At 43.5% G+C, this 72089-nt stretch overlaps 2 protein-coding genes across 12 annotated transcripts; one reads left to right on the top strand and one right to left on the bottom strand.

The window, feature by feature from the left end:
• Positions 1 to 15280: 15280 nt before the first annotated feature.
• LOC127340827 (uncharacterized) lies at positions 15281 to 20536 on the top strand. 11 transcript variants are annotated; one of them, XM_071827824.1, is made up of 9 exons: positions 15281 to 15740; positions 15872 to 16057; positions 16946 to 17047; positions 17913 to 17973; positions 18064 to 18112; positions 18440 to 18515; positions 18811 to 18895; positions 19540 to 19635; positions 20071 to 20536. In XM_071827824.1, the coding sequence occupies exons 2-6, from the start codon at positions 15962 to 15964 to the stop codon at positions 18474 to 18476; spliced, it is 345 nt and encodes a 114-aa protein (XP_071683925.1). In that variant the 5' UTR covers positions 15281 to 15740; positions 15872 to 15961; the 3' UTR covers positions 18477 to 18515; positions 18811 to 18895; positions 19540 to 19635; positions 20071 to 20536. The 11 variants fall into 11 exon arrangements, with proteins under 11 accessions (XP_071683925.1, XP_071683924.1, XP_071683928.1 ...); XM_071827823.1 differs by having other exon boundaries at positions 15282 to 15740; positions 18789 to 18895; XM_071827827.1 differs by having other exon boundaries at positions 15285 to 15740; positions 16977 to 17047.
• A 21389-nt stretch (positions 20537 to 41925) lies between these two features.
• LOC127340828 (beta-glucosidase 38) lies at positions 41926 to 44479 on the bottom strand. Its single transcript, XM_051366584.2, has 9 exons — positions 44223 to 44479; positions 44070 to 44128; positions 43898 to 43973; positions 43730 to 43801; positions 43202 to 43649; positions 42908 to 43119; positions 42743 to 42774; positions 42554 to 42656; positions 41926 to 42463 (listed from the first exon to the last, which is right to left on the bottom strand). The coding sequence occupies exons 1-9, from the start codon at positions 44416 to 44418 to the stop codon at positions 42189 to 42191; spliced, it is 1473 nt and encodes a 490-aa protein (XP_051222544.1). The 5' UTR covers positions 44419 to 44479; the 3' UTR covers positions 41926 to 42188.
• Positions 44480 to 72089: the final 27610 nt, after the last annotated feature.

Raw genomic sequence — 72089 nt, 5'->3', positions numbered from 1 at the left:
TAACGGCGACGTCCCAGCCCATAGATTCCAGGCTGCCACCTGGGAACCCCAAGCTACTCGTCGATGTCGATCTAGAAACCACCATCTGTCGGAGCAACTTCATCTGAAACAAAAGCATGCAAAGCTGAGTACAGGGACTCAGCAAGACTTAGTACAACCTTTTAGCAAAGCGGGTATGCGGGCTTTCTGTGGAGCTTCTTTTGCGTAAAGCCAGATTTCCTTTGTTAAACAAGAGGGAGAAGAAGTTCAACTACTCAGAACCTTTTAAAAGGGATAAGAGAGCGACATCTCTAGCTCTACTGATCATCATATTGTATCCACCAATCTTCATCATCTCGAACCACTATCCTCGGATTACCCCCTCAACACCCGAAGAAGGTATCCGTAAACACACATTGATTGCCAAGTTTTACGATCAGGTTAAAGTTCTCTATGATCTCCACGTCCGTTCCCAAGTCGTCCGTAACCGTGGACACGGCTTTTCGAAAAGATTATAACCCTGCAGGGGTGCACAACTTTACCCACACGCGCCAACCGACTCTTAGTGCCAGGACCATTAGCTCTCTTCCTTGGAAAGCCGGCAGAGGGTGGTTGACCACGACCTTTACCTTGCTGTCGCCGAGACCATGAGTCACGCGCTAAGGATTGTTCCGCCGTAACGGGTCAAGTCCCGAAGTCGGTCCTTAACGATGTGAGGCGAGGTGGGTTTCCCCAGGGGCCGCAACCCCCAGCCACCACGGCCACGCTTACCTACCTGTTATGTACCTTTTCCCCCAAAGCAGAATGCAATGCATATGTCCAGATAACGCGCAAACTATGTGACTCATGGAATCTACTAGGCAAGTTAGTGTGAGTCGAGAGGGTACCATAATAGGGCCTCGTGTGGTTGTACGCTCGGTCTTGGTTCAAGAGGCGAGAACTCGGTTCCTAGGGTCGGCAGAAACGAAACAACCCACCACATCCCAATGTGGCCTCTCGTCTAAGCCTTTAATCATGTTTAACAATATCTCTATACTTACCACGTCAACCTGTCATGCTAGATTCATTTCATTGTAAGACTCCAGTCCGAAGACCGGAGTAAATAGCGTAACAAACTAAGCATGGCTAAGCATGAAGATATAAAGGCTCTAGCGATGCACACATGCCAAACCTAGTTATGCTAGGAGTAGTGGATCAGGTATTTGAGGCTACAAGGGTGGAACATGCAATAGATAGGATAACTCTACTTATCGATAAAAGACAGTTGAATCGTGTGCAATATGTAGGAACCAGAAGTAAAAGCATTTCGAAAACATATATGAACCAGGCTAGGGCTTGCCTTTGTCCCTGACAAACCAATATGGATCTTCGAGGATCTCATGCTTGACTTGTTCGTCGGAGGATGAGTATTGATCTTCGGTGTTGTTGATCTTCATCGTCTCGGACTCGTGCTCTATCGGTCGCGAAGAAGCAAATACTATAAGGAGAGAAATAACATTCAAAACATGGCATCGATGCAATGCGCATACAAAGATGATGATATGACATGTTAAAGGTATGGAAACTAACCCTAATACATCATTGTCAAATTAAATGGAATTCGAATGCATAAAACATTGCATTTCGATGACTTCCATAAAGTGGTGTTTCGTTATTCTAACAAAATTGTTAATTGAAGTTGTTCAAAAATGCATGATGAAAGCTTAGATGGATAGGTTTCACTTTTCCGATCATTTTGACATATTATACACCTTTTTCTGAATTAAAATGAATTACTTATGAATTAAGCAAGGATTAAACATTTTCTGGAAATTAGAAAAAGGAATTGTGACGTGGGCATGATGTCATGATGACGTCAGCCACGCCATGAGCTCCCTGTGGAGCTCGGCCGGATTTCAATCCGCCGATCCAGAGGGCGATAGGGGCGTGCGCTAGGGGGGAAAGGGCCAGCTCGACGCGGGGAACCTTTGGGTGGCGGCGCCGCTCGTTTTGGGTCACCGGAGCTTCGTCGGCGACGAAGTCCGACGGCGGCGGGCGCAGGTGCTTGTGGGGGCGGCGCTACAGAGCCATAGGGAGAGGGCCGAGGACACTGTCGGGTCGAGGAGCTCACCACGGAGCTAACGGAAGTGACGGCGGGGTCGGAGGTGGCCGCACGGCGGCGAATCGACGCCGGTGAGCCCTGCCGTCTGCGGGGAAGACGAGCGCGGCCACGGCGATTCCGCCCCCCCGACTTGCGCGCGTGGGCGGAGGAGGACGAGGGAGTCCGGGCGGACCTCATGGCGGCGTCGGCTGGGCGCGGGGAGGCTCAGAGCGGCGGCGACGGCAAGCGGCCAGGGCTAGGGTTTGGTCCCGTGCCCTTGCAGAGAGGAGGAGAAAGGGGAGGTGGCGAAATGGAGGTTCGCTGCGGCGGCGCGGCGGCCTTTATAGGCGGCCAGGGGCGGCGGGGGCCATCCCGACCGCCGGCGGGATCGAGCGGCCAGGGCAGCGCCAGGCAGCGCTGGCTCTGCCTGCCTGGGGAAGAAGACAAGGGCATTTTGCCCATAACCCCCTGGATTTCTCTATTTTCTCTGAAAACTTTAAAACAACACTAAAACAAATTATTTTGATAGTTTTACAACCTTTTGGAGATCCAAATTGACTCAAATATTTTAGGGGAAAAATTGTGTGGCCTTCCTAATAATAGTTGAAAGTCCACATATTTTTATTTTGGGGTTTTCAAACAATTGAACACATTAAAAAATAGAGAAAGACTTGCATAAGCCTAGGGTTTCTACTTTAAATTATTTACAAATTTTTCTTAATGCATTTATATGATGCTCATGATGCACAAAACAACCTTAATTAAGGTTTAGCAAAGTAGGGGTGTTACAAGTGGGCGACTCAGGCGACGGCTTGAACATGCGCACGTAAAGCAGACGGATCAATCGAGTGATGGATACATGCCAGCTTGGCTGCCTGGATCTCTGCCTCTCTGGCTAGAATGAATTAGATGTTCTTGTTGTTTGTGTTTCCTGCGTGGCTGAGCTCAGCCAGCTCCCGGAAGAGCTTCGGGACAGATCCATTCCGTAGTACGGATAGGAAAGGATCCAGAGCCGGCTCTGGTGACGATGCTCTTAAACTGCTCCAGGAGCAAAACAACACCGGTGGGACGCCGCCTCAGTCGCGTGAGCCGTGAGATCCGCCACGGGGTCATGGTGGAAGGTTCGTGCACCTCTCCGTGACTGAGCTCCTTGATCCAGCAGGCCAAGAACCCGGACAACGGGCTGCAAACAAGCTGAACCTGTCGTTGCAAGCCTGCAGCCATACCAGCTAGCGATCACCGCCGGCCGACACTGATCCTAGGCTATTTTGTAGCATCTTCAGGCGTGGCTGCCTCCACCGATGATCGTGGCCTCGTGGATTGGGATAGCGGTGATTCTCGGCAGTAAATGGTCATGCCACGAGGAAAACGAACGACACCAAGAGTCCAAGACACAGCAGAAGCAGATTACATATTGACAGTGGCCATCGTTCAGAACTTCAGATACAGAGGCAAGCATTGTGTGGGACGTCTACCCCATTGAGGCCTTTATAGCCCATCGATGCATCGGTGTAACTGTATAACAGTATGAGGTGTATAGTATACACCAGGCTTTTTCTCCATTATTTTTCTTTCTCGCATCAGTTTTCTCTCTTTGTTGTGCCTGATTGACGCTGTGAACCAGCCTGTGATGTGATTTAGGTCCGTCGTTGGTTCACAAAGACAGAGACCCGGACCAACCACCGCCCTTGCCAGGGTCATATGCCAAAACTACACTGGATTCAGACGTCGCCACGATCAGCTCCCTGTCAGCAAGCTAAGCGTCGCCTCTTGCCTTGCAACACCGCCGATGGAGCACGATTTGGCGGCTTTTATCCCCACCCGTTTCTACCCCATCTGCCTCGCCGCTCACCCGCGCCGTGCCGCCGGCAAGGAGACAGAGGAAGGCCGGCATCCTCATCTTCACAACCTTCTGCGACTCCCGACAGGGACGAGAACGGGACATGGAGCAGGGAACGAATCGTGCAAGCTCCGGCTTTGTCCGTCGGGGGTTCCTGCTCTTTGCGGTGGTCCGTGCGGCGGATGACACTACCTCACATGCCGGAATTGCCGGCACTTTTCTTGCCGGCACATTGCAAATATGCCACTAAAGCTACTGTTTAGGGGCACTTTTTGATCAGTGCCTCAAATTACCATCTAATTATTGGCATTTTTTAGATAGTGCCATTAATATTAGATTATTATTGGTATTTTACTAAAGTGCCGGTATATTTTTTTCGTGGTAGTTTTAGAAAAGTGCCTGCAATGTTTCTATTGCGGTCAGAAACCCACCGGCGAGCAACGACGGGCAACACAGGAGAGCCGGGAGCAACTTAGGGCTGCGGCTGGCCCTGGTCCCTCCGAGCGACGGCCCGCAAAGACTCCGGCACGCACGTCCGATGCTGGTGCAAGGGCGTGCCACCTGACCTATACCTGGTCAGGAAGGTGATGGAGATGCCTCGCTTAGTTTCCTGCATGGCATACACGTAAACATTAAATACGAGCCTCGATCGGCTCTCAGGTTGTCCTGTGAATCGGCTCAAAGAGCCGATCCACCCATGATTCGCACGAGGTGTACGAATATATGGTGGTCCTGGTTGATCAAGATAAAGCTAAAACGATCTACGACGATTTAGGGTTTTCACCACATAATCGGAACATCCTACTCGTGATTGAGCCTCGCGGCCACGCACGGTAATCGTAAGCCGATCCTAGACAAGGCCTAAAAACCAACACAAGGTTGATCCCCGGAACATCCTGTCTAGGGCTAGCAAACTACACCCTACGCGCCGCTGGATCCTTCAACCCTTTGTAAGGCCTAACTATGCAGATATTAAACTAATCCTTGAAGAACAAGGAGCAACCATAACGGATCGGATCTACTAAATAATGATCAAGCGGGGTGCCGCCCCTATGCCTAAGATAGGCGTAAGGGCGGCTAGATGTCTAAGGGTTGCACGACGATAGCATATGATACGAAGAACAATGCTAACCCTAACACATCTAAGATAACTACGTTGCTCGCCATCAAAAAGGCTTCAGTACGAGCAACGCATGAACGACGAATAAACTTGTACTGCCTAGATCGCAAGATGCGATCTAGGCAGCATGATGCTTACCCGGAAGAAACCCTCGAGACAAGGGAGTTGGCGCTGCGCCTAGATTGGTTTGTGGTGAACGTGATTGTTGTTTATTTCATAAACCCTAGATACATATTTATAGTCCGTAGACTTTCTAACGTGGGAATAATCCCCACCGTGCACGAGACAAACTCTAACTAACCGACACGTATCCTACTATATTACAGATACACGGGCAAACTAGCCCAAACTTTGCATAACAGGCCGATTCACGTATTTCTTCCATGTATATTCTTCAAGTCCATCTTGATCGCGGCCCACCTTTGACTCGGTCAAATTCTGGTGATAACACATGCCCCCCTGGTTTTGGAATTGATAATTCCAAAATCACTCTGCTTTTTCTTCGTCGGGTCATGTCGTGGCAGAACCGTCGCAGTATCCTTCATCATGATGCCTTGTCTTCTCAACTTCTCTGCAAAATTTGATAGCTTTAGCATCACTTCCTCGGAAACTGCAATGGCATTAAATCTCCACTAGGCTCCTCCTTATTTAACTGTGCCGATTGACTAGCCTTTTCATCCCCTTCCTCTGTTCTAGCTATCGGCACCGAAAAAACCCTCTTTCCCTGTAGCAATGTCTTCCTCTTCCTCCGTCTCCTCCGGCCTCTCCCTCCAGTCTTCCTCCTCGAGCGAGCCGGAGTGGAACTTTGATCATGTGCCAGACGGCCCACCCGAAGCACTCGTCGGGTCAGATGGCGACCTGCCTCTGACCGATGGGGAAGACGACCTCAAGTTCCTCATCGAAGGGGAGCTGATGAGCGAAAGCGAAGATGACCTCCACCCCTGGGCGAAACCCACCTCCTCCGACGGGGAGGAGGAAGAAGAAGAAGTAGAGAAAGAAGAGGAAAAGGAGGAGGATGATTCCTCCTCTTCCGCTGGGCATCCGCCGACAAAGCGATTCCGCGCTTGGGCGGACAGCGAGGATGATGATGATGACGAGGAAGAAGAGGAAGAGGAAGAGGATGATTCCTCCTCCTCCGCTGGGTATCCGCCGGCAAAGCGCTTCCGCGCTTGGGCGGACAGCGAGGATGATGATGATGACGAGGAAGAAGAGGCTCCGGCCGAGGGCTGGGGTAGCAGCGACGAGGAACTCTCCGGAAGCAGCACCGACGGCAGCGATGCCGACGACGAGGCCAGCGAGGACTAGTAGAGTAGGACTAGTAGCCCCTGAGCAATCGGCTCTTCTTTTGTTTTCCCCTTCTTGAGCAATCGGCTCTTCTTTTGTAAAAAATCCCTCTTATTATAAAGAAGAACTTCTCAGCTGATTCTGTCCTTCCACCAAATTTACCGATTGCTAAAATAAGTCAACAAATTACGAGCCGATGGCAGCGCACCGGTCCTTGCCATGAAAACACGAGCAGAACCAACTCTATTGTTTTCCAAACGGTAATTTGTGGCCTGTCCGCAAGGGCAAAACCCAATTCCCCAAAACGCCATTTGAACAAATCCAACCCACGGCCATACGAACAATCACTGCAATGAATCCATGGGCAGCACCATCCAAAGCCCACGCTATGGTTCCCAGCCTGAAGGTGATCCTTAACTGCCCCTTTACTGTCCGAACATAGCGCCTTGCTCTATCTTTTCGCAGCAACAGAGACGGTTCTGACTCTGTAAATGATGGCGGCTTCCTTTTCAGCAGCTCTAATAGTCTTCTACTGCAACAACTCACCGCTCTCGAAGAAGGTTATGATGCAGGGTCAGCCGACGACACTCCAATCGGCTTCTAACAACAGAGCAACTAGCAGGCCAGCTGCCCCCGAGCCTCAGTTAAGGCGAGAATATTGGTGAGGATGCACAGATCAGAGGGCTTTGAACTCAGGTAATCTGAGATAGCCACCACGTAGAGTCAGCCACACTTGCCTCCATTGACCACCTTTCTTCCGCTGAAAGCCGATGTTGTAGGCGAAACACCAACGGCTTACTGAGCAAAGGGCTGCCTTGTATGCCAAACTGATGCTTCTGACAGTACTGCTGAACTGGCGCAAAGGGTTGGAAGTCCTTGAAGAGAAGATTCGGGCACCAAAATCGGCTCATTGCAGCTGAAGAAGCTCTAATTGTACGAGAGTCGATGGCTGTGCATCGGCTTTGTTTCTTAGTTCTAAAGTCGATGTCCGCGCATCGGCTATATATCGTGATGCTGATTTTTTTTTACTGGCCGATTTTTCTATCGGCCCCCAACATTTCACTGCACACATGTTCATCTGCACATGTTCATCTGATTAGGTGCCCCCCGAGCCGAATCTGTCAGGTAACTGCAGATATCGGCTCTGTAGTTAGCCAAGGCACTGTATTTGCACGTCGGCTCCGGTAGGACCAATGTTGACTTTTCCTAACTCATCAGCCGACGTAAAACCGCTGCCCAGTAGATCGATGTTGAACACAAGCAGAACATGTGGTGAGGATAATTTTGGCCGATTGCTGGAATCGGCCTCCATATTGAATCGCTCAATGAAGGTTTTGTAATGTTCCTTCATAGATCTTTGGGGCCGATCCCAAGGATCGGCCTCGCCACGTTTGTCCATAGGTTGGTTCTTGCTACACGGTCAGGCCGGTGGATAGGACCAGCCTAACCCCGTTCTTCGTCACGTCGATGCGCTCACAGTCGTCCAAATTGATACCTGAGAGTGGCTCTTGGCCTGCTGTTTCCCAAGCGTTCATGCCAGCCGTTGAAATTTCGGCTGAGTCATCGACCTGGACGACCTCTACCTCATCTCCATCCCACTGTATTACGCATTGGTGCATCGTGGAGGGAATGCAACAGTTGGCGTGGATCCAATCTCTTCCTAGCAGAACAGCATAGGTGCTCTTGCTATCGACGATGAAGAACGTCGTAGGGATGGTTTTCCTTCCTACGGTCAGATCCACGTTCAGAACACCTTGTGCGTCAGACGCTTGGCCGTTGAAATCGCTCAATGTCACGTTGGTCTTGATCAGATCCGAGCTAGAGCGTCCCAACCGACGTAGCATAGAGTATGGCATAATGTTGACTGCCGCTCCGGTGTCCACCAGCATCTTGTTGACAGGCCTCCCATCGATATAACCTCGCAAGTACAGGGCCTTCAGATGTCTGTAGCTTCTTTCTCGTGGCTTCTCAAAGATAACCGGCCGTGGGCCGCAGTCAAGTTGTGCCACAGGTGCCTCGTCTAATCCTGGAGCACTGAACTCCGTAGGAAGGATGAACACCATGTTTGTGCCAGCCGATGTTTCATCATCGGCTTTCCTTTGCTTGGGGCGCCACTCCATTTTTTGTGGTCGACCCTCTTCATCCAGGGTTCGCTGAATTTTCGCGGCCAGATCAGGCCGCGCCTTCCTTAGCGTGTGCAGGTATAACCTTTCGGCTTCCTCCAAGCCGCGCAGTCGCTGAACCCTACGCTTTTGGGAACGGCTGAGTCCATCAGGGCACCACCTTGGCCGGTGGTACCTGTCTTCTTCTTCTTCTTCATCGTCTTCCAAATCCTCGAGATCTTCCACCCGAGGGGACTCAGCGTGCTTGCTTCGAGGTGGGAGAGGCCCTAGACGTTTGAACACGGACACGTTAGCTGCATCCTTCCTCTTCTGTCTACATTCTGGGCAGTTGCCGATTGTAGGCAATCGGCTCATTCCTGAATCCCAGCAGTGTCTGAAGAAGGGGCAGTCCCAGTGCCTATCCTCGTCGTCTTGCTCCCTCGATTCTTCCTTGGCACGGCGCTTGTACTCCTCCTCATCGCGATCATGCCGACGATGTCTCCTGGCATCCCTAGCCAGACGGTCTCTATCATCATCGTCGCTGGATCGTCGGCGTTGGCTATATTGACTCACGTACTTGTTGAGGAGGTGATCGGAGAGAGGTCGCTGATATCTTACATTCTTCACTTCTCCCTCTGTGATGTAGCGCTTGCCATCGTGACGGAGCCGATCGCGTGGAGCGGCCTCCTCTGTGTCCTTGCTACGAGAGCAGCTGCCCTCGTCTCCGTCCTTACCAGAGTGGTGTCCAGGTCCTACCATGTTGATGTTGAACGAGAATCCTGGCTGGCACCCTTCAGGGTAAGTGCACTCCACCATGTTAACGGCGGGGAAGGGGTGGGTGTCGACCTTCATGGCGTACTGGTTGAAAATCAGACGTCCTTGTTCTATCGCCATTTGGATCTGCTGACGCCACACCCTGCAGTCGTTGGTGGCATGGGAGAACGAGTTATGCCATTTGCAGTATGGCTTTCCGTTCAGCTCCTGTACCGTGGGGATTTTGAGGCCTTCGGGTAACTTCAACTGCTTCTCCTTGAGTAGAAGGTCGAAGATTTGCTCAGTTTTAGTCACGTCAAAATCAAACCCTCTGGGCGGACCTGGTGGCTTAACCCATTTGCAGGACACGGAGGTTGCCCCCCGAGTCCATTCAGCCACTGCTACCTCTTGATCTCCCGCAGAACCTTCGTCTTCATCCGCCTCAACCAGGACTACCGCACGCTTGAATTTGTCCTGGTACAAGTCCGGGTGGCGCTGTTCATATGACGACGCTTTCGAACCATGTGCGCCGATGAAGGGTAGTCTGCTTGGGAGGCCATATCCTTGATTGGTGATGCAAGGCCCACCACTGCCAACTCGACTGCTTCCTTTTCAGTCACACGAGCCGAATAACATCGGTTCCTAAGATTTCTGAAGCGCTAGACGTATTCTGCCACAGTTTCTCCACGCTTCTGACGTATTTGTGCTAGATCGGCAAGGCCAGACTTGGAAGCCTCTGAGTGATACTGCATGTGGAACTGTTCTTCCAACTGCTTCCAAGTCCGGATCGAGTCCGGTGGCAACGAAGTGTACCACCCGAAAGCCGATCCCGTGAGGGACTGTGCGAAGAACCTCACGCGTAGTGGATCCGATGCTGAGACCGTTCCTAGCTGTGCCAAATATCGGCTCACATGCTCGATGGAGCTGGCACCATCTGATCCATTAAATTTGGAGAAATCAGGGAGCCGATATTTGGGTGGTAGCGGGATCAACTCGTACTCGTTGGGGTACGGCTTGGAATAGCCGATTGTCCTCCTTTTCGGCACCATGCCGAACTGGTCTCTCAGTATAGTACTGATTTGATCCGCGATGCTGGCTGCAGGAGTCGAACTCTGAAGATTCGCCGGGGTGGCATACTTAGCCAGCCATGCTTGCTTTTCCAGCTACGAGCCAAGCTGCCGGGAGCTGAGCTCTGGAGGTTTGTCGGAGTGGCATACTTAGCTAGCCACGTCTGCTTCTCAAGATCCGTTCCCGAAGTTCCTCCTGTTGTTCCAGAAGTCCCTGCTGTTGCGGCCTGGTTTGTGAGCGCCCAGTTACCGCAGTCTGGCACGTATGTGCACGTGTACCCGTGAGGGATCTCCTTAGGCGCCTCGTGCAAGAACTGGTAGTCACTAGGGTCACCACCGATCTTGTAGACGACGAATGCCGGTGAATTCGGCACTTCTGGTGCTGCCAACGCGAATGGCAGCGGTGGACGGGACTGGAGTGGCATCTCTACTTGGTATGTCCCGAGAGCTGGTCCTGACGGAGAGTACTGGTGCCTCATGATTTCCTGGATCACCCGAAGAGCAACACGCTCCAAAGTGTTCACCAGGTTCTCAGAGTGGCGGTGTAGCGAATGAGCCACCATGAAGTTAATCTCCTGACGCAGGGACCTGGTGCGCTCTTCGGATGGGGCGGACAGGTCCACTCCATCGAGCGCGCCTTCATGTGAGAACCCTTTCCACCTGATGCCATGTGAGCGGGTTCTGTGGAAGGAGCCGATGAGGTCGGCTTCGAGGATCGCTTTGACCTCGTCATACTTCTTCTTGAGCTCCTCGGTCAGATCCTCGTACGTGACTGGGGTGCCGTCCGCCATCTCAGATGTAGATGGCGATGCGGTTGATGTCGAAGATCGTCCCACCGGGCGTGCCAGAATGTGTTGCGGTCAGAAACCCACCGGCGAGCAACGACGGGCAACACAGGAGAGCCGGGAGCAACTTAGGGCTGCGGCTAGCCCTGGTCCCTCCGAGCGACGGCCCGCAAAGACTCTGGCACGCACGTCCGATGCTGGTGCAAGGGCGTGCCACCTGACCTATACCTGGTCAGGAAGGTGATGGAGATGCCTCGCTTAGTTTCCTGCATGGCATACACGTAAACATTAAATACGAGCCTCGATCGGCTCTCAGGTTGTCCTGTGAATCGGCTCAAAGAGCCGATCCACCCATGATTCGCACGAGGTGTACGAATATATGGTGGTCCTGCTTGATCAAGATAAAGCTAAAACGATCTACGACGATTTAGGGTTTTCACCACATAATCGGAACATCCTACTCGTGATTGAGCCTCGCGGCCACGCACGGTAATCGTAAGCCGATCCTAGACAAGGCCTAAAAACCAACACAAGGTTGATCCCCGGAACATCCTGTCTAGGGCTAGCAAACTACACCCTACGCGCCGCTGGATCCTTCAACCCTTTGTAAGGCCTAACTATGCAGATATTAAACTAACCCTTGAAGAACAAGGAGCAACCATAACGGATCGGATCTACTAAATAATGATCAAGCGGGGTGCCGCCCCTACGCCTAAGATAGGCGTAAGGGCGGCTAGATGTCTAAGGGTTGCACGACGATAGCATATGATACGAAGAACAATGCTAACCCTAACACATCTAAGATAACTACGTTGCTCGCCATCAAAAAGGCTTCAGTACGAGCAACGCATGAACGACGAATAAACTTGTACTGCCTAGATCGCAAGATGCGATCTAGGCAGCATGATGCTTACCCGGAAGAAACCCTCGAGACAAGGGAGTTGGCGATGCGCCTAGATTGGTTTGTGGTGAACGTGATTGTTGTTTATTTCATAAACCCTAGATACATATTTATAGTCCGTAGACTTTCTAACGTGGGAATAATCCCCACCGTGCACGAGACAAACTCTAACTAACCGACACGTATCCTACTATATTACAGATACACGGGCAAACTAGCCCAAACTTTGCATAACAGGCCGATTCACGTATTTCTTCCATGTATATTCTTCAAGTCCATCTTGATCGCGGCCCACCTTTGACTCGGTCAAATTCTGGTGATAACAGTTTCTTATTACTGGCATTTTACCAAAATGCTGGTATTTTTCACGGTAGTTTTTTCAAAAGTGGCTGCAATGTTGCTTATTAGTTATTACTGGCAGTTCGAAAAAGTTCCGTCATTTCCCCCTGCTCCCGCAGTTATTTTTTGAAGGGTCTAAATGCAAAAATTACTTACCCTGCCCTTCCTCCGCGGAACGAACCGCCTCTCCCCATCCCTCTCCCTTTCCTGATCGGTTAGCCACCAGCGCCGCCGATTCGAGCCCGATCTCGCCGCCCGCCATGGATTTTGCCCAAGCGAGTTCTCCCCCCTTCCTTAATCGCTCTGTCGCCACGCACGCGGCCGCGGCCGACCTCGCCGCCGCCATCATCCTAACTCCAGCTCCAAGCTCTCCCCAACTCCAGCTCGCCGTCCTCGCCCGACCTCGACGCCCTGCGCTTCCCCGCTCGATTGCTCCCCTCCCGCGCCGCACTGCCCCGCCGGATTGGAGATCCGGATCCCCGCGCTCTCGGTAAGCCCTAATCCCGCCGTCCTCGCCCAATTCGATTCTGCCCAGCAATCGTCCGATTCCCGCGTGCTCGCGGGCCTGGGTTTGAGCTGCCTTAGCTAGTGGGAGGTGTCTCTTCGTTTGGCGCGCGGGGCCACCTCGGGGGTTGATCCGCCACGAGGGTTTGGGCCGCGGGATCCGGCGCTGCTCGGCGGTGTCTGGGGCGGTGGCGGCGGTGGCGGGAGGGTTCCTAGAGACGGTTCGTGCTGGATTGCGCTGGAATTGGTGGGATCTCTACTGAGATCCGACCGGTGTGGGTTGAGCTTGCTGGCTGGATCGACAGAGGCTGCGCTGTAGTGCTCTGGTGGCAAGCTTCATTTGCTGTGAATCTAGGGAATTCTTTATTGTATAGTGTGACATCCTGTCAATTGGCTGCGGGGTTTGGTTGGCAGCCCTGCGCGACCGAGTTTGCTGGATTTTGAGCTCTGGTAACTGTTGGAGATATGCCCAAGAGGCAATAATAAAAGTGGTTATTATATATCTTTATGTTTATGATAAATGTTTATATACCATGCTATAATTGTATTAACTGAAACATTGATACATGTGTGATATGTAAACAACAAAGAGTCCCTAGTGTGCCTCTTAACTAGCTTGTTGATTAATGGATGATTAGTTTCATAATCATGAACATTTGATGTTATTAATAACAAGGTTATGTCATTGTATGAATGATGTAATGGACACACCCAATTAGGCGTAGCATAAGATCACGTCATTAAGTTATTTGCTATAAGCTTTCGATACATAGTTACCTAGTCCTTATGACCATGAGATCATGTAAATCACTTATACCGGAAAGGTACTTTGATTACATCAAATGCCACTGCGTAAATGGATGGTTATAAAGGTGGGATTAAGTATCCGGAAAGTATGAGTTGAGGCATATGGATCAACAGTGGGATTTGTCCATCCCGATGACGGATAGATATACTCTGGGCCCTCTCGGTGGAATGTCGTCTAAATGTCTTGCAAGCATATGAATAAGTTCATAAGAGACCACATACCATGGTACGAGTAAAGAGTACTTGTCAGGAGACGAGGTTGAACAAGGTATAGAGTGATACCGATGATCAAACCTCGGACAAGTAAAATATCGCGTGAAAAAGGGAATTGGTATCATATGTGAATGGTTCATTCGATCACTGAAGTCATCGTTGAATATGTGGGAGCCATTATGGATCTCCAGATCCCGCTATTGGTTATTGGTCGGAGAGAGTACTCAACCATGTCCGCATAGTTCGCGAACCGTAGGGTGACACACTTAAGGTTTGATGTTGAAATGGTAGATCTTGAATATGGAATGGAGTTCTAAGATTTGTTCGAAGTCCCGGATGGGATCCCGGACATCACGAGGAGTTCCGGAATGGTCCGGAGAATAAGATTCATATATAGGAAGTCATTTTATAAGATTTAAAATGATTCGGAAGTTTCTACGGAAGGTTCTAGAAGGTTCTAGAAAAGTCCGGAAGAAATCACTAAGGAAGGAGGAGTCCCGGAGGGACTCCACCTCCCATGGCCGGCCAACCCTAGGAGGGGGGAGTCCACCTTGGTCTCCACCAAGGGGGCCGGCCACCCCCCCACATGGAAGGGGGGAATCCCACCCCAAGTGGGATTCCCACCTTGGGTAGGTTTCCCTATCACATGGAAGGTTTTGGGTTCGGGTCTTATTCGAAGACTTGTAGTCCAACACTTGGGGCTTCCACCTATATAATGAGGGGCCAAGGGGAGGGGGCCGGCCACCCCAACACCACAAGGTGGCCGCACCCCTTAAGTGGCCGGCGCCCCCTCTCCCCAAACCCTAGCCGCCCCACTCCTCCTTCTTCCCCGCACGCTTAGCGAAGCTCCGCCGGGATTCTCCACCACCACCGACACCACGCCGTCGTGCTGCCGGATTCAAGAGGAGCTACTACTTCTGCTGCCCGCTGGAACGGGGAGGTGGACGTCGTCTTCATCAACAACCGAACGTGTGACCGAGTACGGAGGTGCTGCCCGTTCGTGGCGCCGTGATCAAGATCTTCTACGCGCTTTTGCAAGCGGCAAGTGAACGTCTACCGCAGCAACAAGAGCCTCATCTTGTAGGCTTTGGAATTCTTCAAGGGTGAGTCTCGATCATCTCCTCGTTGCTACCGTCTTCTAGATTGCATCTTGGCTTGGATTGCGTGTTCGCGGTAGGAAATTTTTTGTTTTCTATGCAACGTATCCCTTCAGTAACGTCTGCATTTAGGTCGTCACTGTTGGGCGCCGTCGTCAGTTGAGTTAGTAAACCTTATGATGATTAGGGGCAATATCTGCAAATTATCCATGTAATGATGCTGGCAATTACATGTATTTTACTAGTCTTGTTGTCTGGCTTCCCTGTTCCTCGGTTTCATATTTATGTCATGTATAGGAAGAACTCCAAGCATTTGTGTAGAAATGCTCTGGGATTGTAGATAGTTTGCATTTTATGAGCTTCTCGACTTGTTGATTAGTGATCTCAGCGGATGTTTTAGATAACTTGTGCGTCCTTGCTTAAACTGATTGTGTTGTCTCATTTTGGTATTTCTTATATTTGCTGGCATGTCCGCCACAACCACCGCCAACCCCGTTCGCCACCACCATGTCCTCAGCTGACCGCGGGTGGGAAGGGACGCGGCATGCCCGCCACCACCGCGGGTCCTTCGCCGATCGCATTATGCTCGCCGCCCCACCCGTCCTCTGCGCCACCTCTCCGTCGTCTTCCGTTCGGGGGTGGCCGGGGTGGTCGCGGGTGAAGGGGCGGGGCTGGGGCTGGGGATCCCCGTCGTCTTGGTCTTGCGCCAACTCGCGGATCGGCGCCTTGGCAGCTTTGGATGTGGTCGCCGCAGTACCTTCGCGCCTCGGCAGAAACTGCTCGTTGTGGCCCTCTCGATGGATGTTGCTCACCTGGGCAGACACAGAATGCCCGCGTGGTCACATGTTCGACAAGCCGTGATGTTTGAGGTGTGTTGCCTTCTCCCCATGGATCCACAATGTTTAATCTAGCATCTACTGCCAAGTGTTTGGAATTGACTTCAACTGTGATTTCTGGATAATTGGTGTCGATTATGTGTTTGTGATATTGCCTATGCCAGTGAGCTTATTCAGCCTGGCATGAACACCACGACCAGACACATAGTCAAGTACCTCGCCGGCAAGGCCAAGGTGTATGAGAATAAGTCACAATGACGCTTCAGAGGCGTGCGTCCTGGTGTTCGAGCCACCTCAAGCAGGGGACCTGGAACAACGGTACATTTGTGCTGAGAGGACAAGGCACCAAGGTGAGCTATTCTAGGAGTATACAATTCCTTGATTATTGATAGTAGTGCTACAAATTTGTACATGTGGTACTCTATATGGTAATCTCAATGTTGTTATTGCTAGCTGAAGATATGATTTGTTGAGCACATAGAACATAAGTATTGTACTACATGTTGATTCCTGCATTGAACTAAGCCATGCTGAATATGTGCTTTAGTGATGTCACTAATACTACTTGACTATTTGCCATTTGGATATGTAATTCAGTTTAGTCTAAAAGGTTCACTTCTTACTGCATCATGTGTTTCTCTGCTTATACATAGGTATGTTCATTTTCACCAGCAACTCTGTGAGGTTTAATGGCCGCACTAAGCTTTCATTTAGGATTCACTAGATGATTTTATGTTGGACACCAATCTTTTACATTGTAGTCATGTACACACATGTTCTATATTTCTGTAGAGTTGATTTATGGAATGGGAATTCAAGTGATCCTTGGATAATAACTGTCATCCCAAATCATGTTAATCCCAGGCAAACATACATAGTAGTCTAATCCAAGATCCACGTCTCTATAAAATCATGTTACTATAATTTTTCCGTATACCTCTTTTTCACAGGCCCTCCTGAAATTCAGGTTCCACTAACTGGTTGACTATTGGTCGATGTTGCAACATAATTAGGAAGAAACTACATATATTGTCGTATCCTCTTCATTTCAGGTTTAGCTAACCACATTTTAGTATTAGAGGAATAATGCTGCATAGAGTTAGTATCCCCTAGACAACATGGTTTAGTTTATCAGCATGTGACCTCTCTGGAGTTAGGCATTTCCATGCAGTAAGTAAGCGGGGAAAAAATGAAATGAGTATATGTGGTTAATCTTATTTCCTGTATGTTATTTGCAGAGGTTAATCCTATTTCCAATATGTTATTCAGAGGTCAAGGATCCGGAGATATCCAGAGCAAAACCTTCAAGTACAGGCTGGGCAGATTCTGATCTATTTTATGTAAGCATCTGCTGCTCATAGTGTGCCAATATGACATTCATGCTTCACATTATGTATCTCTCAACTACATAAACTTGGATAAATTTCATATTAGGATGATGACACTCAACACCACGTTGTCTCTAGATTTGAAATATGGCTACTGTTGATTGACTGCCTGAAAATTGTTTGTCTGAAAATTCTTTGTGCACTGGTGATACTCCAAAATTTCTTTTAGTTTAAGTTGTTACAGTAATTCTTGCTCAGGAGTTAGCTAGTACCTTCTAGTAGTACTGTAGGTGCTGGTATGTTCTAGTATGTTCTAGGAGTATATTACATATGTAAGTCTTAGCCAGTAGAACACTGTGGATAACTCTACTAGTAGATAGCTATAAAAGGATAGCAGTAGAAAGCTCTAGAAGGCTTTAGAAATCTACATCTTGTACCTAGCTTGTATCCTATAAATAGCACTATGCAATATAAGATGCATGAAGCTTTTGGCAGCATCACAAAACCAGACCACTTCCCACACACTACACTACCTGTGAGCTAGCTAGCAAGGCTAACATAAGTTGCTTTTTGTGTGCAGGTTATACCACAAAATTAGCTTAATATTTTTTAGATCAACAAAATTATCTTAATGCTAGGTACTTTCTGCTAATAGCTTGGTCATCTTATCCGAAACTAATGATAGTGCGGATCGCTGCCACTTGTTTGATCTTCATGACTAGCTTATGTTGTTGTTTTGTGTAATCTTCTCATGTATGAATAAAATATGAGGACCAAGGAAATTAACTTAGGATGAATTGAACCAATTTTCTTGTTCTCATGCAAGAATTTAAATAAGCTAAACATGGTTTCTATGTTTATCTTTCTGAACAAATAGATACCCATCAACAGCTGGAGTCTCCGAAGCGGAAGAGCTTGCCTGTTACAAGGGTTTCCTGGTACTGTTATTCAGTTAAACAATATGGTAACAAGTGGAAATATGTGTGATGCTTTGTTGCTGGTTGGCTTATAGAATTTGAATTTTATAGCAAGAAGACTTATCAAGTCAACCACTTCTACAAAATGGAGGCATAGTAGGTATTTAACTTAGAACGAGTATTTCTTTCAATCTTAAATAGCTTATGTTCTCAAACATTTTTTCGGTATTGCAAGTGGAGGTGCATGCAACTTTTTTTTTATAAAATGCAACTTGACAAGGACAATTTTTTCTCTATGTATAAAATGCAGAGGCCCAATGCGGCGCCCAATAAGTCATTTTTGTATGTCCGACAGTTCACTTTTCCATTGGCTTTCAGTTTTTTTTGTGATGATACACCGTGGGTCGGTGGTACAGTGGGTGCATTTGTTCTTATTCCTCCAACTGTTTTGTTCTATGCTTATTTTACTATTTTGCAATTCTGCTAGGCGGTGGGCTATTTTGTTTCAAAGAGCTATTCTATGACGTGATGTTCAGAGTGAGGGACATGTGAAGTTTAAAGAGGTAGAGCTGTGAATTTCTGACAAAAACTATCCTCTGTTCATAGATATATGTCTCAGAAAAAATATAAGTTCTCTTCTTTCTAATGACAAGCTCACATATATATTTTTGGGAGTGTATTTCGTCCATGTGGTGGTTTCATTTAACATCACTCGGAGAAATGTAGTTAACAATGCAAAAGTGCACCTTTGATTCCAAGTTAGCTTTACTTTTGTGATTTTTCCTACTCTTGTGCGTTATTGCATTTTTCTCAATGATGTTCATTTCTTTTGACAGATGAGTTCACCATTCTTTTCAGCAAAAGGTTCAATTCATCCTAAGTTCACTGCTTCGTTCCTGCTTCCTGGCAACTCATGGTCCCTTTTTCATTCTATATGTCAGATGTAAGTCCTCTTATCAGGGATGTCTACTGTGCTTCTTAAATTCAATTTTGAGCTACTCCCACCTCATAATGAATCGAAAGAAATACATGCAGATAATGCATGCATGCAAACAGTATTTAAATAATTTGTATTCTTATTTAAATCCTTCACCATATATCTGTTTTTGATAGATGATTGTATTTGATAGATGATTTTTGATGCACGACAAGTGGAGCAATCTCTACAGATATATGTTGATGTTTTGCACTTCGGTCAATTTGTTTGAATATCAAAAGATCTCATCGGTTATGTTAAGCTTAGATAGTGGAGCCATATTTTTCATCCTGGAAAAGGCTATTCGTTAATTCTTATATTCCTTCGATTAGTACAAAAATAGCAGAGCTGTAACCATGACTTACATGAACAAAAACTAAAGGACATCCAATAGATCTGTAGATAATTTTCTCAAGAAGAAACGATCAATACATCAAGCAACATCGCTTGCTTTCTTAGTCCTCTTCACAAAAACAATTTAGTAAGGTTAGCTATGACTTATATACTTACCATATTTAGTCAGTTTCTGTTTTCACATGCTTTTTAAAATGATCATAATGAAATTTCAAACCTGTGTGTCCTGCCCTGACTAATTAATTTATTTATTCAAGGTTTTCAATGGTTGTGACTATTGTTCACTCTTTAAGATAGAAAGTGTTATGCGGTGTGAAGAATCTCCATGAATTCATGTCGTTGTGTGCACAGTGGTATGCGGTGTGAACTCTTGATGTATTGCATTTCGGTCCATTCTGATATGATTTTTTTTTAGCATGAAGTAGTTTTTTCACCTTCTCCATGCATGTTTGCCTTCCTTTAAATTGCACGTGTAAAACTGAAGTAGAAGATTTAAAAAAGCTGGTATACATTAATATGAACCGGAGGAAGTAGAAGATTTAAAAAAGCTGGTATACATGACCAAGCTACTTCGATTGAAGAAGATATCTCATGAAGATGTCGAACTATTCTTAGAGGCTGCACTTGGTTTATATTGTGGAAAAGTAAACAAACCTGACAGGCTATAGGTGATCGTTGTATTGCTTACTGCTTAGGGACATGTTACAGTTACACAATCAAACATGAATTGGATTTATTGTGTTCTCAGCTACTCAGTTTAGCTCTAATTCTGAACATACATTCTGTAGGATCCAAGCACAGTTATCCTGTGGGTGTTTTATCTTCATATTTACTATCAAAAGGATGAAGGACTTGGAACATTTTAAGTGAACTGCAGGAGGGTGGGCGGAGGGTGCGCTCAGCGGTGCTCTGGTAAATCCTGCTCGACGAGGAAGAGGGTTTGGCGTCGGGGACGGGAACCTGGCTGCGGCGTCGGATGCATGGCGCAGCTGGCGCAACTTCCTCTGGCCGCGCGGCGAGGCAGGGCCCAAACTCCATGACAACTTTCTTCCTCGGCGGCAGATGAACCATGTTGTTCATGATGTGGAGATGAACCCTGTCGTGTATTTTATCTAATGGTTTCAAATCATGTTGTTCATGATGTGGAGATGAACCTTGTTGGTCATGTAAGTTAGATGCCTGGATTGTGAATCCTTGAATGTTTCAAAATGTTGGTTTCAAACCTAGATTTCTTGGAAATATTGGTTTTAAACATTGCTTGACTTCTGAGTGTGATGTATGCTTGATTGTAGATTGCTTGAATGTTTGCAGGCAGTATAGCAACCTTAAAAATGCCTAAGAAAATAAACAGCGGCACCAGAATTAAAAGCCTGAAAAAGTAATTGTAGGCATCCTTTAAAAGTGCCGGCAAAAAGTTTAGATGGTATCTCTAGAAAAGTGCAAGTAAGAAGATTTCGTGACATTTTTCGAAAAGTGCCAGCAAAAAGATTCTATGGCATTTTTGGAAAGTGCCAGCAAAAAGATTCTGTGGCATCTTTCAAAAGTGCTGGCAATACTAACTAGCGGCTGTTTTGGAAGTGCCTTAAAATACAATTAACGACACTTTTCTAAAAATGCCGGCAAAGACCTACCTCGACTGGAATAAAAGCAGCACTTTTTTTTGTGTCTTGAAAAATCTTTGCCGGCACTTTTGGTGCCTTTGCCGGCACTTTTTTGTGCCTGCAATCTGGGTACCTAACGCAGTGTGAGTAAATCGCCGCGGGCGTTTGCTCGACTTTCGGATGGAATCAGGATCCAACAGATCTCATCTATTCGTGAGGAGGTTGCGTGACCTCTATGGGTGGAGGAAGGTGGTGTCGCGAAAAAAAAAAACGAACAGTCTTTCAATTTTCGTTCCCGTGGATCCGATGACATTAGTGTGTTGTATGTGATTTGGTGGGAGGGTAAATCGGTCCAAAAAAGTGTTGGACCAAGGAAACAATCCTCCCTTTATTATTAGGTATAGATTGGTGCAGTGGAATTGGATAGTCCGCAAAGCACCATAGAAACAAGACCCCGGCTCTCCTCTTCAAGCTTGACATCCGCAAATCTTTCGACTCCGTTCGTTGGGGTTATCTTGTTGATCTTCTTGAAAAAAAAAGGTTTCCCGGTTCGCTTTCGGAATTGGATAGTCGCACTTCTAGTCACCGCCTCCTCAAGGGTGCTACTTAATGGGGTGCCCGGTCTACCAATTAAACATGGACGTGGGCTTCGGCAAGGGGACCCCCTCTCGCCTCTCCTTTTCGTCTTGGCCATTGATACGTTGCTCAAATCCCTGAGAAAGCGACTACCCATGGTTAGCTTCACAAGTTGAAAGGGAGGGGAAACATTCTTCGCACCTCACTTTATGCGGACGATGCGGCCATCTTCATGGCTCCGATCAAGGAAGACATCCAAAACCTTACTTCCATCCTCCATGACTTCGGGAAGGTCACCGGGCTCTCCACGAACTTCCTCAAAACCTCCGTTGTGCCCATTAGATGTGGCAACCTTGACCTTGATGACATCCTCCACGGGATCCCCGCGGTGAGGGAATCTTTCCCGCTACGTTACCTTGGGCTTCCGCTTACGGTGAGGTGCCTAAAGAGGGGTGATACTCAACACCTAGAGGATAAATGCGCCGGCAAGCTACCCACTTGGAATGGGAAATACATCACGACGGCCGGACGGGCCGCCCTTGTGAAGTCCGTCATAGCCTCCCAAGCGATCTACTACCTAACCCCGCTCTCCATCCCCGCGGGCACAGTTGCCTTCATCAACAAGATCGAACACGCTTTCCTTTGGTCCGCAAAGGACCACACTACGGGAGAAAAATGTAAAGTTAATTGGGAATTGGTTTGTCGGCCAAAGAAACTTGGGGGCCTTGGCATCTTGCACATGGATAAATTTGCGACGGCCCTTCGCCTCCGTTGATCTTGGTTGGAGTGGAAGGATCCTATGAAGATTTGGGCGGGATCCGGGAACCCATGCTCGGAGCATGACATGGAGATTTTCTACGCCGCCACTATCATCACGGTAGGAAACGGGAGAAAAACCCCTTTTTGGCATGCCCCGTGGCTTGGGGGGAAGAGACCTATCGACATTGCGCCTTTGATTTTTGACTCCTCCAAGCGGAAAAATTGGAAGGTGGCGCAAGCCTTGCATGACAATGCTTGGGTGCGGAAAATTGACTTCCACCAAGACTTCTCCTTTGACCATCTGTCCCAATTTGTGGACCTATGGAGTCTACTACAAGACTTCCAACTCAATGACAACTCGGAGGATGATATCTCTTGGAGGCTCACGGAGAATGGGTGCTACACTTCTAAGTCCGCTTATGAGGTGCAATTCCTTGGGTCCACTATGTCACCCCTTTACAAGTCGGTTTGGAAGGTTTGGGCTCCGCCGAAGATCAAATTCTTCGCTTGGCTTGTTAATCAAAATAGGATTTGGACCGCCGACCGGTTGGCCAAGCGGGGATGGCCAAATTGTGGCCTTTGCCCCCTTTGTGAAGGAGATATGCCCTAGAGGCAATAATAAAGTGGTTATTATTTATATCTTTATGTTTATGATAAATGTTTATATATCATGCTAGAATTGTATTAACCGAAACATTAGTACATGTGTGATATGTAGACAAACAAGAAGTCCCTAGTATGCCTCTTAAACTAGCTTGTTGATTAATGGATGATTAGTTTCATAATCATGAACATTGGATGTTATTAATAACAAGGTTATATCATTATATGAATGATGTAATGGACACACCCTTTTAAGCGTAGCATAAGATCTCGTCATTAAGTTATTTGCTATAAGCTTTCGATACATAGTTACCTAGTCCTTATGACCATGAGATCATATAAATCACTTATACCGGAAAGGTACTTTGATTACACCAAACACCACTGCGTAAATGGGTGGCTATAAAAGTGGGATTAAGTATCTGGAAAGTATGAGTTGAAGCATATGGATCAACAGTGGGATTTGTCCATCCCGATGACGGATAGATATACTCTGGGCCCTCTCGGTGGAATGTCGTCTAATGTCTTGCAAGCATATGAATAAGTTCATAAGAGACCACATACCACGGTACGAGTAAAGAGTACTTGTCAGGAGACGAGGTTGAACAAGGTATAGAGTGATACCGAAGATCAAACCTCGGACAAGTAAAATATCGCGAGACAAAGGGAATTAGTAATGTATGTGAATGGTTCATTCGATCACTAATGTCATCGTTGAATATGTGGGAGCCATTATGGATCTCCAGATCCCGCTATTGGTTATTGGTCGGAGTGAGTACTCAACCATGTCCGCATAGTTCACGAACCGTAGGGTGACACACTTAAAGTTGGATGTTGAAATGGTAGTATTTGAATATGGAATGGAGTTCGGATATTTGTTCGGAGTCCCGGATGAGATCCCGGACATCACGAGGAGTTCCGGAATGGTCCGGAGAATAAGATTCATATATAGGATGTCATTTTATGTGAAATAAAATGTCGCGGAAGGTTCTATGGAAGGTTCTAGAAGGTTCTAGAAAAGTCCGGAAGAAACCACCAAGGAAGGTGGAGTCCACATGGGACTCCACCTCCATGGCCGGCCAACCCTAGGTGGGGAGGAGTCCCAAGTGGACTCCCCCTTAGGGGGCCGGCCACCCCCCACATGGGAGGTGGAAATCCCACCTTTTGGTGGGAGTCCTAGTTGGGCTAGGTTTCCCCTCTCATGGAAGGTTTTTGGTTCGGGTCTTATTCGAAGACTTAGACACCAACACTTGGGGATCCACCTATATAATGAGGGGCCAAGGGAGGGGGCCGGCCACCCCAAGACCACAAGCTGGCCGCCCCCCTTGAATGGCCGGCCACCCCCTCCCAAACCCTAGCCGCCCCCTTCTCCTCCATAACTCCCGCGTAGCTTTAGCGAAGCTCCGCCGGACTTCTCCACCACCACCGACACCACGCCGTCGTGCTGTCGGATTCAAGAGGAGCTACTACTTCCGCTGCCCGCTGGAACGGGGAGGTGGACGTCGTCTTCATCAACAACCGAACGTGTGACCGAGTACGGAGGTGCTGCCCGTTCGTGGCGCCGGAACCGATCGTGATCAAGATCTTCTACGCGCTTTTGCAAGCGGCAAGTGATCGTCTACCGCAGCAACAAGAGCCTCATCTTGTAGGCTTTGGAATGTCTTCAAGGGTGAGACTCAATACCCCCTCGTTGCTACCGTCTTCTAGATTGCATCTTGGCTTGGATTGCGTGTTCGCGGTAGGAAAATTTTTGTTTTCTATGCAACGTTATCCTACAGTGGTATCAGAGCCGTGTCTATGCATAGATGGTTGCACGAGTAGAACACAATGGTTTGTGGGCGTTGATGCTCTTGTTATCTTTAGTTTGAGTACTTTGCATCTTTGTGGCATAGTGGGATGAAGCGGCTCGGACTAACTTTACATGACCGCGTTCATGAGACTTGATCCTCGTTCGACATGCAACTTGTATTGCATAAGAGGCTTTGCGGGTGTCTGTCTCTCCTACTATAGTGAAGATTCAATTTACTCTTCCATCGAAAACATTAGTATCAACGTTGTGGTTCATGTTCGTATGTAGATTAGATCTCTCTCGAAAACCCTAAACCACGTAAAATATGCAAACCAAATTAGAGACGTCTAACTTGTTTTTGCAGGGTTTGGTGATGTGATATGGCCATAATATGATGATGAATATGTATGAGATGATCATTATTGTATTGTGGCAACCGGCAGGAGCCTTATGGTTGTCTTTAAATTTCATGTTGAGTAGTACTTCAAAGTAGTTGTAATAGTTGCTACATGGAGGACAATCATGAAGACGGCGCCATTGACCTTGACGCTACGCCGACGATGATGGAGATCATGCCCAAAGATGATGGAGATCATGTCCGTGCTTTGGAGATGAAGATCAAAGGCGCAAAGACAAAAGGGCCATATCATATCACATATGAACTGCATGTGATGTTAATCCTTTTATGCATCTTATTTTGCTTAGATCGCGACGGTAGCATTATAAGATGATCCCTCACTAAAATCTCAAGATAATAAAGTGTTCATCCTTAGTAGCACCGTTACCAAGTCTTGTCGTTTCGAAGCATCTCGTGATGATCGGGTGTGATAGATTCAATAAGTACATACAACGGGTGCAAGACAGTTTTGCACATGCGGATACTAAGGTGGCCTTGACGAGCCTAGCATGTACAGACATGGTCTCGGAACACGTGATACCGAAAGGTAGAGCATGAATCATATAGTTGATATGATGAACACTTTGAGTGTTCGCCATTGAAATCACACCTTTTCTCGTGATGATCGGGTTTAGGTGCGGTGGATTTGGTTCGTGTAATCACTAAGACAATGCGAGGGATATTGTTTTGAGTGGGAGTTCACTTAGGTTTTTAATTATGTTGAATTAAAATTTGAACTCAATTTGTCATAAACTTAGTCTAAACTATTGCAAATATATGTTGTAGAGATGGCGTCCCCAATCAATTTTAATCAGTTCCTAGAGAAAGAGAAACTTAAGAGCAACGGTAGCAACTTCACCGACTGGTTCCGTCATGTGAGGATCTTCCTCTCTGGCGGAAATCTGCAATTTGTGCTTGATGCACCGCTAGGTGACCCTCCTGCAGAAGATGAAACCGATGAAGTAAAAACTGTTTACGCAACTCGGAAAACTCGGTACTCTCAAGTTCAGTGTGCCATCCTGTGCAGTCTAGAATCCGATCTTCAAAAACGTTTTGAGCACCATGATCCTCATGAGTTGATGAATGAGCTGAAAGCTATATTCGAGACTCATGCGGCCGTGGAATGCTATGAAGCATCGAAACATTTCTTCGGCTGTATGATGGAAGAAGGCAGCTCCGTTAGTGAGCACATGCTCGCCATGACCGGGCATGCGAAGAAACTCAGTGACTTGGGAATAGTGATTCCTAACAGACTGGGGATTAATCGTGTCCTTCAATCACTGCCACCAAGTTACAAGAACTTTGTGATGAACTACAATATGCAGAACATGAACAAGGAGTTACCTGAACTCTTTGGCATGCTAAAAGCTGCTGAGATTGAGATCAAGAAAGAGCACCAAGTGTTGATGGTCAACAAGACCACCAGTTTCAAGAAACAGGGCAAGTCTAAGGGAAAATTCAAGAAGGGTGGCAACAAAGCTGCCACGCCTCCTATGAAACCTAAGAACGGCCCTAAGCCTGATGCTGAGTGCTATTACTGCAAGGAGAAGGGACACTGGAAGCGTAATTGCTCCAAGTATCTGGCTGATCTGAAGAGCGGCCTTGTCAAGAAGAAGAAAGAAGGTATATCTGATATACATGTTATAGATGTTCATTTCACTGGTTCTCGTTCTAGTACCTGGGTATTTGATACTGGTTCGGTTGCTCATATTTGTAACTCGAAACAGGAACTAAAGAATAAACGACAAGCGAAAGATGAAATGACGATGCGCGTTGGAAACGGATCCAAGGTCAATGTGATCGCAGTCGGCACACTTCCTCTACATCTACCTTCGGGATTAGTTTTAAGCCTAAATAATTGTTATTATGTACCTGCGTTGAGCATGAACATTATATCTGGATCTTGTTTAATGCAAGATGGTTATTCATTCAAGTCTGAGAATAATGGTTGTTCTATTTTTATGAATAATATCTTTTATGGTCGAGCACCACAAAAGAATGGCTTATTTCTATTAGATCTCGATAGTAGTGATACGCATATACATAACATTGATGCTAAGCGAATTAAATTGAATGATAATTCTACTTATATGTGGCACTGTCGTCTTGGTCATATTGGAGTGAAACGCATGAAGAAACTCCATACTGATGGATTACTTGAATCACTTGACTTTGAGTCACTTGATAGATGCGAAGCATGTCTAATGGGAAAAATGACAAAGACTCCATTTTCTGGTATGATGGAGCGAGCTACTGACTTATTGGAAATCATACATACCGATGTGTGCGGACCAATGAGTGTAGCGTCGCGCGGTGGTTATCGTTATGTTCTAACCTTCACAGATGATCTGAGTAGATATGGGTATATCTATTTCATGAAAAATAAATCCGAAACTTTCGAGAAGTTTAAGGAATTTCAAAGTGAAGTAGAAAATCAACGTAACAAGAAGATTAAGTTTCTACGATCTGATCGTGGAGGTGAATATCTGAGTTATGAGTTTGGCATGCATTTAAAGAAATGCGGAATACTTTCACAATTGACACCGCCGGGAACACCTCAACGTAACGGTGTGTCCGAACGTCGTAATCGAACTCTCTTAGATATGGTTCGTTCTATGATGTCTCTTACTGATTTGCCGTTATCATTTTGGAGTTATGCATTAGAGACAGCCGCATTCACTTTAAATAGAGCACCATCAAAATCCGTAGAAACGACACCGTATGAATTATGGTTTAATAAGAAACCTAAGCTGTCGTTCCTGAAAGTTTGGGGTTGCGAAGCCTATGTAAAGAAGTTACAACCGGACAAGCTAGAACCCAAAGCGGAGAAATGCGTCTTCATAGGATACCCTAAGGAAACTATAGGGTACACTTTCTATCACAGATCCGAAGGCAAAATCTTTGTTGCTAAGAACGGAACCTTTCTTGAGAAAGAATTTCTCACTAAAGAAGTGACTGGAAGAAAAGTAGAACTCGATGAGATTGATGAATCTATACTCGTTGATCGAGTAGCGCGATCGGAAGTTGTACTGCATACCGCCTACACCGGCAACAGAGGAAGCTAATGATAATGATCATGAAACTTCGAACGAGGAAACTACTGAGCCTCGTAGATCGACAAGGGAACGTGCCACTCCTGATTGGTATGATCCTTGTCTAAATGTCATGATTGTGGATAACAATGATGAGGACCCTGCGACGTATGAAGAAGCGATGATGAGCCCAGATTCCAACAAATGGCAAGAAGCCATGAAATCCAAAATGGGATCCATGTATGATAACAAAGTATGGACTTTGGTAGACTTACCTGATAGCCGAAAGGCTGTTGAGAATAAATGGATCTTCAAGAGAAAAACAGATGCTGATGGTAATATTACTGTCTATAAAGCTCGACTTGTCGCAAAGGGTTTCCGACAAATTCAAGGAGTTGACTACGATGAGACTTTCTCACCTGTAGCGAAGCTAAAATCTGTGAGGATTTTGTTAGCAATAGCTGCATTTTTCGATTATGAGATTTGGCAGATGGATGTCAAAACGGCGTTCCTTAATGGAGACATTGAGGAAGAGTTGTATATGGTACAACCCAAAGGTTTTGTCGATCCTAAAAATGCTAACAAAGTATGCAAACTTCAGCGTTCAATCTATGGACTGAAGCAAGCATCAAGAAGTTGGAACCGACGTTTTGATAAGGTGATCAAAGACTTCGGGTTTATACAAAGGTCATGGAGAGGCCTGTATTTACAAGAAAGTGAGTGGGAGCTCTGTAGCATTCCTGATATTATATGTAGATGACATATTATTGATCGGGAATGATATAGAACTATTAAGCAGTGTTAAAGGTTATTTGAATAATAGTTTTTCAATGAAAGACCTTGGTGAAGCATCGTATATATTAGGCATCAAGATTTATAGAGATAGATCAAGACGCCTAATAGGGCTATCACAGAGTACATATCTGGACAAGATTCTAAAGAAGTTTAGAATGGACAAAAGTAAGAAAGGGTTCTTACCTATGTTACTGTGCAAAGTCTTGAGTAAGACTCAAGGACCGGCTACTACAGAAGAAAGAGAAAGGATGAGTAAAATCCCTATGCCTCGGCAGTAGGATCTATCATGTATGCCATGCTATGTACTAGACCGGATATAGCACATGCTGTTAGTTTGACTAGCAGATATCAAAGTGATCCAGGAATGGAACACTGGACAGCGGTCAAGAATATCCTGAAGTACTTGAAAAGAACTAAGGATATGTTTCTTTGTTATGGAGGTGACCAAGAGCTCGTTGTAACAAGTTACACCGATGCAAGTTGGAACACTGATCCTGATGACTCTAAGTCACAATCTGGGTACGTGTTTATATTGAATGGTGCTGCAGTAAGCTGGGCAAGCTCGAAGCAGTGCACGGTGGCGAAGTCTTCAACAGAATCAGAGTACATAGCGGCTTCGGAGGCTTCATCGAAGCGGTATGGATGAAGAGGTTCATTGTAGAGCTCGGTGTGGTTCCTAGTGCATTGGACCCATTAATCATTTACTGTGATAACATGGGTGCCATCGCCAATGCACAAGAGCCAAGGTCACACAAGAGGCTGAAGCATATCAAGCTGCGTTACTGATGGCGTGTATTTCACACGTTCGTTGGGCAACCCCAAGAGGAAGGTATGATGCGCACAGCAGCAAGTTTTCCCTCAGAAAGAAACCAAGGTTTATCGAACCAGGAGGAGCCAAGAAGCACGTTGAAGGTTGATGGCGGCGGGATGTAGTGCGGCGCAACACCAGAGATTCCGGCGCCAACGTGGAACCTGCACAACACAACCAAAGTACTTTGCCCCAACGAAACAGTGAGGTTGTCAATCTCACCGGCTTGCTGTAACAAAGGATTAACCGTATTGTGTGGAAGATGATTGTTTGCGAAAACAAGAGAACAGTATTGCAAGAGATTGTATTTCATTAAAGAGAATTGGACCGGGGTCCACAGTTCACTAGAGGTGTCTCTCCCATAAGACGAACAGCATGTTGGGTGAACAAATTACAGTTGGGCAATTGACAAATAAAGAGAGCATGACCATGCACATACATATCATGATGAGTATAGTGAGATTTAATTGGGCATTACGACAAAGTACATAGACCGTCATCCAACTGCATCTATGCCTAAAAAGTCCACCTTCGTGTAATCATCCGAACCCCTCCAGTATTAAGTTGCTAACAACAGACAATTGCATTAAGTATTGCGCGTAATGTAACTAGTGACTACATCCTTGAACATAGCACTAATGTTTTATCCCTAGTGGCAACAGCACATCCATAACCTTAGTGGTTCTTGTCACTCCTCCAGATTCACAGAGGCATGAACCCACTATCGAGCATAAATACTCCCTCTTGGAGTTACTAGCATCAACTTGGCCAGAGCATCTACTAATAACGGAGAGCATGCAAGATCATAAACAACACATAAGCATAGCTTTGATAATCAACATAACAAGTATTCTCTATTCATCGGATCCCAACAAACGCAACATATAGAATTACAGATAGATGATCTTGATCATGTTAGGCAGCTCACAAGATCTGACAATGATAGCACAATGGGGAGAAGACAACCATCTAGCTACTGCTATGGACCCATAGTCCAGGGGTAGACTACTCACACATCACACCGGAGGTGACCATGGCGGCGTAGAGTCCTCCGGGAGATGATTCCCCTCTCCGGCAGGGTGCCGGAGGCGATCTCCTGGATCCCCCGAGATGGGATCGGCGGCGGCGGCGTCTCTGGAAGGTTTTCCGTATCGTGGTTCTCGGTACTGGGGTTTTCGTCACGGAGTCTTTTTATAGGCGAAAGGGCAGGTCAAGAGGCGGCACGGGGGCCCCACACCACAGGGCCGCGCGGTCAAGGGGGGGGGGCGCCGCCCTAGGGTGTGGCCCCTCCGTGGCCCCTCTTCGTCTCTCCTTCGGACTTCTGGAAGCTTCGTGAGAAAATAGGCCCCTGGGCTTTGATTTCGTCCAATTCCGAGAATATTTCCTTACTAGGATTTCTGAAACCAAAAACAGCAGAAAACAACAACTGGCACTTTGGCATCTTGTTAATAGGTTAGTTCCAGAAAATGCACGAATATGACATAAAGTGTGCATAAAACATGTAGATAACATCAATAATGTGGCATGGAACATAAGAAATTATCGATACGTCGGAGACGTATCAGCATCCCCAAGCTTAGTTCTGCTCGTCCCGAGCAGGTAAAACGATAACACAGATAATTTCTGGAGTGACATGCCATCATAATCTTGATCATACTATTTGTAAAGCATATGTAGTGAATGCAGCGATCAAAACAATGTATATGACATGAGTAAACAAGAGAATCATAAAGCAAAGACTTTTCATGAATAGCACTTCAAGACAAGCATCAATAAGTCTTGCATAAGAGTTAACTCATAAAGCAATAATTCAGAGTAAAGGCATTGAAGCAACACAAAAGAAGATTAAGTTTCAGCGGTTGCTTTCAACTTGTAACATGTATATCTCATGGATATTGTCAACATAGAGTAATATAATAAGTGCAATAAGTAAGTATGTAGGAATCAATGCATAGTTCACACAAGTGTTTGCTTCTTGAGGTGGTGAGAAATAGGTGAACTGACTCAACATTGAAAGTAAAAGAATGGTCCTCCATAGAGGAAAAGCATCGATTGCTATATTTGTGCTAGAGCTTTGATTTTGAAAACATGAAACAATTTTGTCAACGGTAGTAATAAAGCGTATGTATCATGTAAATTATATCTTACAAGTTGCAAGCCTCATGCATAGTATACTAATAGTGCCCGCACCTTGTCCTAATTAGCTTGGACTACCGGATCATCACAATGCATTGTTTTTACCAAGTGTCACAAAGGGGTACCTCTATGCCGCCTGTACAAAGGTCTAAGGAGAAAGCTCGCATTGGATTTCTCGCTATTGATTATTCTTCAACTTAGACATCCATACCGGGACAACATAGACAACAGATAATGGACTCCTCTTTTATGCATAAGCATATAAGAACAATTAATAATTTTCTCATTTGAGATTTGAGGATTGTTGTCCAAAACTGAAACTTCCACCATGGAACATGGCTTTAGTTAGCGGCCCAATGTTCTTCTCTAACATATGCATGCTTAACCATATGGTGGTAGATCTCTCTTACTTCAGACAAGACGAACATGCATAGCAACTCACATGATATTCAACAAAGAGTAGTTGATGGCGTCCCCAGTAAACATGGTTATCGCACAACAAGCAACTTAATAAGAGATAAAGTGCATAATTACATATTCAATACCACAATAGTTTAAAGCTATTTGTCCCATGAGCTATATATTGCAAAGGTGAATGATGGAATTTTAAAGGTAGCACTCAAGCAATTTACTTTGGAATGGCGGAAAATACCATGTAGTAGGTAGGTATGGTGGACACAAATGGCATAGTGGTTGGCTCAAGTATTTTGGATGCATGAGAAGTATTCCCTCTCGATACAAGGTTTAGGCTAGCAAGGCTTATTTGAAACAAACACAAGGATGAACCGGTGCAGCAAAACTCACATAAAAGACATATTGAAAACATTATAAGACTCTACACCGTCTTCCTTGTTGTTCAAACTCAATACTAGAAATTATCTAGACCTTAGAGAAACCAAATATGCAAACCAAATTTTAGCATGCTCTATGTATTTCTTCATTAATGGGTGCAAAGCATATGATGCAAGAGCTTAATCATGAGCACAACAATTGCCAAGTATCACATTACCCAAGACATTTATAGCAATTACTACATGTATCATTTTCCAATTCCAACCATATAACAATTTAACGAAGGAGAAACTTCGCCATGAATACTATGAGTAGAAACCAAGGACATACTTGTCCATATGCTACAGCGGAGCGTGTCTCTCTCCCATAAAGTGAATTCTAGGATCCATTTTATTCAAACAAAACAAAAAACAAAAACAAACCGACGCTCCAAGAAAAAGCACATAAGATGTGATGGAATAAAAATATAGTTTCAGGGGAGGAACCTGATAATGTTGTCGATGAAGAAGGGGATGCCTTGGGCATCCCCAAGCTTAGACGCTTGAGTCTTCTTGATATATGCAGGGGTGAACCACCGGGTGCATCCCCAAGCTTAGAGCTTTCACTCTCCTTGATCATGTTGCATCATACTCCTCTCTTGATCCTTGAAAACTTCCTCCACACCAAACTCGAAACAACTCATTAGAGGGTTAGTGCACATTATAAATTGACATATTCAGAGGTGACACAATCATTCTTAACACTTCTGGACATTGCATAATGCTACTGGACATTAGTGGATCAAAGAAATTCATCCAACATAGCGAAAGAGGCAATGCGAAATAAAAGGCAGAATCTGTCAAAACAGAACAGTTCGTATTGACGAATTTTAAAATGGCACCAGACTTGCTCAAATGAAAATGCTCAAATTGAATGAAAGTTGCATACATATCTGAGGATCATGCACGTAAATTGGCTTAATTTTCTGAGTTACCTACAGGGAGGTGGACCCAGATTCGTGACAGCAAAGAAATCTGGAACTGTGCAGTAATCCAAATCTAGTACTTACTTTTCTATCAACGGCTTAACTTGGCACAACAAAACACAAAACTAAGATAAGGAGAGGTTGCTACAGTAGTAAACAACTTCCAAGACACAAAATAAAAACAAAGTACTGTAGGTAAAAACATGGGTTGTCTCCCATAAGCGCTTTTCTTTAACGCCTTTCAGCTAGGCGCAGAAAGTGTGTATCAAGTATTATCGAAGGGTGGTGCATCGGCATTCTTACCAGGGGTGTTGCTCTTACCTTTCTTACTCTTATTCCTACTCTTTGGTCTAGGGAATACATGACCGCATCCGGGTGTAGAGGTAAAATTTAGAGTGCCTTTCCCAACATCTATGACTGCTCCCATGAGTTTCATCGGGATCTTCCAAGTGTGATTTGTCCTGTCCCTACACATTCAATAACAAGATAATCAGTGGATACCGTCCTTCCAAGAAAGGTTGTAAAAACACCTTCAGCTATACCCATAGGAATTACAACAGAGTTATCCGCAAGAGTTGTTTCTTCTCCCCCTTCAGTAAGTCCCCAAAGTGTCAATGATTTATAAATTTTTTCAGGCATGAGGCAAAACTCGGACATAATATCACAACGAGCAGGAAAAGTTTCACCATCAATAGTAATTTTAACAGTAGGCACCCACATTGAAGGTTCAAAGCTTATTGGGACATAATCATAATATTCGCGAATTCGATTATACACTTCTTTTAAACAGGATATATTTGTTTCAATAGTGTCCAATCTACTATTCATACTAGCATGAGATGGATCAAAATTATTATCGGAGCTAAATGATGTAATCAATTTTCTTATAGCATTAAAAGCTTGATCCCCATCACAATGAAGGAAATCTCCTCCCACTACAGCATCTAGGGCATATCTATAGCGAAGAATAAGCCCGAAATAGAAATTACTAAGAAGCAAACTTAAGGTCATTTTAGGTTCAGTTTTACTATAAGCATCAAAAATTCTAGACCATGCTTCTTTAAAATTCTCTTCTCCTCCTTGTTTAAAGGTGAAGATTGATTCCTCAGGTGATAGAGTAACAACTACGGGACTAGACATTATAATAAGATAAATGCAAGTAAACTAATTTTTTTGTGTTTTTGATATAGCAAACAAGATAACAAATAAAGTAAAACTAGCAACTAATTTTTTTGTATTTTGATTTAGTGCAGCAAACAAAGTAGTAAATAAAACTAAGCAAGACAAAAACAAAGTAAAGAGATTGAGAAGTGGAGACTCCCCTTGCAGCGTGTCTTGATCTCCCCGGCAACGGCGCCAGAAAATATGCTTGATGGCGTGTATTTCACACGTTCGTTGGGCAACCCCAAGAGGAAGGTATGATGCGCACAGCAGCAAGTTTTCCCTCATAAAGAAACCAAGGTTTATCGAACCAGGAGGAGCCAAGAAGCACGTTGAAGGTTGATGGCGGCGGGATGTAGTGCGGCGCAACACCAGAGATTCCGGCGCCAACGTGGAACCTGCACAACACAACCAAAGTACTTTGCCCCAACGAAACAGTGAGGTTGTCAATCTCACCGGCTTGCTGTAACAAAGGATTAACCGTATTGTGTGGAAGATGATTGTTTGCAGAAAACAGTAGAACAAAGATTGCAAGAGATTGTATTTCAAGAAAGAGAATTGGACCGGGGTCCACAGTTCACTAGAGGTGTCTCTCCCATAAGACGAACAGCATGTTGGGTGAACAAATTACAGTTGGGCAATTGACAAATAAAGAGAGCATGACCATGCACATACATATCATGATGAGTATAGTGAGATTTAATTGGGCATTACGACAAAGTACATAGACCGTCATCCAACTGCATCTATGCCTAAAAAGTCCACCTTCAGGTTATCATCCGAACCCCCTCCAGTATTAAGTTGCTAACAACAGACAATTGCATTAAGTATTGCGCGTAATGTAACTAGTGACTACATCCTTGAACATAGCACTAATGTTTTATCCCTAGTGGCAACAGCACATCCATAACCTTAGTGGTTCTTGTCACTCCTCCAGATTCACAGAGGCATGAACCCACTATCGAGCATAAATACTCCCTCTTGGAGTTACTAGCATCAACTTGGCCAGAGCATCTACTAATAACGGAGAGCATGCAAGATCATAAACAACACATAAGCATAGCTTTGATAATCAACATAACAAGTATTCTCTATTCATCGGATCCCAACAAACGCAACATATAGAATTACAGATAGATGATCTTGATCATGTTAGGCAGCTCACAAGATCCGACAATGATAGCACAATGGGGAGAAGACAAACATCTAGCTACTGCTATGGACCCATAGTCCAGGGGTAGACTACTCACACATCACACCGGAGGTGACCATGGCGGCGTAGAGTCCTCCGGGAGATGATTCCCCTCTCCGGCAGGGTGCCGGAGGCGATCTCCTGGATCCCCCGAGATGGGATCGGCGGCGGCGGCGTCTCTGGAAGGTTTTCCGTATCGTGGTTCTCGGTACTGGGGTTTTCGTCACGGAGTCTTTTTATAGGCGAAAGGGCAGGTCAAGAGGCGGCACGGGGGCCCCACACCACAGGGCTGCGCGGCCAAGGGGGGGGGGGGGCCGCGCCGCCCTAGGGTGTGGCCCCTCCGTGGCCCCTCTTCGTCTCTCTTTCGGACTTCTGGAAGCTTCGTGAGAAAATAGGCCCCTGGGCTTTGATTTCGTCCAATTCCGAGAATATTTCCTTACTAGGATTTCTGAAACCAAAAACAGCAGAAAACAGCAACTGGCACTTCGGCATCTTGTTAATAGGTTAGTTCCAGAAAATGCACGAATATGACATAAAGTGTGCATAAAACATGTAGATAACATCAATAATGTGGCATGGAACATAAGAAATTATCGATACGTCGGAGACGTATCAGTTACCACTCGATTCGCGAGTACATCGAAGATGGAGAAGTAAAGATTTGCAAAGTACACACTGATCTGAATGTAGCAGATCCGTTGACTAAAGCTCTCCCTAGGGCAAAGCATGACCAACACCAGAATGCCATGGGTGTTAGGTATATTACAATGTAATCTAGATTATTGACTCTAGTGCAAGTGGGAGACTGAAGGAGATATGCCCTAGAGGCAATAATAAAGTGGTTATTATTTATATCTTTATGTTTATGATAAATGTTTATATATCATGCTAGAATTGTATTAACCGAAACATTAGTACATGTGTGATATGTAGACAAACAAGAAGTCCCTAGTATGCCTCTTAAACTAGCTTGTTGATTAATGGATGATTAGTTTCATAATCATGAACATTGGTTGTTATTAATAACAAGGTTATATCATTATATGAATGATGTAATTGACACACCCTTTTAAGCGTAGCATAAGATCTCGTCATTAAGTTATTTGCTATAAGCTTTCGATACATAGTTACCTAGTCCTTATGACCATGAGATCATATAAATCACTTATACCGGAAAGGTACTTTGATTACACCAAACACCACTGCGTAAATGGGTGGCTATAAAAGTGGGATTAAGTATCTGGAAAGTATGAGTTGAAGCATATGGATCAACAGTGGGATTTGTCCATCCCGATGACGGATAGATATACTCTGGGCCCTCTCGGTGGAATGTCGTCTAATGTCTTGCAAGCATATGAATAAGTTCATAAGAGACCACATACCACGGTACGAGTAAAGAGTACTTGTCAGGAGACGAGGTTGAACAAGGTATAGAGTGATAGCGAAGATCAAACCTCGGACAAGTAAAATATCGCGAGACAAAGGGAATTAGTAATGTATGTGAATGGTTCATTCGATCACTAATGTCATCGTTGAATATGTGGGAGCCATTATGGATCTCCAGATCCCGCTATTGGTTATTGGTCGGAGTGAGTACTCAACCATGTCCGCATAGTTCACGAACCGTAGGGTGACACACTTAAAGTTGGATGTTGAAATGGTAGTATTTGAATATGGAATGGAGTTCGAATATTTGTTCGGAGTCCCGGATGAGATCCCGGACTTCACGAGGAGTTCCGGAATGGTCCGGAGAATAAGATTCATATATAGGATGTCATTTTATGTGAAATAAAATGTCGCGGAAGGTTCTATGGAAGGTTCTAGAAGGTTCTAGAAAAGTCCGGAAGAAACCACCAAGGAAGGTGGAGTCCACATGGGACTCCACCTCCATGGCCGGCCAACCCTAGGTGGGGAGGAGTCCCAAGTGGACTCCCCCTTAGGGGGCCGGCCACCCCCCACATGGGAGGTGGAAATCCCACCTTTTGGTGGGAGTCCTAGTTGGGCTAGGTTTCCCTCTCATGGAAGGTTTTTGGTTCGGGTCTTATTCGAAGACTTAGACACCAACACTTGGGGATCCACCTATATAATGAGGGGCCAAGGGAGGGGGCCGGCCACCCCAAGACCACAAGCTGGCCGCCCCCCTTGAGTGGCCGGCCACCCCCTCCCAAACCCTAGCCGCCCCCTTCTCCTCCATAACTCCCGCGTAGCTTTAGCGAAGCTCCGCCGGACTTCTCCACCACCACCGACACCACGCCATCGTGCTGTCGGATTCAAGAGGAGCTACTACTTCCGCTGCCCGCTGGAACGGGGAGGTGGACGTCGTCTTCATCAACAACCGAACGTGTGACCGAGTACGGAGGTGCTGCCCGTTCGTGGCGCCGGAACCGATCGTGATCAAGATCTTCTACGCGCTTTTGCAAGCGGCAAGTGATCGTCTACCGCAGCAACAAGAGCCTCATCTTGTAGGCTTTGGAATCTCTTCAAGGGTGAGACTCAATACCCCCTCGTTGCTACCGTCTTCTAGATTGCATCTTGGCTTGGATTGCGTGTTCGCGGTAGGAAATTTTTTGTTTTCTATGCAACGTTATCCTACACTTTGCAAGCGTTGCACGGAGTCGGTTGATCATCTTTTTGTGCATTGCCGGTTTACCAAGAGGCTTTGGGAGAGGGTCAAGGAGTGGTTGGGCATCCCACATATTCACCCAAACAATTGGGGAGTGCTCTCCTTCCTGGAATGGTGGGGGTCGATGGCCACGGGTCAAAGCCGCGGAGGGGTGGCCTCGCTCTCTATGCTAATCATTTGGGAGTTGTGGAATGAGAGAAACAATAGGATCTTCAAGAACAAGCATGCTCCCGTGCAAGTTGTCTTCGATAGGGTTAGAAAGGAGGGTAGTCTTTGGGTGTTAGCCGGTGCAAAAAAGATGGGTCTTTTGATGCCGGGAGAGTGATGTTGTAATTTTTCTGGGCCTCTTTCCTTTATTATAAAACTCCTTTCTTAATCAATGAAATGGGCAAAACTTTTGCCCACGTTTCAAAAAAAAAAATTTGGTGCAGTGGAGCTAGGAGCATCTGTATGTCATAGATATCCAGATTTTGGGACTTCTTTTGCTACAATTCTCTCAAGATACCGTTACTCGTCGGTTTTCATATTTGCGAACAACCTGGGTAAGCGGGCACCATGTTCCTCGCCACTGCCCATATCGACATTCCAACAAGCAGCAGCACAATCTCTGACAAATTTGCAAGTCATGAGCCACACATCCAAATAAGGTACAATACTGGAGGTGACACAAGCAAATGTGAGAGGCAGCGATGAATACAGGGAATGCTATGGTAACAAGCTGGAACTGGTTGCATAATCATATCAGAAGATAAGCATGTAGATAAAAGCGATATTTGCAAAACACGGACTTGCATATTACTAGGGGAAGCTGAAATTCCTTGGTTTAGGTATTCCAATACATCAGCCGCTTTAGAAACTAGGCTAGGCACACACTACTTCACCTGAACATAATAGTAGCTGCTACGATGCATGCATAGTTAAGCATAGTGAGTGAACAAAATGTGTGTGCAACTCATAATAAACTAAGCAACATAAAGATATCTATAGCAGGTACAATATTCCTGCATATATACTGTCAGAAAGTTATTCTACAGAAAAATTCAAATCTCACAAACTACACACTAAACTACTGGAGATGTTCTTACCTGTTGAACCCTTTCAGTAGATTAGCACATCAAACCAGAGTATCGGGCAACATTTCAGCTCCATCACACACACCCACGGGCTATTCTTTGATGCGGAAGAAGTCAGACAATTAATTAAAATCTCAAGGAGAAGACAAAATGAACAAAGCAACCATGCGTCAGACAAATGTAACCTGAGAGAAAAGACACACTTCTAAGGGACTTGCTACCTAAGAGCTTAGTCAAGTCCAAACCAATAGTTTCGGATTGTAATTTCTGTGTCCTTCAAGTTGCAAGAGTTGCGACGGAGATTTTTTGTGTTACAAGTGGGTTGCAACTAAGACTTTTGAGTTACCAGTGGTTGCATCTAAGATTCTTGAGTTTCAACTTAGGTTGAAACTAAGATTTTTATACCGCAAGTGAGTTGTAAAAAAATGGTTCACACAATACAAAATTTGGGATGGCATCACTTGACTAAAAATCAAGCTAATGATTGATAGGGTGTTATTGTCAACAAAAGTATAACTTCTCTGTAGAAAGCTTCTTTAGAAGGAACGAAAAAGTTAAGTATGCCTGGATGGGAGAAGTTTGAGGATGGGTAACCGTGTGGGAAGTTTGACATTTAGAAAGTAATTTGACTGGAACGAAAAAGTTAAGTGTGCTAGGATGGGGGTAATTTGAGGATGGATGACCCTGTGAGAATTTTGACAATTAATAAGTAATTCAACTTGATTTTAAGCATGAATTATTGACAAATAGTGAAGATTCCATGAAAAATGCATTATAGACAGGTCTCTTGATTTTCCTAACCATTATACTTCACTAGATTTGTTTGTACCATACATACACTATACTATATAGTGTATTAATACTTGCAAATATGATATATAATGGGTGGGAGTTGGCATATCTGATTGCCAATCGCTATAGGATCAGTGTTGCGGGCCACTATGTACTGCAACATTGCGTTTCTAGATGATTCCCTTCATGTGTAAAGTAAAGTATCACCCCAAAGAGGATTCAAAACTTATATATGCAATACCTTCGTGGAGATGTACTCATAGTTCAATATTGATTACTAAATTGAGATAGTATGTTGTATAAAAATATTCATTTAATTATATCTTTTAAGTATACGATGTCACATTTACAAATGAAAGTTCATATAGTCAATGATTTGATACTCTTTGTACAAAAGAATCATAATTATAGGCAGACAATATTTTGCAATGGATACAAGTATATGTGTTTTATTTTGAATATAAAAAATAGAATTCAACAAGTTTTTTGTACTTTGTTTTGAAATAAACATCTTATGAAGTAATATATTACAAATTAGTAATGTTTTAAACAACAGTTATAAAGTTCTAATTTTTGGCGTAAGCATGCGAGGAAGTTAATGACGTGGGCTTTTTGAAACGTGGTAGTACATTCTATTGTGTAGATGATCACCATGTTCATTCCTCGCTGTCATAGCAAGAGCGTCCGGTGTGGATCGAGGCACTCTCTGTTTGTGCTACTAATATATACTGAGATTGTCAAGCTGAAAACCATATTGTACGATTCAATATCCATATGCTGCCGCTGATCCATGTGAAGAAGGAAGACCATAATTGTATCTGGTGTGTAGCCTGTCAAATAACTTGCAAAAAACTATACCCCTTTGTTTGTTAAGACAATACTATTTTTGCATGTCCATATTCTTTTTTTAGAGTACACCGAAGTCGTATATTATCTTTATAGAAGGCAAGATTTTATTACCATACAACTACATCTCGCTGCGAACGAGTGTAGTACAAACCCCACTCAGAGCTATTCCAAAGACAGCCACCTCCGAAATTACAACTCCAACATAAAAGGCCTATCTGCTATGAGTGTGAATTGGAAAATCATAACGTTAAATTTGATGTGGAGTCTAGACAAGAGTCTCCATTTAGTATATGTATTATATAAAAATGCTAACCATTATTAAAATTTTAAATAATTTATGTTTCGACAAATACTCTCTCTTCTAATTCTCTTGTGAAAATCTCAGTGATTTTGTAATGTTGACAACTGATATGTTGAAAAGTATTTTTATTACTATTGTGCATGATATATGCTTGGCATTGATTTATTAAATTTGTCTTTCAAAATAAAGATTTATTACAATTTGAAAAGTAAGAAACTACAAAGCCAGAAATAGGAAAATTAATGGGTAAAATTCATAATATCATGTTGATGTCCAAAATGACATATAAAATGGCAAGTAGGTAGTATATTTCACTTCAATAAAATAATTCACATGTGTATTGTTCTTGCCAAAAATATTGTAAGAGAACAAATTCTTGGAACTGTCGGCGTGAGCCAAATTTCAAAAATCTGACTGTGTTATCACTTATCTGCAACATCTTTAGAAATCTGGATGCATAGCAATGGTTACATCAGTTAAAGTTCATCCAAGGTACAACCTCACCTGCAAGTTGCAGCAATCTCTAACAGAAAACAAAAGGAACTCTCGTTGATCCGAGGATCCTCAACTAGTAGACATCACATTATTCGTCCAACCAAAACTAACGTAACAAACCGCACACAAGCAAACCATCTCCTATCTAGGATGATCGATCCTCTTGATTTATTCATCCCTTTTGATCACCTTTCGGAACCACCTCGTGGAGTCCTTTGGGTAGCGGGTGAAGGTTTTGCGGTCGACATAGACGATCCCAAACTTGGAGGTGAACCCCATCCGCCACTCGAAGTTGTCGAGCAACGACCAGGCGAAGTACCCTGTGACCCTGGCACCGTCGTCGGTGGCGCGCTTCAGCTCGTGGAGGTACTGGTCGAAGTAGTCAATCCTGAAATTGTCGTACAGCGCGTGAGGGAGCGTGTCGCTGCCCGACTGGTCGATGCCTGCAACCAAATTAAAGAAGTCCCTCATGCATGTCAGCTCTATTTGTGCATCGAGATTAGTGTATGGTGGTGATGCTACGCGTGGTTTACCGTTTTCGCCGATGATCATGAGGGGGTTCCTGTACTTGTCCTTGACGTGGATCACGGCCTTGTAGAAGCCCCAAGGAACGACGTAGAGCCATTTTGAGTGTGCCTGAGTATATATATGCATGTGTTCTTCAGATATCACAAGTTGTTGCATCATTTGCAGATTTGACAATTCTCAAAAATGACCGTTACCTGCTTTCCGATTGGCACGCCGTTACGCTCATCTGAAAAGCCAGATATGCAAATATGATCGAACGTGTTAGACAGACTGAGTTATAAAGGATCAAATATGATGCACTTTCTTCTGACTGATGGAGCGCGCTATGTGCGTGCAGTTTGAGTTAAGCGTGTACGTACAGACGAGCTGGGCATGCCAGTCATTGGCATAGCTCATGTGCGTCAGGTTCTCGTAGTTCTTGACGTAGTAGGTGGTGTAGTGGTTGATCCCGACTACATCCGCGGATCCTTGCACCAGCCGGCTCTGCTCCTCGGTGAAGTTCGGCAGCCTCTCCCCCACGAACTTCTGCATCGTCTCCGGGTAGTGGCCGTAGGTGATGGGATGCATGAACCTGGGATATAGAGATTCAGTTCAGTTTCAGTCAAGTTCAGCTGCCGTCGAATATGACAACCGTTTGTGGAGATGGTCCTTACCAACCAAGGGTGAACTCCCTAGCCCTGTGAGCGGCGAACTCGTCCTCGGTGGTGTAGGTGAGCGGCTCGTACCAGACGAAGTCGAGGAGGATGCCGATCTTGCCTTGCTGCGCGTGAATGTACTTGTCGCGGTATATCTTGACGGCGGCGGCGTGGGCGAGGAGGAGGTGGTGGCCGGCGATGTAGGGCTCGGTGGCGGAGTTTCCCCCGAAGCGGCATCCGGAGCACCTGCCGGGGGCGAAGAAGCCGTCGCCGTAGCCGTGGGAGGCCATCATCCGGGGCTCATTGATGGTGAACCAGTTCTTCACCCGGTCGCCGTACGTCTTGAAGCAGAAGTCGGCGAAGGCGGCGAAGTCCGGCACCACCCTGGGGCTGAGCCAGCCGTTGTACTGGTTGTTGAGGACCTCGGGCAGGTCGTAGTGGTAGAGCACGACGTATGGAGTGATCTCTGTGTTGAGTGGCAAATGTTATACAACAGACCGAAAATGATTCAGAAAAACTCAGAGTCAGAGATGAATCCTCTCGTACTGTTGGCAAGCATGTAGTCGATGAGCCTGTGGTAGTAATCCACACCGTCTTTGTTGTACCTCCCGATCCCACCTGCATTTCACATATTTTTAGCAGAGATTCAGAAGAAGATGCGCGACGTACGTACTGGGTAATCACAGGTCAGTGTGTTTTGAGAGGCGGACATACTGGGGAAGATGCGCGACCAGGAGATGGAGAAGCGGTACGCATCGAAGCCCACCCTCACCATGTTGTCTACGTCGTCCTGCCATCACAAAACCCAAACAGATCATCAAAAAACAGAGATCAGTTTGCGAGAATCGTCATAATTAATCGGTTTCATATTTCGTCGATCACTGACCATGTAGCGGTGGTACTCGTCGACGGTCACGTTGGCGGTTGCGTTGTCAGGAGTAGCACCTACGATGACACGAGAACACACATTCAGAAGCCAGTTCACAAGACGTCTACGATTTCATGTCATCAGATGATCATTGAGTTGTGAGTTTCAGACCTGGAAATTTGAGGAAGGTGTCCCAGATGCAGGGCCCTCGGCCGTACTTGAGGGCGTTGCCCTCCACCTGGTAAGCAGAGGAGGCGGTGCCGAAGACGAAGTCCTTGGGGAAGCTGTCCCGGCTGAGGTCGGTGTCCCTGCCGTGAGCCACGAGCGCCGCCATGGAGAGAAAGACGAGCGCGCGGAGGAGCTCCATGTTGGAGATCAGAGCCGTAATGGCGAGTGCGCAGTACTGTAGGTCAGTGGTGTTTGATCTGGGCGGCTATCTATATATAGAGAGAGTGGAGAGAAGGATCTGGAGCAGCATGCAAGCAGCGCCGCTGTTTTCTGGCACAAACGGCGGCACACCGAGGGACTGTTTCTTTCTTACTTGCATACGCGGCTAGCGCCAGGCGTGCGTCCTCAAATTGTGGAGCGGTGACTGGACGCATGCGGATGCAAAAACCGATCCGATCGAGAAGAAGAAGCAGTCTCCGGAAGATGGGGCGCGGGGTCCTGCTGCCGTGCTAGCTCTCTCCATCACTCCTAAGATCTTGTTTGGTGTCAATCTCCACAAAATTTCATCCCTAATCATTTAGGTAAGAGGATTAGGTAAGAATAAAGTATTGGGGATTGAGGAAAATAGACTAAATTTGGGAAAAAGCAGGAATTAAACTTGCACATACTCTACCACCAAACATGTATTAAAATAAATTTGAAATTTGATGTGAATTATCCCCACTAAAACTCTAGTGCCAAACAAGGCCTAACTTGGCATCGACACGATAGTAAGATACTCCATAGAGTATCTCCACTTGGCCCTAAAGCCCCTCCAAACGCCTAGTTTTTTCGTGAAAACGTAGAAGTTTTGCGTTTTAATTTATTGTATAAAATCGAGTTTAAATTGCAAGCATAAGAAAACGCTGAAAGAACAACATTACACACCCAACATTCAAAACAAGACTATAACAAAATGGCCGAAATCTGGGCGTGCTTCTCCAAGACGCCATAGAGTGAGCTCCACTACTAAACATAACCCTTGCCAATGAAAGTCGGTGTGATTTTGTTGTTAATGCTATTATATTGTGATCCAAATTCGATAAGAAGGCTAATGAGGGAACGACGGATCGTCATCACCTCTGATTTATACCTCTTGTAAGCTTCCGGTTAAGGTTTATCATATTATAACATAATCAATGATGTTTGTAAACACTCTCGGTATAGTTAAGTTTTGTTGGCTGGTTCCCATAGGTGGTTACCTCTATTTGTTGCAGAGGATTTTCCATATTAAAATTGTGTGTCCCCTCCGTGTGTTCTTGTTTCGTTCTTTATTATTTGCTTGTCGTGTTTATAACAAGTGGTATAAAATTTATGTTTTAAATCTAGGATTTGCGACAGTCTTCCTTGAAGTTTGATGTACCGCATCTGGACTACACATAAGATTTTCCTGTGGCAAATGGAGATGAGGGCGATTCTCTCCCAAACTTCTGATAAGAGCTTAAAGTATTTGGAAATTCTGATGCGAAGACATGGACCGATAAGGAAAAGCAGAAGGACCGTATAGCTTCATGTTTGGTTCAACTTCATCTATCCGATAATATTTTGCAGGAAGTGCTGCTAGAGAAAACTGAGCGGCTTTGTGGCTGAAACTAGGCTCGACCTGCATGTCCAAAGATTTAACTAGTAAGATGCACATTAAGATGAAGTGGCTTTCTCATAAGTAAAAGTGCATGAAGCCCCCATGTGTGGTTTTGGTAATTAATGACAATCGCTATGGACTAATGTTTGCATTGAGTTATATTTGTAGGAGTTGTTCATAGGCAATGCTTGAACCATATGTTGGCTTCAAGGTTGCAATAAGAAGAAATTGATGAAGGATATCAAGTGCCAAGTATGTCTTGAAGATGAAGATGAAGATGAAGATGAAATGAGCCCTCAAGTTACTTCAAGACATCAACATGATGAAGAATGAAGAAATGAAGTGCAAGTTCAATATGAGCCAAACTCGAAGAGATCATATGCTTGAAGCTTGTCATCCATATGGTGATCATGGATATGTGAAGATGCGTCGAAGAAGAAGCTCTCCCATAGTGGAGTATGGGGGAGCATTTCGCATGACTTCATCAAGCAAGCACAATCAAGAAAGGTGTTTCATCTTGTTGCGGTCAAGACCGTTGATACGTCTCCGACGTATCGAGAATTTCTTATGTTCCATGCCACATTATTGATGATATCTACATCTTTTATGCATACTTTATGTCGTTTTTATGCGTTTTCCGGAACTAACTGACACGCGTACAGCACGCGACCGTTGGGAACCCCAAGTGGAAGGTGTGATGCGTACAGCAGTAAGTTTCCCTCAGTTAGAAACCAAGGTTTATCGAACCAGTAGGAGTTAAGAAGCACGTTGAAGGTTGACGGCGGAGAGATGTAGTGCGGCGCAACACCAGGGATTCCGGCGCCAACGTGGAACCTGCACAACACAAACCAAGTACTTTGCCCCAACGAAACAGCGAGGTTGTCAATCTCACCGGCTTGCTGTAACAAAGAATTAGATGTATAGTGTGGATGATGATTGTTTGCAGAAAACAGTAGAACAGTTGCAGTAGATTGTATTTCAGTAAAGAGAATTGGACCGGGGCCCACAGTTCACTAGAGGTGTCTCTCCCATTAGATAAACAGCATGTTGGGTGAACAAATTACAGTTGGGCAATTGACAAATAAAGAGGGCATGACCATGCACATACATATTATGATGAGTATTGTGAGATTTAATTGGGCATTACGACAAAGTACATAGACCGCTATCCAGCATGCATCTATGCCTAAAAAGTCCACCTTCAGGTTATCATCCGAACCCCCTGCAGTATTAAGTTGCTAACAACAGACAATTGCATTAAGTATTGCGCGTAATGTAATCAGTAACTACATCCTCGAACATAGCACCAATGTTTTATCCCTAGTGGCAACAGCACATCCATAATCTTAGAGATTTCTGTCACTTCCCCAGATTCACGGAGACATGAACCCACTATCGAGCATAAATACTCCCTCTTGGAGTTACAAGCATCTACTTGGCCAGAGCATCTACTAGTAACGGAGAGCATGCAAGATCATAAACAACACATAGATATAAATTGATAATCAACATAACAAGTATTCTCTATTCATCGGATCCCAACAAACACAACATATAGAATTACAGATAGATGATCTTGATCATGTTCGGCAGCTCACAAGACCCGACAATTAAGCACAATGGGGAGAAGACAACCATCTAGCTACTGCTATGGACCCATAGTCCAGGGGTAGACTACTCACACATCACTCCGGAGGCGACCATGGCGGCGTAGAGTCCTCCGGGAGATGATTCCCCTCTCCGGCAGGGTGCCGGAGGCGATCTCCTGAATCCCCCGAGATGGGATTGGCGGCGGCGGCGTCTCTGGAAGGTTTTCCGTATCGTGGCTCTCGGTACTGGGGGTTTCGCGACGAAGGCTATTTGTAGGCGGAAGGGCAGGTCAAGGGGCGTCACGAGGGGCCCACACTACAGGTCGGCGCGGCCAGGGCTTGGGCCGCGCCGCCCTGTGGTTTGGCCACATCGTGGCCCCACTTCGTTTCCTCTTCGGTCTTCTGGAAGCTTCGTGGCAAAATAGGACCCTGGGCGTTGATTTCGTCCAATTTCGAGAATATTTCCTTACTAGGATTTCTGAAACCAAAAACAGCAGAAAACAGCAACTGGCACTTCGGCATCTTGTTAATAGGTTAGTTTCAGAAAATGCACGAATATGACATAAAGTGTGCATAAAACATGTAGATATCATCAATAATGTGGCATGGAACATGAGAAATTATCGATACGTCGGAGACGTATCAGCATCCCCAAACTTAGTTCCTGCTCGTCCCGAGCAGGTAAACGATAAACAAAGATAACTAGATAATACCCCGCGCGTTGCGGCGGAGTTTGTAGCAAAAAATAAGATTTAGAAAAAATCTTACTCTCCTTGAGAAAAATTGATGCATACATGTCTAAATATGACTACTTTACAAATGCAGAATCGTACTACCCTACCACTTCGTGTTCAGATTTTGTTTTAGATGCCTAATATGATTTTGATTGACCAAATACCTATTCAAAATTAATGTTATGCCATGATACTATGGTATCTAAGCCCGCATATAGAGAATACAATCAAATGTTGATCAATCTTCAGAAATGCGAGCAATACAAAAATCATTTTTCAATGTACATTTAATTTCCCAACCAGCATGGGAATGAAATAATCCGGTAAGTACTCACGAAACCAACCATACATAGTTTCAGAGTAACTCAATTGTTCCTGCTAAACCTAAGGGGAAAATACGTAATCACAAATTAGATGTGGGCAGACTGAGTAGTGGCACAGTCCTTATAATAATCCTACTGCCGTTCAACATTTGTGTATGCAACAGCTAAAACATCAGTAATATTTCCATGTTTTGCGTGCAGTATTGGTGCATAGGAAAAGGAGCATAGAATCAATCAGTAGTTTAGTACACTTAGTTACAGGCAAACAGAACACACAGTATATCAATCAGTAAACTTATAATGTAGGGACTAACTAATTGGAGGCGTATATCCGAAGCTTGTAAGGAGTAGATGTGATGCCTTATTTGGGCATACTGAAGCTCGTTCGTAAATTTAAGAGAGAGATCGTCAGACTGGACTAACAGTATGCTGATGCGCCGAGCTCCTGGTGCCAACATATCCCATTACGGAATTTTTAGGGACCATAGTCACCATATGCGTGTAGCTGGTGACCTACAAAGCACACATAAAATAAAATAACACCCGTACCTTGCAGTTGCTGAAGATGAAATACACCCATTGCTGTCAAATAGATCAGGCCTATGAACAATCAGGAAATATAACACGAAGAAACATATGCACATATATAGTAAACAACGTCTAGCACACCATCACGGCTCATACAGAGCTCGTTCATGTGATACTCTATGCACCCCACTGTTGCCAAAGATGTCGTCGGGTCATCGGAGTTCGGAGACCTATAGGACAGAGATATCTGAACATGTGAATGAGTAACAATTGGAGAGAGGAAAAAATTCAGATTGATATTACCTGTGTGAGGGAAATACATGAGCGAGGTAGAGAGAAGATACGTGAGGGGAGGGCCTCTTCCTTTTTCGTCCGCCACCACCACCGATCTATCCTGCTCCAAGCCGTCCTGAAGCATGGTGGTGAAACCAGTCGCTGGATAGTGGGGCACATCATGACATGAACTGATCTAGCAAGAACTGAAATTAATGGTGAGGAAAGATGGAGCGACGGGGAAGGAAGGGGATAGGTGGAGACCTACGCACTATTCACCAGGAATTGATTGTTTGAGGCATGTTCACTGTTATTGACGCTAATGGCCGGCTATTGGCCTAAACGAAGCTGAAACGTATCAATTCATGATGTGATTTAAAAAGATGATGTGGAAGTGCATGACTTGGCAAATTAGGATTGGTCAAGGATGTTTGATGAGGTGGATAGGCTGCATGTGAAGAGAAATGGGATCACCTATTAAGAATAGAAAGATTTCTGGAGTGACATGCCATCATAATCTTGATCATACTATTTGTAAGCATATGTAGTGAATGCAGCGATCAAAACAACGTATATGACATGAGTAAACAAATGAATCATATAGCAAAGACTTTTCATGAATAGTACTTCAAGACAAGCATCAATAAGTCTTGCATAAGAGTTAACTCATAAAGCAATAATTTATAGTAAAAGCATTGAAGCAACACAAAGGAAGATGAAGTTTCAGCGGTTGCTTTCAACTTATAACATGTATATCTCATGGATATTGTCAACATAGAGTAATATAATAAGTGCAATATGCAAGTATGTAGAAATCAATGCACAGTTCGCACAAGTGTTTGCTTCTTGAGGTGGAGAGAAATAGGTGAACTGACTCAACAATAAAAGTAAAAGAATGGTCCTTCAAAGAGGAAAGCATCGATTGCTATATTTGTGCTAGAGCTTTGATTTTGAAAACATATAGAGAGCAATAAAAGTAAAATTTTGAGAGGTGTTTGTTGTTGTCAACGAATGGTAGTGGGCACTCTAACCCCCTTGCTAGACAAACCTTCAAAGAGCGGCTCCCATTTTATTTTATTTTTGTGTGGCACTCCTTCCAACCTTTATTTCACAAACCATGGCTAACCGAATCCTTCGGGTGCCTGCCAACAATCTCATACCATGAAGGAGTGCCTTTTTATTTTAATTTTATTATGATGACACTCCTCCCCACCTTTGCTTTCTCAAGCCATGGCTAACCGAATCCTTCGGGTGCCGTCCAATCAATCACATACCATGGAGGAGTGTCTATTTTTATTAATTAATTTGGGACTGGGAATCCCATTGCCAGCTCTTTTTGCAAAATTATTGGATAAGCGGATGAAGCCACTAGTCCATTGGTGAAAGTTGCCCAACAAGATTGAAAGATAAACACCACATACTTCCTCATGAGCTATAAAACATTGACACAAATCAGAGGTGATAAATTTTGAATTGTTTAAAGGTAGCACTCAAGCAATTTACTTTGGAATGGCGGAGAAATACCATGTAGTAGGTAGGTATGGTGGACACAAATGGCATAGTGGTTGGCTCAAGTATTTGGATGCATGAGAAGTATTCCCTCTCGATACAAGGTTTAGGCTAGCAAGGTTTATTTGAAACAAACACAAGGATGAACTGGTGCAGCAAAACTCACATAAATGACATATTGTAAACATTATAAGACTCTACACCGTCTTCCTTGTTGTTCAAACTCAATACTAGAAATTATCTAGACCTTAGAGAGACCAAATATGAAAACCAAATTTTAGCATGCTCTATGTATTTCTTCATTAATAGGTGCAAAGTATATGATGCAAGAGCTTAATCATGAGCATAACAATTGCCAAATATCACATTATCCAAGACATTTTAGCAATTTACTACATGTATCATTTTCCAATTCCAACCATATATAACAATTTAACGAAGAAGAAACTTTGCCATGAATATTATGAGTAGAGCCTAAGGACATACTTGTCCATATGCTACAGCGGAGCGTGTCTCTCTCCCATACAATGAATGCTAGGATCCATTTTATTCAAACAAAACAAAAACAAAAACAAACCGACGCTCCAAGCAAAGCACATAAGATGTGATGGAATAAAAATATAGTTTCAGGGAAGGAACCTGATAATGTTGTCGATGAAGAAGGGGATGCCTTGGGCATCCCCAAGCTTAGACGCTTGAGTCTTCTTGATATATGCAGGGGTGAACCACCGGGGCATCCCCAAGCTTAGAGCTTTCACTCTCCTTGATCATGTTGTATCATCTCCCTCTCTTGATCCTTGAAAACTTCCTCCACACCAAACTTAGAACAACTCATTAGAGGGTTAGTGCACAATCAAAATATACATGTTCAGAGGTGACATAATCATTCTTAACACTTCTAGACATTGCACAAAGCTACTGAAAGTCAATAGAATCGAAATATCCATCGAACATAACAAAACGGGCAATGCGAAATAAAAGGCAGAATCTGTCAAAACAGAACAGTTCGTATTGACGAATTTTATTGAGGCACCAGACTTGCTCAAATGAAAATGCTCAAATTGAATGAAAGTTGCGTGCATATCTGAAGATCACTCACGTAAACTGGCATAATTTTCTGAGTTACCTACAGAGAATTTTGCCCAGATTCGTGACAGCAAAGAAATCTGTTTCTGCGCAGTAATCCAAATCTAGTATGAACTTTTCTATCAACGACTTTACTTGGCACAACAAAACACTAAACTAAGATAAGGAGAGGTTGCTACAGTAGTAAACAACTTCCAAGACACAAAATAAAAACAAAGTACTGTAGTAAAAACATGGGTTGTCTCCCATAAGCGCTTTTCTTTAACGCCTTTCAGCTAGGCGCAGAAAGTGTGTATCAAGTATTATCAAGAGACGAAGTGTCAACATCATAATTTGTTCTAATAATAGAATCAAAAGGTAACTTCATTCTCTTTCTAGGGAAGTGTTCCATACCTTTCTTGAGAGGAAATTGATATTTTATATTACCTTCCTTCATATCAATGATAGCACCAACAGTTCGAAGAAAAGGTCGACAAGATGCATTGCATTCAATATCCAAGACAACAAAGTCAACGGGGACAAGGTTATTGTTAACGGTAATGCGAACATTATCAACTTTCCCCAAAGGTTTCTTTGTAGAATGATCAGCAAGATTAACATCCAAATAACAATTTTTCAGCGGTGGCAAGTCAAGCATATTATAAATTTTCCTAGGCATAACAGAAATACTTGCACCAAGATCACATAAAGCATTAAAATCAAAATCTTTAACCTTCATCTTAATGATGGGCTCCCAACCATCCTCTAGCTTTCTAGGAATAGAAGCTTCGCGCTCTAATTTCCCTTCTCTAGCTTTTATGAGAGCATTTGTAATATGTTTCGTGAAAGCCAAATTTATAGCACTAGCATTAGGACTTTTAGCAAGTTTTTGTAAGAACTTTATAACATCAGAGATGTGGCAATCATCAAAATTCAAGCCATTATAATCTAAAGCAATGGGATCATCATCCCCAATGTTGGAAAAAATTTCAGCAGTTTTATCACAGGCAATTTCAGCAGTTTTAGGCAGTTTCTCGCGCTTTGCATTAGAAGTGGAAACATTGCTAACACCAATTCTTTTATTAGTATTAGTAGGAGGTGCAGCAACTTGTGTAGCATTAGCATTACTAGTGGTGGTAATAGTCCAAACTTTAGCTATATTATCTTCTTTTTCATTTTCTTCTCTTTCCCACCTAGCACGCAATTCGGCCATCAATCTTATATTCTCATTAATTCTAACTTGGATGGCATTTGCTGTAGTAACAATTTTATTATGATGATTTTCATTAGGCATAACTTTCGATTTCAAAAGATCAACATCAGCAGCAAGACTATCGACTTTAGAAGCAAGTATATCAATTTTCCCATGCTTTTCTTCAACAGATTTGTTAAAAGCAATTTGTGTACTAATAAATTCTTTAAGCATGGCTTCAAGTCCAGGGGGTGTGTTCCTATTATTGTTGTAAGAATTCCCATAAGAATTACCATAGCTGTTGCCCTTATTATGAGGATATGGCCTATAGTTGTTACTAGAATTGTTTCGGTAAGCATTGTTGTTGAAATTATTATTTTTAATGAAGTTTACATCAACATGTTCTTCTTGTGCAACCAATGAAGCTAACGGAACATTATTAGGATCAACATTTGTCCTATCATTCACAAGCATAGACATAATAGCATCAATTTTATCACTCAAGGAAGAGGTTTCTTCGACAGAATTTACCTTCTTACCTTGTGGAGCTCTTTCCGTGTGCCATTCAGAGTAGTTGATCATCATATTATCAAGAAGCTTTGTTGCTTCACCAAGAGTGATGGACATAAAGGTACCTCCAGCAGCTGAATCCAATAGGTTCCGCAAAGAAAAATTCAGTCCTGCATAAAAGGTTTGGATGATCATCCAAGTAGTCAGTCCATGGGTTGGGCAATTTTTAACCAAAGATTTCATTCTTTCCCATGCTTGTGCAACATGCTCAGTATCCAATTGTTTAAAATTCATTATGCTACTCCTCAAAGATATAATTTTAGCAGGGGGATAATATCTACCAATAAAAGCATCCTTGCATTTAGTCCATGAATCAATACTATTCTTAGGCAGAGATAGCAACCAATCTTTAGCTCTTCCTCTTAATGAGAAAGGGAACAATTTTAATTTTATAATGTCACCATCTACATCTTTATATTTTTGCATTTCACATAGTTCAACAAAATTATTGAGATGGGCAGCAGCATCATCAGAACTAACACCAGAAAATTGCTCTCGCATAACAAGATTTAGTAAAGCAGGTTTAATTTCAAAGAATTCTGCTGTAGTAGCAGGTGGAGCAATAGGTGTGCATAAGAAATCATTATTATTTGTGGTTGTGAAGTCACACAACTTAGTATTTTCAGGAGTACCCATTTTAGCAGTAGTAAATTAAACGAACTAGATAAAGTAAATGCAAGTAACTAATTTTTTTGTGTTTTTGATATAGCAAACAAGATAACAAATAAAGTAAAACTAGCAACTAATTTTTTTGTATTTTGATTTAGTGCAGCAAACAAAGTAGTAAATAAAACTAAGCAAGACAAAAACAAAGTAAAGAGATTGCGATGTGGAGACTCCCCTTGCAGCGTGTCTTGATCTCCCCGGCAACGGCGCCAGAAATTTAGCTTGACACGCGTACAGCACGCGACCGTTGGGAACCCCAAGTGGAAGGTGTGATGCGTACATCAGTAAGTTTCCCTCAGTTAGAAACCATGGTTTATCGAACCAGTAGGAGTCAAGAAGCACGTTGAAGGTTGACGGCGGCGAGATGTAGTGCGGCACAACACCAGGGATTCCGGCGCCAACGTGAAACCTGCACAACACAAACCAAGTACTTTGCCCCAACAAAACAGCGAGGTTGTCAATCTCACCGGCTTGCTGTAACAAAAGATTAGATGTATAGTGTGGATGATGATTGTTTGCAGAAAACAGTAGAACGATTCTGATGGGTGTATTTCAGTAAAGAGAATTGGACCGGGGTCCACAGTTCACTAGAGGTGTCTCTCCCATCAGATAAACAGCATGCTGGGTGAACAAATTACAGTTGGGCAATTGACAAATAAAGAGGGCATGACCATGCACATACATATTATGACGAGTATTGTGAGATTTAATTGGGCATTACGACAAAGTACATAGACCGCTATCCAGCATGCATCTATGCCTAAAAAGTCCACCTTCAGGTTATCATCCGAACCCCCTCCAGTATTAAGTTGCTAACAACAGACAATTGCATTAAGTATTGCGCGTAATGTAATCAGTAACTACATCCTCGAACATAGCACCAATGTTTTATCCCTAGTGGCAACAACACATCCATAATCTTAGAGATTTGTCACTTCCCAGTTCACGGAGACATGAACCCACTATCGAGCATAAATACTCCCTCTTGGAGTTACAAGCATCTACTTGGCCAGAGCATCTACTAGTAACGGAGAGCATGCAAGATCATAAACAACACATACATATAAATTGATAATCAACATAACAAGTATTCTCTATTCATCGGATCCCAACAAACACAACATATAGAATTACAGATAGATGATCTTGATCATGTTCGACAGCTCACAAGACCCGACAATTAAGCACAATGGGGAGAAGACAACCATCTAGCTACTGCTATGGACCCATAGTCCAGGGGTAGACTACTCACACATCACTCCGGAGGCGACCATGGCGGCGTAGAGTCCTCCGGGAGATGATTCCCCTCTCCGGCAGGGTGCCGGAGGCGATCTCCTGAATCCCCCGAGATGGGATTGGCGGCGGCGGCGTCTCTGGAAGGTTTTCCGTATCGTGGCTCTCGGCATGCGGGGGTTTCGCGACGAAGGCTATTTGTAGGCGGAAGGGCAGGTCAAGGGGCGTCACGAGGGGCCCACACTACAGGTCGGCGCGGCCAGGGCTTGGGCCGCGCCGCCCTGTGGTTTGGCCACCTCGTGGCCCCACTTCGTCTCCTCTTCGGTCTTCTGGAAGCTTCGTGGCAAAATAGGACCCTGGGCGTTGATTTCGTCCAATTCCGAGAATATTTCCTTACTAGGATTTGTGAAACCAAAAACAGCAGAAAACAGCAACTAGCACTTCGGCATCTTGTTAATAGGTTAGTTCCAGAAAATGCATGAATATGACATAAAGTGTGCATAAAACATGTAGATATCATCAATAATGTGGCATGGAACATAAGAAATTATCGATACGTCGGAGACGTATCACTAACCTATTGACGAGATGCCGAAGGGCCAGTTGCTGTTTTCTGCTGTTTTTGGTTTCAGAAATCCTAGTAAGGAAATATTCTCGGAATTGGACGAAATCAACGCCCAGCATCTTAGAATCCCCGGAAGCATCCAGAACACCCGAGAGTCGCCAGAGTGGACCCACAGGGGGCCCAGGAGGTACGAGAAACCTTCCAGAGCCGCCGCCATCGCGAAGCCAAGATCTGGGGGACAGGAGTCTCTGTTCCGGCACGCCGCCGGGACGGGGAAGTGCCCCCGAAAGGCTTCTCCATCAACACCACCGCCATCTTCATCAACGCTGCTGTCTCCCAGAGGAGGGAGTAGTTCTCCATCGAGGCTCGGGGCTGTACCGGTAGCTATGTGGTTCATCTCTCTCCTATGTACTTCAATACAATAATCTCATGAGCTGCCTTACATGATTGAGATTCATATGATGATGCTTGTAATCTAGATGTCGTTATGCTAGTCAAGTGGATTTTACTTATGTGATCTCCGGAGACTCCTTGTCCCACGTGTGTAAAGGTGACAGTGGGTGCACCGTGTGGGTCTCTTAGGCTATATTTCACAGAATACTTATTCACTGTTATGAATGGCATAGTGAGGTGCTTATTTATATCTCTTTATGATTGCAATGTGTTTTGTATCACAATTCATCTATGTGCTACTCTAGTGATGTTATTAAAGTAGTTTATTCCTCCTGCACGGTGTAATGGTGACAGTGTGTGCATCGTGTTAGTACTTGGCGTAGGCTATGATTGTGATCTGTTGTAGATTATGAAGTTAACTATTGCTATGATAGTATTGATGTGATCTATGCCTCCTTTCGTAGCGTGAAGGTGACAGTGTGCATGCTATGTTAGTACTTGGTTTGGTTATGTTGATCTGTCATGCACTCTAAGGTTATTTAAATATGAACATCGAATACTGTGGAGCTTGTTAACTCCGGCATTGAGGGTTCGTGTAATCCTACACAGTTAGTGGTGTTCATCATCCAACAAGAGAGTGTAGAGTCTAGCATCTAACTATTTATTCTGTTATGTGATCAATGTTGAGAGTGTCCACTAGTGAAAGTATGATCCCTAGGCCTTGTTTCAAATACTGCTATCGCTGCTTGTTTACTGTTTTACTGCATCTCATCGTCCGCAATATTACCACCATCAACCACACGCCGATCTGGACAGAAAGCACTTTTCTGGTGTTGTTGCTACTGCTCATACTTATTCATACCACCTGTATTTCACTATCTCTTCGCCGAACTAGTGCACCTATTAGGTGTGTTGGGGACACAAGAGACTTCTTGCTTTGTGGTTGCAGGGTTGCATGAGAGGGATATCTTTGACCTCTTCCTCCCTGAGTTCGATAAACCTTGGGTGATCCACTTAAGGGAAACTTGCTGCTGTTCTACAAACCTCTGCTCTTGGGGGCCCAACACTGTCTACAAGAATAGAAGCACCCGTAGACATCAAGCACTTTTAAGCGCCGTTGCTGGGGAGGAAAGGTAAAAGGCACTCATACTCCGGTTCCAGTGTAATGCTTTTTCAAGCGCCATTGTGTTTGTGCTCGAAGCTATTTGCTTTAGATCCTGCAATTGCATCTTTTTGTTTCTTGTTTACACTAGTAAGGCATAATGGACAACAATGAGCTTCTTATTCTATTTCCTGATTTAAGACATGGATGGTTTGATCCGAAAATTAAAAAACCCCTAGAACATATTAGTATGAACACTTTGAACACCATTGTTGCTAATGATATGGAAAATTCTAAGCTTGGGGAAGCTGGTTTTGATGAGCATGATCTTTTTAGTCCCCCGGGCATGGAGGAGAAAATTTACTTTGATGATACCTTGCCTCCTATTTATGATGATTATAATGATAGTAGTCTTTTGTTGCCGCCTGTTATGGAGGATAAATTTGATTATGATTACAATATGCCTCCTATATTTGATGATGAGAATAATAATGATAGCTACTTTGTTGAATTCGCTCCCACTACAACTAATAAAATTGATTATGCTTATGTGGAGAGTAATAATTTTATGCATGACACTCATGATAAGAATGCTTTATGTGATAGTTATATTGTTGACTTTGCTCATGATGCTACTGGATATTATTATGAGAGAGGAAAATATGGTTGTAGAAATTTTCATGTTACTAAAACACCTCTCTATATGCTTAAAATCTTGAAGTTGAGCTTGTCTAGTTTTCCTATGCTTGTTGCATTATGCTTCTTGAACTTGTTTATTTACAACATTCCTTTTCATAGGAAGCATGTTAGGCTTAAATTTGTTTTGAATTTACCTCTTGATGCTCTCTTTTGCTTCAACTACTATTTCTTGCAAGTGCATCATTAAAACTGCTGAGCCCATCTTAATGGCTATAAAGAAAGAACTTCTTGGGAGATAACCCATGTGTTTATTTTGCTACAGTATTTTTGTTTTATATTTGAGTCTTGGAAGTTGTTACTACTGTAGCAACCTCTCCTTATCTTATTTTATTGCATTGTTGTGCCAAGTAAAGTCTTTGATAGTAAGGTTCATACTAGATTTGGATTACTGCGCAGAAACAGATTTCTTTGCTGTCACGAATCTGGGCCTAATTCTTGTAGGTAACTCAGAAAATTATGCCAATTTACGTGAGTGATCCTCAGATATGTACGCAACTTTCATTCAATTTGAGCATTTTCATTTGCGCAAGCCTGGTGCCTCAATAAAATTCGTCTTTACGGACTGTTCTGTTTTGACAGATTCTGCCTTTTATTTCGCATTGCTTGTTTTGCTATGCTTGATGGATTTTTCGATTCCATTAACTTTCAGTAGCTTTGAGCAATGTCCAGAAGTGTTAAGAATGATTGTGTCACCTCTGAACATGTGAATTTTTAATTATGCACTAACCCTCTAATGAGTTTGTTTCGAGTTTGGTGTGGAGGAAGTTTTCAAGGGTCAAGAGAGGAGGATGATACAATATGATCAAGGAGAGTGAAAGCTCTAAGCTTGGGGATGCCCCGGTGGTTCACCCCTGCATATTTCAAGAAGACTCAAGCGTCTAAGCTTGGGGATGCCCAAGGCATCCCCTTCTTCATCGACAAATTATCAGGTTCCTTCTCTTGAAACTATATTTTTATTCGGTCACATCTTATGTACTTTACTTGGAGCGTCTGTTTGTTTTTGTTTTTGTTTTTGTTTGAATAAATGCTTGTGTGGGAGAGAGACACGCTCCACTGGTTCATATGAACACATGTGTTCTTAGCTTTTAATTTTCATGGCGAAGGTTGAAACTGCTTCGTTAAATTGTTATATGGTTGGAATCGGAAAATGATACATGTAGTAATTGGTAAAATGTCTTGGATAATGTGATTCTTGGCAATTGTTGTGCTCATGTTTAAGCTCTTGCATCATATACTTTGCACCTATTAATGAAGAAATACATAGAGCATGCTAAAATTTGGTTTGCATATTTGGTTTCTCTAAGGTCTAGATAATTTCTAGTATTGAGTTTGAACAACAAGGAAGACGGTGTAGAGTCTTATAATGTTTACAATATGTCTTTTATGTGAGTTTTGCTGCACCGCTTCATCCTTGTGTTTGTTTCAAATAGCCTTGCTAGCCTAAACCTTGTATCGAGAGGGAATACTTCTCATGCATCCAAAATACTTGAGCCAACCACTATGCCATTTGTGTCCACCATACCTACCTACTACATGGTATTTCTCCGCCATTCCAAAGTAAATTGCTTGAGTGCTACCTTTAAATTTCTATCCTCTACCTTTGCAATATATAGCTCATGGGACAAATAGCCTAAAAACTATTGTGGTAATGAATATGTACTTATGCACTTTATCTCTTATTAAGTTGCTTGTTGTGCGATAACCATGTTCCTGGGGACGCCATCAACTACTCTTTGTTGAATATCATGTGAGTTGCTATGCATGTTCGTCTTGTCTGAAGTAAGGGAGATTTACCACCAAAATGGTTAGAGCATTGCATAATGTTAGAGAAGAACATTGGGCCGCTAACTAAAGCCATGATCCATGGTGGAAGTTTCAGTTTTGGACAAATATCCTCAATCTCATATGAGAAAATTAATAATTGTTGAATGCTTATGCATAAAAGAGGAGTCCATTAGCTGTTGTCTATATTGTCCCGGTATGGATGTCTAAGTTGAGAATAATCAATAGCGAGAAATCCAATGCGAGCTTTCTCCTTAGACCTTTGTACAGGCGGCATAGAGGTACCCCTTTGTGACACTTGGTTAAAACATATGCTTTGCGATGATAATCCAGGTAATCCGAGCTAATTAGGACAAGGTGCGGGCACTATTAGTATACTATGCATGAGGCTTGCAACTTGTAGGATATAATTTACATAACACATATGCTTTATTACTACCGTTGACAAAATTGTTTCTTGTTTTCAAAACCAAAGCTCTAGCACAAATATAGCAATCAATGCTTCCCTCTGCGAAGGGCCTTTCTTTTACTTTTATTGTTGAGTCAGTTCACCTATTTCTCTCCATCTCAAGAAGCAAACACTTGTGTGAACTGTGCATTGATTCCTACATACTTGCATATTGCACTTGTTATATTACTTTGCATTGACAACTATCCATGAGATATACATGTTATAAGTTGAAAGCAACCACTGAAACTTCATCTTCCTTTGTGTTGCTTCAATACCTTTACTATGAATTATTGCTTTATGAGTTAACTCTTTTGCAAGACTTATTGATGCTTGTCTTGAAGTACTATTCATGAAAAGTCTTTGCTATATGATTCATTTGTTTAATCATGTCATTTACCATTGTTTTGATCGCTGCATTCATTACATATGCTTACAATAGTATGATCAAGGTTATGATGGCATGTCACTCCAGAAATTATCTTTGTTATCGTTTACCTGCTCGGGACGAGCAGAAACTAAGCTTGGGGATGCTGATACGTCTCCGACGTATCGATAATTTCTTATGTTCCATGCCACATTATTGATGATATCTACATGTTTTATGCATACTTTATGTCGTTTTTATGCGTTTTCCGGAACTAACCTATTGACGAGATGTCGAAGGGCCGATTCTTTGTTTTTCTGCTGTTTTTGGTTTCAGAAATCCTAGTAAGGAAATATTCTCGGAATTGGACGAAATCAACGCCCAGCATCTTAGAATCCCCGGAAGCATCCAGAACACCCGAGAGTCGCCAGAGTGGACCCACAGGGGGCCCAGGAGGTAGGCCGGCGCGGCCCATGCCCTGGCCGCGACGCCTTACCGTGTCACCGCCTCTTCGACCCTCTGACGCCGCCTCTTCGCCTATAAGAAGCCCCTCGACCTAAAACCTCGATACTAAAAAAGCCACGGTACGAGAAACCTTCCAGAGCCGCCGCCATCGCGAAGCCAAGATCTGGGGGACAGGAGTCTCTGTTCCGGCACGCCGCCGGGACGGGGAAGTGCCCCCGGAAGGCTTCTCCATCAACACCACCGCCATATTCATCAACGCTGCTGTCTCCCATGAGGAGGGAGTAGTTCTCCATCGAGGCTCGGGGCTGTACCGGTAGCTATGTGGTTCATCTCTCTCCTATGTACTTCAATACAATAATCTCATGAGCTGCCTTACATGATTGAGATTCATATGATGATGCTTGTAATCTAGATGTCGTTATGCTAGTCAAGTGCATTTTACTTATGTGATCTCCGGAGACTCCTTGTCCCACGTGTGTAAAGGTGACAGTGTGTGCACCGTGTGGGTCTCTTAGGCTATATTTCACAGAATACTTATTCACTGTTATGAATGGCATAGTGAGGTGCTTATTTATATCTCTTTATGATTGCAATGTGTTTTGTATCACAATTCATCTATGTGCTACTCTAGTGATGTTATTAAAGTAGTTTATTCCTCCTGCACGGTGTAATGGTGACAGTGTGTGCATCGTGTTAGTACTTGGCGTAGGCTATGATTGTGATCTCTTGTAGATTATGAAGTTAACTATTGCTATGATAGTATTGATGTGATCTATGCCTCCTTTCGTAGCGTGAAGGTGACAGTGTGCATGCTATGTTAGTACTTGGTTTGGTTATGTTGATCTATCATGCACTCTAAGGTTATTTAAATATGAACATCAAATATTGTGGAGCTTGTTAACTCCGGCATTGAGGGTTCATGTAATCCTACGCAGTTAGTGGTGTTCATCATCCAACAAGAGAGTGTAGAGTCTAGCATCTAACTATTTATTCTGTTATGTGATCAATGTTGAGAGTGTCCACTAGTGAAAATATGATCCCTAGGCCTTGTTTCAAATACTGCTATCGCTGCTTGTTTACTGTTTTACTGCATCTGTACTGTCCGCAATATTACCACCATCAACCACACGCCAGTCCTGGACAGGAAAGCACTTTTCTGGTGCCGTTGCTACTGCTCATACTTATTCATACCACCTGTATTTCACTATCTCTTCGCCGAACTAGTGCACCTATTAGGTGTGTTGGGGACACAAGAGACTTCTTGCTTTGTGGTTGCAGGGTTGCATGAGAGGGATATCTTTGACCTCTTCCTCCCTGAGTTCGATAAACCTTGGGTGATCCACTTAAGGGAAACTTGCTGCTGTTCTACAAACCTCTGCTCTTGGAGGCCCAACACTGTCTACAAGAATAGAAGCACCCGTAGACATCAACCGTCATCATCAAGATCAAGTGGAATGCGCGAGGTTAAGGTTTGCTCTTGATAGGGTTTCTCTCTCACCGGTCTCATGGTGTAGTTGGAGACCGGTTTATAGTTTAGTCGTCGTACTATCAAGAGGGCTCTCGAGTGAGTAACTCGATCGTATCCTTCAGAGAGCTCAAACCTTTGCATCCTTGCACCATATTTCTTGGTTGTTATTTGGATCTTATCCATGTGATTTTTTAGAGCTTGTGCTTATTCTCATGACAAGCTCTAGTTCATCGAGAATGGTTTTTTGCATGGGCAACTTATTGTATTTTCGAGGTTGGAGATTTTATCGGTATGTCTTTTTTAGATAGGTAAAACCTTTCATCATTTGTTTCTATACTCCCTTACTGGACTATGATGGTTCCCTTCATGATCTTATAGATCTTGTTATTAGATTCGAAACGAGCCCAAGATCATCAAAATCGGAGTCCGGATGCTCAAGTTATGCTATTTCTCGATTTGTTGTCTCTGCCAGTGATACGTCCAAAACGTATCTACTTTCCCGAACACTTTTGCTATTGTTTTGCCTCTAATTTGTGTATTTTGGATACAACTAACACAGACTAACGCTGTTTTCAGCAGAATTGTCCTGGTGTCCTATTTTTGTGCAGAAGCTCAACTTTCAGGAAAATCCCCGGAAATAATCGCAATGGGCCTATTTTCATAGAAGATTGACCGAGCCAGGAGACGGAGGGGGGCCACGAGGTGCCCACGCCACAAGGTGGCGCGGTGAGCCCCTGGGCCACGCCGACCTATGGTGGCGGCGCCTCGGCCAGCCTCCGACGCTCCCCTCTGGACTACTTAAGCCCTCTGACCTAAAAACACGAGGGGGTTCGACGAAATTGCCAGAAGACATCCAGAACTCCGCCGCCATCGCGAAACTCTGTCTCGGGACCAGATACTCTGTTCTGGCAACCTGCCGGGACGGGGAATTGGAGAAGATCATCGCCATCATCACCACCAACGCCTCTTCATCGACCATCCATGTTTCCCCCATCCATGTGTGAGTAATTCCCCCGCTGTAGGCTGAAGGGGATGGTAGGGATTGGATGAGATTGTTCATGTAATAGCATAAGATTGTTAGGGCATAGTGCCTAGTATCCGTAGTTGGTACTTTTATGATATTGTTGCAACTAGTTATGCTTAATGCTTGTCACTAGGGCCCGAGTGTCATGATTTCAGATCTGAACATGTTATCAATTCATGATGATATTCATTGCTTTATGATCTTACCTGCAAGTTGTATACACATATTGCTGTCCGGAACCCGAGGCCCCAAAGTGACAGAAATTGGGACAACCGGAGGGGAAGGCGGTGATATGAGGATCACATGTGTTCACGAAGTGTTAATGCTTTGCTCCGGTGCTCTATTAAAAGGAGTACCTTAATTACCAGTAGATTCCCTAGAGGCCCAGCTGCCACCGGCTGGTAGGACAAAAAATGTTGTGCAAGTTTCTCATTGCGAGCACGTACGACTATATACGGAACACATGCCTATGGTTGTTTAGTACCTGGATACTGTTTTATTACTATCTGCAAATGCCCTGCCTTGATTATTACATGAGTTCTCTTATCCATGTAGCGCCCGTTCATCCACCCCCGTGCCTACAGTATTTTAATCCTGCTGTTTACTATAATCACTACTGTTGTCTTTTTTACACCGCTGCTTATATTTCACTACTGCTACTGCTATAAAACTGTTGCTACTGATAAACTCTTGCGAGCAAGTCTGTTTCTAGGTGTAGCTGAATTGAAAACTCCGCTGTTAAGGCTTACAAATATTCTTTGGCTCCCCTTGTGTCGAATCAATAAATTGGGTTTTACTTCCCTCGAAGACTGTTGCGATCCCCTATACTTGTGGGTCATCAAGACTATTTTCTGGCGCCGTTGCCGGGGAGCATAGCTTTATTTGCAAGTTCACTTGGATTGATATTATTCGCTGCAAATCCTCCATCATGGGTGAACCTCGCGATACTAAAGTCGCCATATTACCATCCACTACAAGAAAAGGTACAACTCTGAGTACCTCTGCTGCTCTTGATTCACCGTCTGTGATAAGTCAACTTGTTTCACCACCACAAGCTTCACATGCTGGTACTTCTGCTGAATCTAAAAATTCTTCTTATAATTTTAATGAAGCTTCTACTGTGCTTGATGATGATGGTTCGTTAGGTCCTTTTCTAGATGCTACAATTGCTAGGTCTAGACAAATTGAAAATACTGAAATTCCTAATGAAAATACTGTTACACATGTTAATTCACTTGAGTCTGTTGAATACTCTAGTGATGATCTTGATGAAGATTATGTGGAACTTGATGATGATTTTATTGATAAATGTAATGCTACTACTGATGCAAGTAACATTAAAAAGCTTCTTGCACAATGTGCTGTTAGATATAAACTATCTCATGATCCTAAATTTGCCACATCTCCTATAAACATTAAGGATAAGGATTATGATTTTTCTCTTGATCTATCTCATATATCTATTGTTGAGAAAACACCTTTTTGCGGTACGGAAAAGGAAAGTGCTGTAGAACACATGATTGAGCTATCTACTTTAAGTAGCTTATTTTCTGATGATACCAAGAAGCCTACTTATTTTGTTGCTAAATATTTTCCTTTCTCATTAAAGGATGATGCTAAAACTTGGTACAATAGTCTGCCTCCTGATTCTATTGATAGTCCAACTGGTTTACTTGATGTTTTCTTTCGAAAATACTTTCCTACTTGTGCTCAACATATTGCTTTGCAGAAAATTTATAGTTTTGACCAGGAAGATGGAGAGAAATTGCCTGAAGCTTGGGCAAGGTTTTGCTCTCTTATCTGAGCTTGGCCTGGACATGATTTGGAGAAGCATGACTTACTTGATATATTTTATAGTGGACTAACCATTGAGTCTAGGGCATACCTGGATAGTTGTGCTGGTTGTGTTTTCAGGAAAAGAACTCCAGATGAAGCTGAAGAATTAATGGCTAGAATAAGCCGAAATCATGATGATTGGACTACACCTAAACCAACCCCAACACCAATATTAAAGAAGAGGGGTGTGATTAAATTAAATGATGAAGATATGAGGGAAGCTAAGAAATCTCTTAAGGAGAAAGGTATTCAATCTGAAGATGTGAAGAATTTACCTCCCATAGAAGATTTATGTAAGATAAGTCCCCCTTCATCTACGATTGAGGTACATTCTCTTCGACGCTTTGGTAAAGAAGATATTCCTTACTCAAAACCTCCTGATCAATGCTTAGATGAGTTTGATAATTATGTTGTTAAGCAAGATAATTTTAATATGAGAGTAGAGAATCATTTAATGGAAAATTCTCACACTATCAATAAATTGCATGATATTGTGGAGAGAACCTCCAATGATGTTAAGATGCTTGTTAAACATTTTCATATGGTTCAAACTCAAATTGATCAACTCACTAAAGTGCAAAATGACTTGTTAAAAAATACTTCTAAAGAAAAACATGCTTATGAAGTAACAACTAGAGGTGGTGTTTCTACTCAGGATCCTCTATATCCTGAGGGGCATCCCAAAAGAGTTGAACAAGATTCTCAACAAACTAGAGAAATTAGTGCTCCTTCTAAGAATAAGAAAAAGAAACATAAAACTGTTGTAGAATCCTCTGAGCCTGTTAATGATCCTAATAGTATTTCTATTTCTGATGCTGAAACTGAAAGTGGTAATGAACATGATGAAGATAATGATAAGAATGATGCTTCTGATAAAGAAGAAGTTGAAGATGAACCTGAAAAGCATTTTAAAAATAAAAAGTATACTAAAGAAGATTTTATTGCTAAGAAACATGGTAATGAAAGAGAACCTTGGGTTCAAAAGCAAATGCCTTTTCCTGCTAAGAAACTAAAACCAAAGGAGGAAGAACACTATAATAACTTTTGTGATTGGATGAAACCTTTGTTCCTGCAAATCCCTTTGACTGATGCTATTAAATTGCCTCCTTATTCAAAGTATATGAAGGATATTGTCTCTAACAAAAGGAAAATTCCTATTGAGGAGATTTTCACTATGCTTGCTAATTACTCTTTCAATGGCAAAGTTCCAAAGAAGCTGGGAGACCCAGGTATACCGACTATCCCTTGTTCCATCAAGAATAATTATGTTAGAACTGCTCTATGTGATTTGGGAGCAGTAGTTAGTGTTATGCCTTTTTCTCTTTACAAGAGACTTTATTTAGATAACTTGATACCAACTGATATATCTTTGCAAATGGCTGATAAATCTACTGTTATTCCTGTTGGTATATGTGAGGATGTTCCTGTTCAATTTAGTAATAATTGCTTAATATTAACTGATTTTGTTGTGTTGGAAATGCCTGAAGATGATAATATGTCTATTATTCTTGGAAGACCTTTTCTTAACATTGCGGTGGCTGTTATTGATTGCAATAAAGGAAAAGTTACTTTCAATGTTGATGACAAGGAGCATACTGTTTATTTTCCCAAGAGGATTGATAAAGTATATGGAGTTAATACAATTTCTAATTTGAGAACTATCAAAGTGGGAGTTATTGATTGTCCTATATATGAGCCTAAACAAGGATATCAAAATATTATGATTGGATCCATATCAATACAATACAAGGTAACATGATTGATTTGAGGTTTATTTCTTCTTATGTCATGTAAAATTTATTTGGTGGCAAGACTTGATCAACCTTGTTAACAAGTACATTTTATATACATAGAAGAGCTAAACAACATTTCTTTCTTTCTCCACACTTGTTTTACTTGTTGTAGTACTACTTGTTTTGCAAGATGCTTTAGTTGTTTAGAGGTTTGAAAATCTTTTTCTGCCCTGTAATAGTTACTTTAACACCCAGAAATGTGCATTTTTCAAAGTTTACAAAAATTTACAAAATTATACCGTTGGTCCTATTTTTCAAATTGCAACCTGGGAGTGCCTGGGGCTGACCAGTGGGGCACCCCAGGGCCGCACCCCATGTGCCAGCGCGGCCAGCAAGGGGGCGCGCCACCCTGTGGTGAGGACCCCTCCTGGCCCCACTCATTCATCCCTTCCACTCATTCCACTCTCTCTCCCAAAAAAACTCGTACCAGTTTTCTCTCACTCGCGTTTTCGCCCAAGAGCTCAGGATTTCTCGATCTCTTTGCTCAGCCCAGATTTCTGTCTGAAATTTGGCACATTTGCTCTCCGGTATGTGACTCCTCCGATTATCCAAATAGAATTTTGTTTGGTTGAGTATATCTTGAGTATTTTGCTGCTGTAGGTGACATGTTGAGTGAGCTTGCATGCTTGTTCTAATTTGTAAAAAATTTGTTTTGATGCATGTTTAGTACTCTACCAAGTTCCTATAGTAGTTGCCCTCATTCATATGTCTCAAAAACCAACTTGTATAATGATTGTTGAAAAATTTCAGAAATTGGAGTGGAATAGACACCAACTCAACCAACATGAATTGGAGGTGCATGAAGTTATGAGAGTCCACCGCGAAGAGGGCGTATACCCCTCCTACTACCCATGCACCGATTTCATGAGGAGTGCAGGAATTCTTCAGGATGTTCAAAATCTAATTTCTAATGCAGGGTTAGAAGATTTTGTTGTTGGTGAACCTTACCAATATGAAAAACTAACCATGTCAGTGGTGCAGGATTTTGAATTCCATTGGTCCCAACCTAACCCCATGGTTCAATATAAAATCTACAATAAAACTATCAACTTGCCATTTGATGATTTTTGTGCAGTTATTAAAGTGCCACAATGGGGATTATGTGAGAAGGTTAGGGGACTGCCGCAGGAACTCTTGAGTCTATACAAGATGATCTGTCAAGGGAGAAGCTTCTCAAACGAGAGTGGTAAAATTCGTAGTATTCAACTCCCAACTATTCGCTATTTTGCTTACTTTATCACCAAGTGCGTACTTGCTAGAAAGAATGCAAATAAGTTATCCATCCATGATTTGGTTTTCCTAGCTGCTGCATTGCAACGTGATAGGACTTATAATTTGGGTGCTTTGATAGCTTTTAGGCTTGCTACTAACCGTGATAAAGGAGTAATTTGTGGAGGTCTCATCGCCTCTCGTTTGCTAGCTATGCATGGTGTAGAACCTCACCCTCTTGATGTTCATCTCTCTATAGAAAAACTTGCTATTGTTTCCATGATAAAACATGACTTTGTTTCTAATTGGTCTAATTTGAATAACCTGTCCTATGAGATAACCTTTTCCAAGAAAAAGTGGAGAACAACTAAAACTGAAAGGCTAGTTGGATTGCCTGCACCTGCTTTGTTTAACCTTGATTCCAGGGAAAATTGGTCGGTCACAGAAGATGAACTTGATGCATACATAGAGGGGGACGGCCATCATGAAGGGGACGGCACGGAGGAGGCCAAGGAACCCCTCGACTTTTCATCCGACGCAATGAGTTCTTCACATCAACATTTTGGGCATGTGGAGCCTTCATCCTTTTCTTCTGCACAGGGACCTTATTATGACCATGCCATGTATGATCCACCGGCGTGGAACCCTAACCCTCGCTGGGGTTGATCTCCACTTAGGCCAAAAGCCTAAGCTTGGGGGGGGGGGTATGCCAACATCACTCATTCATTGCATATTAAAATTGCCGGATACTTGTACATACTTGTTTCGCATCTTAAGGTGGCCTCTAATATGAGGGAGATGATATTTGGGGAAGTGCTGTCTAAAAACAGATTCTGGACTGACACTAAAAACATTCCTAAAAACAGCCAGAACGTTATTTCAAGAAGCCAATTTTTGTGCATATTCCCCAGGTTATTATCTAACTTTCATTAGTTGAGCACTTTTCGAGTTGAACAGAAGAAGATTTTCGTAAAAAATGATTACTGTACTGCTGTTAAGTTTGACGGATTTCTGCTACTTTGTGTTTATGTGACTCTTTTAGTTTTTATTTCCTTGTTTTTTTCTTTGTTTCTTTCCTAAAACACAAATATACCAAAAATATTTCTGTTGTTTCTCTTTACCATTTGTTTATTTTGGTTTCTTGTTCCTATTTTGCTTTATTTTCTATCGTTGGTTTGCTATGAGAAAATCCAAAAAGATTTTGCTTTGTTTGCCTGTTTCCTTTTGTTCTTGTTTCCAATTCGAAAAGACCAAAAATATTTGTTGTTCTTATTTGGTTTTGTAAAGTTCATTATGGAGTTCAGCGGTCTCCGGTGGATGGAGCTTGGTTTTCATTTCATATTATTCAAGCTACACAAGTGAAAGGCAATAATGACGATCTACGACAACTCGACTGTGGTGAGAGGCTGGTATGAACTCTATTTTTTTTCATTTTTGTACATATACTCATCCATATGAGCATGCTTAGTTGGTTCATGTGAGGTATATGTCATTTAATGAAGTCTAGTAGTTCATGATCTTTCATGTTTAGCTCCAATTTATTAATATGAGTAGCATGTCATAAATATTTGCTTGCATTGTTTTATTCATAGATAGGTATGACATTGTGGTATCCTCCTCTGAATAATTCATTTGAATCGACTTGGCACATGCTCATGCATGCATATGACTGAACAAAAGTCAATTAATCCTCGATGATTTACTTTGCCTCAGAGTTCTTGGATCACTTTTATGCCTCCGTTAATTTATTTTGTCGCAAGCATGATTATGACAGTTATTGCTCTCTTGATTGTCGCTTCCCAGTCTATTGCTAGCCTTCACTTGTACTGAGCGGGAATGCTGCTCGTGCATCCAAATCCCTGAAAACCAAGTTATTCCAAAGTGTCCACCATAAATACCTATGAATGGCATTTCAAACCATTAATCCAAGTAAATTCTCATGTGCTACCTTTAAACCTTCAAAATACTTCTCAATTTGTGTCGATGTTTTATAGCTCATGAAGAAGTATATGGTGTTTTATCTTTCAACCTTGTCATTTACTCCTGACAGACTTTCACCAATGGACTAGTGGCACATCCGCTTATCCAATAATTTTGCAAAAAAGAGTTGGCAACGGTGTTCCCAGCCCCAATTAATTAACTTTTATCAATAATTCTCTTCACATGTTTTTGCCCTGATTTACCAGTAAGCAACTTAATTTGCAAATAGACACTCCACCATGGTATGTGAATGTTGGAAGGCACCCGAGGATTCGGTTAGCCATGGCTTGTGTAAGCAAAGGTTGGGGGGAGTGTCATCCATAATGAAACTAAAGTACATGTCTAAACAAAAGAGAAGAGGGATGATTTACCTTGCTGGTAGAGATAACGTCCTTCATGGGAGCCACTCTTGAAAGTCTGGTTGACGAGGTAGTTAGAGTGCCCATTACCATTCGTTGACAACAACAAAGACTTCTCAAAACAATTTTACTTCTGTTTTAAAAATGAAAAGCTCTAGCACGTGTTAATCCCTGCTTCCTTCTGCGAAGGGTCAATCTGTTACTTTTATGATGAGTCACCATCCTTTCTTTGAGCATGTTCTTGAGAGCACAACTATCATTCTTAGTGTAATATGCTTGTCCCAAAATATGATTAGCTGTAGTATAACTTTGATGCTTTTATCTTTGATAATCTCTACTTCTAGTCTTTCCATGAATTCCAGAGGTGCCTGGACATTTATGTTTTGCTGTACAAATACGGGCAAGCGAGATACCACTTTATCATATCTTTTTTATGAACATTGCAATCCTGCTGATAGACATGATTCATGATGCTTATTATTAATTGTTGGTATCTTTTCCATGATTGACATAGCTATTAGTTGACTTTATTTGCATATATCTTATTATGAATTGCCTGTACTTGTCCATATCATGAGAATATTTACATCATATGAACAAATGTGTTCGTGAAAGTTCTTTTATCGCACTCGGTTGTTAACTGAATTGCTTGAGGACAAGCAATAAGCTAAGCTTGGGGGGAGTTGATACGTCCAAAACGTATCTACTTTCCCGAACACTTTTGCTATTGTTTTGCCTCTAATTTGTGTATTTTGGATACAACTAACACAGACTAACGCTGTTTTCAGCAGAATTGCCCTGGTGTCCTATTTTTGTGCAGAAACTCAACTTTCAGGAAAATCCCCGGAAATAATCGCAATGGGCCTATTTTCATAGAAGATTGTCGGAGCCAGAAGACGAGACGGAGGGGGCCACGAGGCGCCCACGCCACAAGGTGGCGCGGTAGGCCCCTGCGCCGCGCCGGCCTATGGTGGCGGCGCCTTGGCCAGCCTCCGAAGCTCCCCTCTGGACTACTTAAGCCCTCTGACCTAAAAACGCGAGGGGGTTCGAAGAAATTGCCAGAAGACATCCAGAACT

This window comes from Lolium perenne, chromosome 3, assembly GCF_019359855.2.
Source record: "Lolium perenne isolate Kyuss_39 chromosome 3, Kyuss_2.0, whole genome shotgun sequence".
Taxonomy (NCBI): domain Eukaryota; kingdom Viridiplantae; phylum Streptophyta; class Magnoliopsida; order Poales; family Poaceae; genus Lolium; species Lolium perenne.
Note: the sequence above shows the minus strand (reverse complement) of the source record. Positions and strands in the feature narration are given on the sequence as shown.

Coding starts and splice junctions, on each gene's coding strand:
- LOC127340827 (XM_071827824.1), top strand. CDS start 15,962: ATGACGCTTCAGAGGCGTGCGTCCTGGTGTTCGAGCCACCTCAAGCAG. Junction 17,048..17,912: donor CAGATTCTGATCTATTTTAT/GTAAGCATCTGC, acceptor CTGAACAAATAG/ATACCCATCAACAGCTGGAG. Junction 18,113..18,439: donor ACAAAATGGAGGCATAGTAG/GTATTTAACTTA, acceptor CAATTCTGCTAG/GCGGTGGGCTATTTTGTTTC.
- LOC127340828 (XM_051366584.2), bottom strand. CDS start 44,418: ATGGAGCTCCTCCGCGCGCTCGTCTTTCTCTCCATGGCGGCGCTCGTG. Junction 43,974..44,069: donor ACGAGTACCACCGCTACATG/GTCAGTGATCGA, acceptor TTGTGATGGCAG/GACGACGTAGACAACATGGT. Junction 42,657..42,742: donor GCGTGCCAATCGGAAAGCAG/GTAACGGTCATT, acceptor ATATATACTCAG/GCACACTCAAAATGGCTCTA.